Raw genomic sequence first — 72,089 nt, 5'->3', positions numbered from 1 at the left:
ATACACCAACATGTAAAATAACGCGCTATGTCATCGGCAATGCATCCCAACATCACCACGCGCCATCGCGATATTTCAGAGGCTGTGAGTTTGGAGGTGCACCCGCCAATAATTAACAGGCCAGTTAAGATCCTTGAGGCAGTAACTGACAGTGATTTTTCATAGCCCGTGCGATTTTCAGTGCGTCGCACGAGTGCAGCGGGCAGGCGGGTAGGCCACATTTTTAAAAACCTCATCCACAGACGGGATAAGAGGGGTGAGTGGGCTTGCTAATGCGAGTAGCAAGAACTTTAGTTTTAAACTTACTGCTACTTGCTTTTGTGAACAGGACAACTTCAATTCTCCTCAAAGCTGCTTTGACAGAAAGAACAGGCTTCAGTTCAGGACTCCAGAGGAGTCATAACACTTGGGGGCTTGCAGGCATCAGACAACCTTCCCTTATCTTGGGAATGGGGATTGTACTTTCCGCTGGAGGCACCTCCTCTGAGGAGGAAAAGGGGGCCAGAAGGGGAAGGAGTCCAGGAGTTCATATTCAGCCTTCAGGGAAGCCACCTTAGGGAGGAGAGGCGCAGGCACAAGGGGTGCAGAGCCAACAGGAAGTGCAAGGCTGAAAGGGCTGCAGAAGATGCCACTATCCTGCTGCCAGGGTATACAGGCGGCAAAGCAACTACCTCAATATGTCTGAAGTGCAGTGCCGAAGGAGGCTCCGTCTCTCAAGGGGGACAATGACCTCCCTTGGTCAGATGATCGGCCCTGAGATCAGCTCCAACTGTGTGGCTGTCCTCAACTTCTATGCCACCGGCTCTTTGCAGGGGTCAGTGTGTGACCTTTGCGGTGTCTCCCAATCAGTTGTCCACACTTGTGTCAAGCTGATGACAGACACTCTGTTGAGGCGTGCACTGACTTTTGTTCACTACCACTCACACGAGGCCAGCCAGACAGAACGAGCCAGATGTTTTGCAGCGATTGCAGGCGTCTCCCATGTCCTGGGTGCAATAGACTGCATACATGTGGCCGCCAAGGCACTTGCAGATGAGCCCGGTGCCTTCGTCAACAGGAAGGGCTTCCACTCCATGAACGTGCAGATAGTGTGTGACCGTAGGATGCTGATTCTATAAGTCTGTGCAAGGTACCCAGGCAGCTTCCATGATGCCTACATCCTCAGACACTCCCAGGTTCCGGGGCTCTTCAGTGTTCCAGCCCGGCTGGATGGATGGCTGCTGGGTGACAAGGTCTATCCCCTCAGAAGGTGGCTCATGATTCCTCTCCGCCATCCAAGAACAGAAGCTGAGCAGCGGTACAACAGGAGCCACACCTCCACAAGGGCTGTGGTGGAGAGAACTATTGAAGATGCGCTTCCAATGCCTGGACTGTTCAGGGAGTGCACTCCAGTATCCCCCAGATCCTGTGTCACTGATAGTGGTTACATGCTGTGCTCTGAAATTCTGCCACTGGAAAGGGGGATGCAGCGGAGGAAGAAGATGTGGACGCAGATGGTCTGGCTGCAGAATATGAGTCCAGTGGTGAGTCTGAGGACGAGCATGCTCAGGAGAATGTTGAGGGGACAGATGCTGGCCCGGGCAACTTCCAAGGAGGCAGGGACACCCAGGAGGCTTTGATCCAATGCCCCTTCAATAGCCTACCAAAAATGAACCTTCAACATATTGCCAGGGCTGCAGACTCCATACTCGATACCTGATAGTAACATTTGCCTGGTTAGGAACATTAACTATGAGCCTTGTCAATAAAGCTCAATGCCAACCAAGTCACTCAGAACATCATGGGTTCCCCTTAACCTGTGGAACTAATGAAGCATCAAGATGCTTTTTGAGAACCAAAACATTTAATGATTGACAACTTGGATACAGAAATCAAAGACCATTAAAAGGTGTTGAACAGCACAGCTACTGAAAAATAACTGAAATGGGGGGGGAGGTAAAAGGAAACCACCAGTGAGAAACCCATTTTGTGCCTGAGGTGCTTTACGTTTACATTTGCGGGTGCTACGTCTAGGTTCTCCCCCCTCGCTGGCAGCAGCATTGGAGACAGCCTGCTCACTCTGCTGTCCTGTTGACCTTGATGACCTTGGCGGGCGTCCTCTGGCCTATGGAGCCTGTGCTGGCCCCGACTAGGAGGGAGCAGCCAGTGGCACGCCTGTATCCCCCCAATTGCTGCAGCCTCATCAGATCCCACGATCACTGGGAGAGGGGTGGAGGAGCTGCCGCCCTCATCCGGAGCGCCCTGAGAGGAGCCCCTAGAGATGACAGGCAGCTGCTCCGCCGACATGAGGTCGTTTCGACCTCCCTGATCACCATTTATGGACGGGCACATAGCTGGGATACTGGGTGCCCAATCCATCTCCCACACTGACACTGACCACCTGAGGTCAATGCCGATGTGAGGGTCCACAGGTCTGAGCACATCCCCAGGAAGCCCAATTGTTCTCCTAGAGGAGCCTCTCCTTGAGAGTTGCCACTCTCTCCATAGAGGAAGCATGGCGCTCGACCATGAGGGTCATTGCATTGCTTATGCTCTGCATGGACTCCTCTATCATGGAGACATGGCACATATTCCATCATGTATCTCCGCCAGATCCTCTCGCACACCCTACTGGACTTCCAGCATCTGCTGCCTCAGGGTCTGCTGGTGCCACGGGCACTCTCTGCCTCCACTTGCACCTCAAGCGAGTGTGAAGTGCATTCACCATTGTGCACCGAGACTCTAGCCGAAGATCTTACTAGCACCGAGGTGCTAGTATCTGCGCTGGTGCCTGCCTGGCTGAGAGGGTGTGGCGCTGGTGCATTTATATCTCTGAGCCCTCAGGGGTCAGTGGCAGAACCTCTGCCTCCTCAATCCAGGGGTGCTGTGGTGAGGATGAAAGGAAGAACAGGACATTTGATTAGCTGAAGTCGTTACACTGTTAATGTGTATGCCTGGCACCTGGATCAGTGCACTTGCTCTTTGCTATTCCACTGCCGAATACACCTGAAAGATCTACTCATGCTAAGAAGATGGATGCTGTTCTGAATGCAAGCTGCTGATTTATCACAGGTTGTTTAAAACCAACAAACACCAACAGTCTATATATCCTGGTGAGTATCATTCTCCCTGATATAAGAAGAACGGTAGCCAGCAAGAAAGAGTGACTCCGTCAAACATCAGATGAGAGGCACCCTCTACATGGTCATACACCCACACCCAGCCGCCTAAAGTCAAGGAAGAGCTTCATGAACAGTGTTGTTCCATTACAATCAACCGCATCTGAAGCCCGCATTGCCTTGTGGAAAGACCGGCTCGCCAGTTTCGAACAACCCTCAGCGATGAAAATTCTACCGGATGAAAGCCTTCCCCCAGGAGCTAATTGCAACTGGGCAACCTGGAAGTGCCTTAACAGACTTAGGACTGGTGTAGGTCGTTCAAAGGTGTCACTAAGCAAATGGGGATATACAACCTGCCCGACAACTTGTGAATGTGGAACTGAGCCACAGACTATGCAATATCTCCTGCAATCCCTATCGCTAGAGGAACCCTGCATTGTTGCAGATCTTGCCGAATTCAACAACAAGGCACAAAAATGTGTCTAGTTCTGGCTGGGCCATGTATAGACTGTCCGTGGACACGATAAGGAGAAGACCCGGATCAGGATGCGCTCCTCCTTCCATAACTAATGGGAAACCCGTGTTGGATGCTGAAATCAATATACAGTCAGCAGTGGAATGTTTGCACTGACAGACATTGTGGCCTCAGTGGATGGCACTCTTACCTCCCACTGGCACCCCAACCTCCCCGCAACCGGTTGACCTGGGCACATGGCATCTCTTCAGCTCCATTGCCTCCTGCTCGAATCTGGTGATGATGAGAAGGCGAGGCAGCTCTCTGTCAGTCCGCAGCCGCTCTGCATTATTGTGTGCGCTGTCTTCTCCTGAAAGGAGAGAGGAGCATTGATTAGTTCACCCGTACCTGCATTGTTATTGCAGCCTGGCCAACCCCACCTAAGGAAAACCTCACAGGGCTCAGCCGGTTCGTGACGCTGGAGCTGCCATACACTCACTCCAAGCAGCCAGGGCTGACCCCCTTGCCCAGCTGCTGCCTCCATCATATTTGCCACTCACACTCTAAGACCTTCCAATCCCATGAGCACTTCCACCTAGAAGGACAAGGGCAGCAGATAGATGGCAACACCACCACCTGGAAGTTTCCCTCCAAGTCACTCAGCATCCTGACTTTGAAATGTTTTGGCGCTCCACCACTGTGGCTGGGTCAAAATCCTGGAACTTGCCCTCAAACAGCACTGTGGATGTTCCTGCACTACATGCAGTGGGTACAGAAGGCAGCTCAGCACCACCCTCTCAGGGGCAACTAGGAATGGGCAATAAATGCTGGCCCACCCAGCAAAGGCCACATTCCGTGAATGAATTAATGCAAAAACAAAATTCTGAGTTCGGGGAGTGCGGAGGTGGGGGGCAACCAACTGCTGTGCTAAGTGATCCATGCCAACACAGTACTCACCCTTCCTGTTCCCAAGAGGTTATTAAACCACTTGTGGCACAGCACCCAGGTGTGTCTCACCACATCGTGGGCACTGACCCTTTCTGCCACCTCCTCCCAGGCACATTTTGTCATGTGGGGGGGTCTCCTCCCGTTCCTTGGCACCAGGATGTCACGGCATGCTGCCACCTCCTCTAGGAGGGCAGCGAGGCACTCACCTGAAAATCCTAGGGCCCACTGCCCCGCTGACCTGCCCTCCTACCTGGCCTGCGCTCCGAGAGCACGGGACATCCTCCTGTGTGACATCGGTGGCCACCTTTGGAAGGCTGCCTGCGCCGTTTTTGAATAGGCCGCCGGGTTACCATTGGGCCCGGTGGTCATTGCCCGCCCACCCCCCCCCCCACCACCGGCTGCCCTTTCCCGCTGATCTCGGGAGCTGTGTTTCACGCTGAGCGGGCCTTAATTGGCCCGCCCGCGTAAAATGGCGGCATGGAGCTGATCGTGGGCGGCAATCGGCTCTGTGCCTGCCCGTGCCTGCTCCCGCTCCCACCGAGCTCGCCCGCTATAAGTTAAATCCTACCCTATGAGGCGGGGAAGGGGTCAATATGGCATGAAAATCCGCCATTGCGGTAGGCAGGTAAAACATCTTTTTTCACGTACTGCACTTGGTGTAAATCTTCCATGATTCTGCTCTGGGTTGCTCTCTCCAGGTAAAAGTCCTGCATCATGTTCAGGAGACGCTAGCATAATGGTAATGTTACTGCACTAGTAATCCAGAGGCCTATACTAATGTTCTGGTAGCTATGTTCAAATTCCACCAAGAAACCTGGGAAAATTTAAATTCAATTAATAAATCTGGAGCAAAAAATGTGAGTCTCATTCATAATAATCATAAAGCTACTGGATTGTTATAACAACCCATCTAGTTCACTAATGCTCTTCAAGGGAGGAAACCTGCATATGACTCAGAGGCCCACAGCAATGCGGTTGACTCTTAACTTCACTCTGAAATTGCCTGGCAAGCTAATCAGTTGTACTGAACTGCTACAGAATACTGCAGCGGTGCAAGAAAGTGGCTCACTACCACCTTCTCAAGGGAATTAGGCATGGGCAGTAAATGCTGGCCTTAAATCGACACTCACGTCACCAGGAATAATATAAAAAACTCAGTAAGAATGGCCACTTAATCAAGTGGGATATTTGTATTCATGGAGCTATATTCTATATAGTCAGTGCCTTCTGAAAAGGAGAGAGAAAACCTGGGATTTTTAAAAATAAATGGCAGTGTAAACTAATGTCTTGTGGTGTTTTTTTGGCAGCTTGAAGGTGCTGTAAGAGGAGTCTTACAAGTCTGCAGACTATGGGGCCACAAAGGGTTGCAAAAAGGAAACATTTTCCTCCCATTATTGCCTGACTTATAAACGGAAGGAACTTCTTTTTTCAAACTTCTACCAACGTGGACCTTTAGAGGGACCTCGGCGTAACCAATTTTCAGAACAAATGTGTTTTGCGGAGCTTTTATATTTATGAAAGTCTGGTCTCACCGAACATTAAGTGTAGGATGTGGTGTTGAACTACATCTTTCTGAACAGTACTAAGCGCAGACCAACTGTGCATGAAATCACTAGCCTCAAGGGAAGGTTGATAAACGATCCAGTGTTATGGGTACATTCCAGAGATCAGTCAGATCAACACACAATCAAAGCCACGTAGCAGTTGAGAGAGACAACGACGCAGCAAAACAGTGGGCTGTGGCCTCAATACTATTTCCCTTATTTAGGCATCAGTAAAAAAAGGATGGGTACTTTTTGGCACATTACCTTTTAGCTATATGTTATGGATTAGCAGAAACATTATCAGTTGAATATTTTTCAGCCTCTGTTGATAAGAATGTATTCATGTGGTATTTTACAGCCTTCAGCAAACTAACTTGATAATCCTTGGTCTTTTCCAGCCACTTTTTTGCCCTTTTTTGGAATTGTGGGTGTGGGGGGTGGGGCGGGGAAGGAACGCTCAAAATTTTGGTATTTTTTCTGCATCACAAATCAACATTTGAAAAGCACAGATGAAAACAGCAGTAAATGAGTCACCAACTGGAATTTTAATGCATTATGTATTTGAGCATACACAAAGTTAGAATAAAGCAATGCTGAACAGACATTTTGAAAATTTCTGCTAATATTTTGCTCATCAATAAGCACAACACATAATGCTTTAAGATGATTTTCAGCTAAAATGATGGAAAACTGGGTTGCCAATTAACAAAGCTAAATTTGAATCTCCATCTCATATTTTCACTTAAGTTTTCTTAGGAGTAAATATTTTCCAGTCTCAAATATATGAGGGAATGGAGGGAAAACCATCTGAAGAATTCCTTCCTGCATTGTTCAACTATGACCCCTGGCATGTCAATCAAAGGACAACAATAACAGTTTCCATGGAGATTCCAAGCCAGACCAATATCTGATTCCAACTATGCAGAATAGCATATGGAGTCAAAAAAGTAAAATGAATAAACCACACTGGGAATTCAAGCATGTTTCTTTAACTTTCTTTTTCATTGTAAAAGATTTTTTGATACCACATTCAGCATAGCAGTGGAATTAAAATACATTTCTGGAAGAAACAATTAAGAGGGGCCCTCACAGAGGGAAGAAATAATACATATAAAGTTACTTACGAATGCAGCATGAGATTGGCTGGATTCTCACATACTGCCCAGGAATTATTACATGATTTCCTCTTGAAGGTTTGTTGTTTTCGAGACCCTTAAACAATTCTCTTATTGGTTTTGTTTCATGTTTATGTAGAATAGTAACATATAAGTTATATCGCTTGAAATAATTAACTCTTTAGGTTACAGCTTTGCAATACCTCATTAATTGCTTTGATCAAGTTAACCGGAAATGCAGTCTCCTGATTAATGTTGACGAGACAAAAGTGATGGAGGTGGGTGGAAAGTCCTGTAAGAGTCTGATTAAGAGTTCAGCTTGAACAGGTTGATACTTTGCACTCCCTTGGGTCACTCATCCAGCAAGAAGCAGAGTCTATCAAAGAAATTTGGGCTAGAATTAACAATGGTCATAGTGTTGTGAACTCAAAAGTATGGAGTAGCCACAACATCTCAATTATAACAAAAATTCATCTTCTGAAAGCCTTTGTGTGGCCGGTGACAATGTACGGCTGCCAAGAAGAGTGATGAAGATCGAAGACGAGCGTTTGAAATGAAAGGAATATCAGAACAATATGATGTGTGTCACAGACGGCCAAGTGGACAAACGAGCGGGTGCTCAAGAAAGCTGGTTTTGAGAGGAACTTGTTTGAGGCAGTGATATCAAGTAAGCTCATATATTTTGGACATGTGATGCAAACAGGAGGGGAGTGTTTGGAAAAAGAGGTAATGTAAGGCAAATGTAAAACGTGCACAAGGAAGACCCAAGATGTCATGGATGGATAACATCAGAACATGGACTGGCCTCGCTATGGGACAGGCAGTAAGGGCAACAGAGAATAGAAGTCAGTGCAGAAAGATTGTTCATTGGCCAAATCTTGGAACATGGACAGATGAAAAACAGGGCAAGACAAGAAATATGACATGAGGTTTCCACACTAGAAGTATGAAGACCTGACTTTTATGTTTGTTTGGTGCCCATGATCAACAGGCCTGGGAGTGGACAGGAATTGGGCCATTGATTGAGATCGGCCTCCAATCGTGATTTCACGCTGGCGAACCAATTAACAGACAGCCAGCGTGAAACATATCCAGAGAAAGGCTCAGCACAACTGGTGCAGGCAGGAAGAGGGCGGGCATCGACTTCACTGCGGGTGCTGGTGAGCGTTGCCATTGAGCTCCCTGAAGGCGGTCAGCTGCCTTAGGGGGCTACAGACCTCCAAATAATAAAATAAAGCCCAAAATTGCTGCAAAAAATGTCCATGCAGCATAGTCTAGCACCTGGAAATATACCTCATAAAAACACTGTCCCCAGATATTTCTTTTTATTTTATATCCCAAAGGAGATTTCATCCCACCCTTGGATGAGGGAATGATTAAAACACGAATTCCACCCTCCAGTTTTTTCTGTGTGACACTAAAAATTGCATGGGCAACGTAAAATCGCGGACAATAGGCTTTTTAATGACTGTATATGGCCCTTTAATTGTCGTCAGGCACCGCTCCGATTCCCATGTGTGCCTGCCGACTCAATATTGCACGTGTGCATGGTGACATCAGGATGCATGCCCAGCATCTTTTTGCACTATTTTACATGTGTTCAGGTCGGGTGCATGCAAGAGTTAGGCCGAAAGGTTGCCTATATACCTTACCCATTTCTTGTGTCTTGTGGAACATTGTGATAATAAAATATGTATTAGGTCCTGATCTCTTGTGTTGATTTCAGTTATTTAGATGAAGAAAGCACAACATTCCTCCTACATTAGTGGGAGTTGTCTATAGGCCTCCAAACAGTAGTAGTAAAGTAGGGGATGGTATTAAACAGGAAATTAGAGATGCGTGTAACAAGGGTGCTACAGTAATCACGGGTGGCTTTAATTTACATATAGACTGGGCAACCAGACTAATAATAATACTGTGGCAGATGAATTCCTGGGGCAGAATTTTTCCCTTGAAGGCTGGGCGGGCCCGACTGACTTGGTGACGGGCGGGCAGCCGATTGCTGCTGCCGAAATGGGCCCCGCTGCCATTTTACGTGGGCAGCCCAGTATGCCGCCCGCGGGAAGCTCTATGCGCTCCATGTGAGGGTGGGGGGGCGGATTCCCCAACTGCGAGAGTGCGTCCTTTCGCGCATTGCGCGAAACAGTGCACATCTCCCTGAGGCTAAGTGCTGCCTCAGGGAGATCGCTGAAAGGTGGTGTAAGTTCAAAAGTAGAAAAATAAAAACATCATTAACATGTCCCCCCTCATGTGGAAATGTCTCACAAGATGGGACATGGTAATGAAGTACACAAAAACTTTAGTAAGCTTTTTTAAAACCGAAAGCAAACCTCATCCTGCCACTGGATGAGGTTTGTTAAAAATCACTTACCCGCCTGCCCGCTGGGCCCGTGCGCCGAACCGAAGTTCGCACGGGCCCCTCAAAATCCTTGTAGATTGGTAACTTAATGGCCTTAACAAGGCTGCATAGTGCGCCCGCCGACCGAAACATCGCGATGCCGCTCGCTGATGTCGGGATGCTTGCACGTCGTCAGCGCGGGACATTTTAAGTGCTGACGTGCTGATTCCGCCACCTGCGGGTCAGCCAGAAAATTCAGCCCCTGGAGTGTGTACGAGATGTTTTTTTAGACCAGTACGTCGAGGAATCAACTAGGGAACAGGCTATCCTAGATTCAGTTTTGTGCAATGAGAAGGGGTTAATTAATAATCTTGTTGTGTGGAGTCCTTTAAGGAACACCGGCCATAACATGATTTAATTCTTCCTTAGGCTGGAAAGTGAAGTAGTCCAATCTGAAACTAGGCTCCTAAATTTAAACAAAGGAAACTATGAAGGTATAAGACATGAGTTGGCTAAGATAGATTGGGGAACTTCATTAAAAGGTGGTGGATAGGCCATGACTAATATTTAAGGAACGGATATATGCATTGCAACAGTTATACATTCCTTTCTGGCACAAAAACACAAGAAAAGTGGCCCAACTATGGCTAACAAAAGAAATTAAGGATAGTATGAGATCCAAAGTGAAGTCATATAAAGTTGCTAGAAAAATTTGTAAGCCTGAGGATTGGGAACAGTTTAGAATTCAGGAAAGGAGGACCAAGAGATTGATTAAAAAGGGAAAAATAGACTATCAGAGTAAACTTGCAAGGAACATAAAAGCAGACTGTAAAAGCTTCTATAAGTATATAAGAAGAAAAAGATTGGTGAAGCCAAAAAAGGAAAAGGCAGAGCAATCAAACAACTGCGGAGGAAGACACAAATAGCTTCCCAGAAATACTAGAGAATCGAGGGTCTGGTGAGAAGGAGGATTTGAAGGAACTTAGTATTACTAAAACACAGTGCTGGAGAAATTAATGGGACTGAAAGCCAATAAAACCCCACGGCCTTATAATCTGCATCCCAGCGTACTAAAGGAGGTGGCCATGGAAATAGTGGATGTGTTGGCTGTCATATTCCAAAATTCTGTAGATTCTGGAACAGTCCCAGCAGATTAGAGGGTGGCAAATGTAACCCCACTGTTTAAAAAAGGTGGGAGGGAGAAAGCAGGGTATTACAGACCGGTTAACCTAACATCAGTAGTAGGGTAATGCTGGAGTCTATTATAAAGGGTGTGATAACAGGACAGTTAGAAAATATCAATGGATTAGACAAAATCACCATGGATTTATGAAAGGGAAATCATGTTTGACAAACCTACAGGAGTTTTTTGAGAACATAACTAGTAGAATAGATAAGGGAGAACAAATGGATCTGGTGTATTTGGATTGTCAGAAAACTTTTGATAAAGTCCCACATAAGAGGTTAGTATGCAAAATTAAAGCACGTGGGATTGGGGGTAATATATTGGCATGGATTGAGAATTGGTTAGCAGACAGGAAACAAAGAGTAGGAATAAATAGGTCTTTTTCGGAATGGCAGGTGGATCAGTGCTTGGGTGCCAGCTATTCACCGTATAAAGCAAACTGCAGCCTCAGGGAGATTGCTGACACTTCTAAAAACATTAAAAATGGAAAAAAAAATCCTTAACATGTCCCCCTCATGTGACAATCTCATGTGACATGAGATGGGACATGTTCATAATTTACATAATAAGTTTATTAAACTTGTTGAAACCCTACAAGAAACCTCATCCCGCTGGTGGATGAGGTTTCATGTTTTTTCTATTTGCCGCTGGGGCTCCTGGCCTGGCCACCAACTTTAAGGTTGGACGGGCAGGTCCTTTAATTGCTTAATTGATCCTGTCAATGGCCTTTTACACTTCGGTGAGCGGACCTCTGCTCGTCGACAGCAAAATTCTACCCTATGTTTCCACATCTGGCCATTTATTCAGTGGGTCTTGCTAAATTGGAGGAGGCAAGTCAGATGGCAATTATGCTCCAAATTTCTGCACATTATAGCCTTGCTCCAAACATGTATATTAGACCTGAATTCCAGAAGTGAGCTGAGAGTTACTGCCCTTGACCAAGTGTGGAATCAAGGAGCCCTAGCAAAATTGAAGTCAGTGGGAATCGGGCATAAAACTCTCCGCTGGTTGGAGTCTTACCTAGTGAAAAGGAAGGTGGTTGTGGTTGTTGGAGTCCAATCATCACAGTCCCAGGACATCACTGCAGGAGTTCGTCAGGTTGCATTCTAACTTCAGCTGCTTCAACAATGACCTTGCCTCCAACATAAGGTCAGAAATGGGAATGTTCGCTGATGATTGCACAATGTTCAGTACCATTTGCAACTCCTCAGATACTGAAGCAGCCTGTGTCCGCATGCAGCAAGACCTGGACAACATTCCGGCTTGGGTTGATAAGTGGCAAGTAACATTTGTACAACGCAAGCGCCAGGCATCTCTAACCATGTCCCCTTGACATTTAGTGGCATTGCCATCACTGAATACTCCACCATCAGCATCCTAGGGGTTATCATTGACCATAAATGTAATTGGACCAGCCATAGAAATACTGTGGCTACAAAAGCACGTCATAAGCTGGGAATTCTGAGGCAATTAACTCACCTCCTGACTACCCAAAGCCTGATCATCATCTCGAAATCACAGTTCCAGAGTGAGATGAAATACTCTCCACTTACCTGGATGAGTGCAGCTCCAACAACACTCAAGAAGCTCAACACCTTCCAGAAGAAAGCAGCCATCTTTATCCACTATCCACTACCTTAAACATTCAATCCCTCCACCAGCAATGCAAAGTGCAGCAGTGTGTACCATCTACAAGATGCACTGCAGCAACTCACCAAGGCTCCTTCGGCAACACCTTCAAAGCCCACAACCTCTAGCACCTAGAAGGACAAGGGCAGCAGATACATGGGAACACCACCACCTGCAAGTTCCCCTCTAAGCCACTCACCATCCTGACTTGGAAATATATCGCCATTCCTTCACTGTCACTGGGTTAAAACCCTGGAACTCCCACCCTAACTGTGGGGTACCTATGCCACATGGACTGCAGCAGTTCAAGAAGAGCAATTAAGGATGGGTAGTAAATGCTGGTCTAGGCAGTGAAGACCACATCCTGTGAATGAATACATAAAAGAAAAATGAATTTTTCAACGCAAGTCACAGTGCAATTCAGCCTTTCAGCTGTGAACTTGTTTCTTGAATAAAAATGATTATTAATTTAGCACAATAATTTTATTAATTTATGATTATAGCTGAGAGATGGTGGTGCAGCGGTAACTTTACTGGACTAGAAATTCAGAAGCTCCGGCCAATGGTCTGGAGACATATGTTCAAATCAATCATGGCAGCTGGTGGAAATTAAATTCAACTAACTAATAAAATTAAATCGAAAAAATCTGGAGTTTCAGCAACGGTGATCATGAAACTGTCATCAATTGTTCACTAATTTCCTTTAGGAGTAGAAATCTGCCACCCTTTCCTGGTCTGGTCTGCATGTACTTCTAGACACACAGCAATGTAATTGACTTTCAACTGTTGTCATGGGCAATTCGGGATGGGTAACAAATTTCCCAAATCCCATGAAAGAATACTTAAAAAATTATAAAAATCCACTGACAAATGCATTTTCTTTTGAGTTTTCTGAGTGCTACCGAATGCCTTTTTCCCTCGGCCCTGGAGTGTTTGGAACTTAAAATCCAGCCCAAAGTGCTTAGTAAGTTAGCTGTAGTTAGTCCAAGCTATGACTAGCTTTAGGCGTTCATTAAATTTTGGCAAATAGCCTGGATTCCCATCAATCAAATTCTTGTCCTATAAGTGAAAGTTTATAAAATTCCTTCCATGAGACGGTTTATACACGTTCAAAATAATGTAGCTCTAAACTGAAGCAGTTATACTCCAAAAAGTTGATCAAGGTTGCAATTAAACAATGGCTAAACAAATTGAAGTTTAAAATTTTGGACCATGTATGCAATGCACATTTCTGAAGAAACTGATGTTTAATGCTCTTAAATGAAGGCAGGCATAAAAACCACAGGCATGCCTAGAATCTATTCCCAATATGGAACAAGCTGCTTCCAAACCCATTGCAATGGTTTCTTTGGACAGGATGAAATATAACTTTCTTTCCCTTACCAATTTTGTTTTGCAAATTTTCTTTGCTTGCCTATCCTCAAATGAAGGTGTTGGCTATTTGTCAGGTTTTGGATGCAAAAGCACCCTCTCACCCCATCCCCCGCCCCAGTCAAGTAGTAGTTATTCACATCGGAGTATTGACCTTGAGTACACGCAGGTTGTTCAACTATAGAAGGTACAACACTCTGGCTGGGCCAATAATATTCATTCAAACTTCCACATGTAAACATATTCAATATAGTCACTAAAAAATCATCTGGAATAGGAACCTAAATTACTTTTTCTCTAACCCAGATTGGTTCAAACATTTGTTGTCAGCTTGTCTGAAATCAGCTAACAGATTGCCGATTGGGCCTAGCTGTTCCTGGTCTGTACAGCTAAGGCTCAGTTCTTTTGCAATATTTATTCTCAGGATCTAGGGGTCACTGGAAAGGCCAGTGTTTATTCCCATCCCCAGAAACAGGCGCAATGCTTTAGGACTGGAACATTGGACGTTTTCTACAATCCTGCAGCAGCTTCTTATCACTTTTCCTGATTCAAATTCTTAAACTGCGATAGTTCCCCCATTCTCTGAATTATTAGTTCACGTCTGTGGATTACTAATTCAGTAACATAACTATGGTGCTACCATACCCTGGATTAACCTGCTGAGCCATTAGGAAGCTGAAATATGTCTACTGAAGAAAATCATTTTTTTAGTATTGATCTAAGATTAAGGAGGTTATTTTGGGGAAAGAGTGAAAACAGGCACTAAGGAGTGCAGTGCTGATTAGACATGCCTGTTTGAAAGTCTAGTTTTAGCCCACAATTCTGGGGCTAAATGATGATTGCCATGAATTAGAATTGTCTGGCGGCGCTAAAACAGGCAAAAACAGGTTTAGCACTCAAGTGTTGATTAGAAACAGTTTTCATGGGGCGGTTATGTAACCTCCATGCACCTGCTTCCACTAAAGGTGTGGAGTGGCTCTCACACAGCAGAATATTCAGGATAGTTAGGGGTCAAGGGAGAGGACACAAAAGTTATAAGACATTGCACAGAAATCCTGGTGTAGCAGATACAGATGAAGAGGATACATCCAGTGGGGGAAGTAACCCACCTCAGCTGCCCTCTATCTCTTATGGCAGCTGGTGCTCCTGTGTCCTGCCTCATGTCCTCTTCCCATTTCTCATACAGAACAATGGGGGCCCTTAACTAGATCCCCATGATCAAACACTCCCTTTCTCCTGCTGACTCCAATGTGTCCAGCAAGATAGAAGTATCACAACGCTAACTCCCTTTAGGTGAAGTCCACAGAGAATTTCCCAAATAAATGCTAACAACGTATTGGTGAACTCTTGACAAAGCATCCAAGGAAGTTTTTTGATTTGTCTCAATGTTCCTTCTAATTTCCCTTCATTATTTGTGGCTTGTTTGTTACACTGCATTGTCCCTTTTGGATCACCCTGTGGCCACGCATGTGCACATATTAAAGGAACTGCTTCTTGTGAACAGCTTGTTTGTCCCCTGTGTGGTTAATTCTGGACTGCTGTGCAAATGTGTACCCATGCAGCTTCAAGGGAATGAATGCTGTCCGAAAGTCCCCTTCAAAGCTTTAACAGCAAATGAACAATGAAAACTGAGCAGAGCGTTAAGTAACACTCAAAATTCTCAGCAGCAACTTGTTTATTCCTATTCAGTTGGTTGCTGTTAGGAGAGATCATTAATTGAAGTCGTCATCCTCGGCTGTCCCTCAATTCAAGGATGGCGTCTACTCAGGGTCATGAGTTTCTGCCATGAGTCTTCAGGTGAGTGAACAGGCCGATTCTTGACTTGCAAATTTTTGGACACATGGGATAGGACATCCTATGAGGTAGAGGGACCTGGAGTGCAGGATTTGCTTCTTTCCCTTTCCTTCTCTGTCATCGTCCTGTCTCATCATGAAGACATTGAGACTCTGATGAGAGTGTGATGCAGCTTGATGGACAAGTGTCACCATTCTGAGCAAGTGGTAGCAAGTTCCTACCAGTCATTAATGCTGTCACACTCCAGAGCTTCAGAGTAAATTGGAAGTATTTTCTTTTTCCTCCCTTGCAACATTGGTTTTTTTCAGAGTTGAGAAAGCCGGATCTCGTGGGTGAGGCACTTTTCAGCCATTTGGATACAGTTTCCAATCCATCACAGTTGATTTGTAGGGCTTCTGCCTGAATGCTTGTGGGTTGGATTCAAGAAAGATACCTGTGTTTGTTTGACAGTCCTCCCAATAAATCCTGATAATGTGGCAGAGGCATTGCTGATGGAATTCCTCTAGCGCTCTTGTGTGTCAGTGATACACAAGCCATATCTCATTGCAGTATAGGAGTGTGGTGACAACAGCCATTCTATACACTAGGGCTTGTGTTTACTTGCGGAGATCTTTGTTGTCAAATACTCGCTGCTGTAGTTTGTAGAAGACTGAACCGGTGCAGCTGACCTGGTATTGGATCTCCTCATCAATGGTGGCCTTTGGAAGGAGGTGGCTGCCAAGGAATGGGAAGTGTTCAACATATTCCAGAGTCTCTCCTTCAATATATATGGGAGGTGGAGAGAGTGCGGAGAGAGAGAGAGGAGAGACCATTAAAGAGCGTGGAGAGAGAGAGAGGCAAGAGGCCATTAAGAAGTGCAAGAGAGCAGCTGATTGGTGAGTAGGATTGATGAGTATTTCTAGGCTTTAAAGTAAAAGTAAGGTCTTTAGTTTGTGTTTATATCAGTCTTTTTTTCTCTTTTTCTTAAAAATAGCTTGCTAATAATAAGATCGATAAAATTATTATAATAAAGTGTAAAGAGCAGGGGTACCAGAGTAATTAATTAATAAATTAAATAAATACAAGAGTAATTAATTCATAAATTAAATAAAATACAATTGTGGTGGCAGGACAGGTGATGTGTTGCAGCTGCAGGTGTGGGTTGTGGTGGACACCAAGATGATCCAGAGCGAACACATCTGTAGTAAGTATTTGCAGCTCGAGGAACTTTGGATCCGAATTAAGGAGCTGAAGTCTGAGCTGCAGACATCGTGCCACACTGGGGAGGGGGAAAGTTACCTGGACATTTTGCTCCAGGAGGCAGTATTAAATAATTCAGATTTGTTCTGTGATCAGGGACATGAAAGTGTGACTGCAGGTGAAACAGGTATGAGGACACATGGGTAGTGTTCGAGGAGCCTCTGCCCCTGCAACTCTCCACCAATTATGAGGTTCTTGCAAGCTGTGTGGACGAGAGTGGGGACTGCAGGGAGGATGAGCAAACTAACCATGGCACCGTGGGACAGGGAGCCATTGAAATGGGTTGGGGGGGGAAATATCAACATAGTAGCGGTAGGGGACAGTATAATTAGGGGGATAGATACTGTTGTCTGCAGCCGTGAGCATGAGTCCTGAAGGCCGTGTTGTCTTTCCAGTGCCAGGATTAAGGACATCTCCTCAGGGCTGCAGGGGAACTGGAGTGGGAGGGGAGGGACCCAACAGTTGTCATCCATGTTGGTACCAACGGCATTGATAGGAAAAGAAAGGAGGTTCTGCTGAAAGAATTTGAACTAAATTAAAAAGCAGAACATCCAAGTTAATGATCTCTGGATTACTACCTGAGCCAGGGGAAAACTGGCATAAGATAAATAAAGCCAAGGAGTTAAATGTATGGCTGAAAGATTGGTGTGGGAGGAATGGGTTTCAGTTCATGGGGCACTGGTACCAGTACTGGGGTAGAAGGGAACTTGAACCGTGTTGGGAACAGTGTCCTGGTGAATCAAATAACTAGGGCTGTAGAGAGGGCTTTAAACTAAATAGTTGTGTGGGGGGCTCTGGAGAGCGGATACATACGTTTACAAAGCGAAAGGATATGGCAGCATTGCAGGGCAGCTATTTAGGTAATGACCCCCAGAGTGTGACAGGAAGGGACAGAGTGTACAAACATAAAAAACAGCAGCTAATAGGGTCAAAGGGGGGAAAAAATAGCAAAAATTCAAAATTAATGGCTCTTCACTTAAATGCATATAGTATTTGGAACAAAGTAAATTAATTAATGGCACAAATAGAGGTTAATGGGAATGATCTTATAGCCATTTTGGAGATATGGTTACAAGGAGATCAAAGCTGGGAATTAAATATTGAGGGGTATGTGACTTTTCAAAAGGACAAACAGGAAGGAAAAGGTGGTGGGGTAGCTTTGTTAGTATGAGATGGAATATTATGTTGCCAATAAATTATCTCGGATCAGAAGAAGTAGAATCCATATGGGTGGAAGTAAGAAATAACAAGGGGAAGAAGGCACTGGTGGGAGTGTTCTATAGGTCCCCTGACAGTAGCTATACTGTAGAACAGAGAATACATCAGGAATTAATGATGGTGTGCAAAAAAAAAGCAGTACATTAATCATGGGGGACTTTACTCTTCATGTAGATTGGGAAAGTCAAATTGGCAGAGGTAGCCACGAGCAAGAATTCATTGGCCAGAATTTTTCGCTTGTCAGGCAGGCTTGGCAGGAGTGGATAGGGGTAGTCGGGAAACTGACTGCCGCCTGTGATCGGCTCCGCATCATGATTTTACGCGGGCAGGCCAATTAAGTCCCAATCTGCATAGATTGCAAGTGACAGCACTGAGCGCTACCTGTGCAGAGGTGGGGGGGAGGAGGGAGAGAAGTTTGTGCATGTGCACGAAAGAGCGCTTCAATCTGCCTGAAACATGTGGTTTCATTGTGACTGAGATGGGACATATTTTTTATTTCAAAATAAAAATTTTATTTAATTTGTATTAGCTTTAGGAAACCTCATCCCGCTCGAGGATGAGGTTTCCTAAAAAATGTAAAGGCCACTTGGCCTTTTTGCCTGCCCGCCAACCGTTAGGTTGGATGGGCAGTGTAAATTTCAACTTAATTAGCCTTAATGGGTCTTTCCATTATCAGTGGATGTGCAGCTGACTCCGGCACACGCCTGCCAAATGAAATATCGCGCATCATATTACGCTTGTGGTGTGACAGGCGGATGCCTACACACTAACAGAATATTCTGGCCGTAGACTATATTTGGGACAGTTTCCTAGAACAATATGTTGCGGGTCCAACCTGGGATCAGGCTATTTTGGATCTGGTAATGTATAATGAGGCAGGTTTAATGAATGATCTCAGAGCAAAAGATCCACTAGGAAACAGTGACCATAACATGGTTGAATTTAACATTCAGTTTGAGAGTGAAAACTTGAGTTGGAAACGACTGTGCTAAATTTAAATAAGGGTAATTACAAGGGAATGAGGGCAGAATTGGCTGGAGAGGACTGGGAAAGGAGTTTAGCAGAAAAGACAGTGATGAACAATGGCAGACGTTTAAGAAAGTAGTTCATGACTCACAACAAAGATATACCCCAGTAAAGGAGAAGGATTCTAGGAAGGGGGTAAACCAACCATGGTGAACTAAGGAAGTTAAGAATAGTATCAAGTTGAAGGAAAAAAACATACAATGTGGCAAGGGTTAGTAGTAAGCCAGAGGATTGGGAATGTTTTAAAAACCAACAAGAGATGACAAAAAAGATAATAGAGAGGGAGAAAATATACTTTGACAGTAAACTAGGAAGTAATATAAAAATGGACAGTAAGAGCTTTATTAAATATATAAAAAGGAAGTGAGGGCCAAAGTGAACATAGGGCCCTTTGAGAACAAGGCTGGGAAAATAATAATGGAGAAGCAGGAAATGGCAGTGAAGTTGAATAACTACTTTGCTTCAGTCTTCACGGTAGAAGACAGTAATAACATTCCAGAAATACTAAATTATCAAGGGGCGAAAGGTGGGTAGGAAATAAATACAACAACTATCACAGGAGAAAAAGTATTAGGGAAACTAATGGGGCTAAAGGCAGTTAAGTCCCCTGGACCTGATGGGTTGCATCCTAGGATATTAAAAGAAGTAGCTACACAGATAGTGGATGCATTGGTAGTAATTTTCCAAGAATCCTTAGATTCTGGAAAAGTCCCAGAAGATTTGAAAATTGCCAAAAAGAGAGGGAGGCAAAAAACAGGTAACTATAGGCCAGTTAGCTTAACATCCATCATTGGGAAAATGTTAGAGCCTATTATAAAGGGTGTAGGAGCAGAGCATTTAGAAATATATAATATAATCAAGCAGAGTCAGCATGGCTTCATGAAGGGGAAATCATGCCAGACAAATTTATTGGAATTCTTTGAAGAGGTAACAAGCAGGATAGATAAAGGGGAACTGGTAGATGTGATATATTTGGATTTCCAAAAGGCGTTCAATAAGACACTGCACATAAGGCTGCTTAATAAGATAAAAGCACATGGTGTTGTGGGTAATATATTAGCATGGATAGAGGATTGGCTAACTAAGAGAAGACAAAGAGTTGGGATAAGGAGCACATTTTCAGCATGGCAACCTGTAACTAGTGGATTGCCACAGGGTTCAATGCTGGGGACACAATTATTTACAATATATATTAATGACTTAGATGAGGGAAGTGAATGTACTATCGGCAAGTTTGCAGATGACACAAAAATAGGTGGGAAGGCAAGTGGTGAGGATGACATAAAGAGTCTACAGAGGGATATAGAGAGGTTAAGTGAGTGGGCAATAACCTGGCAGATGTAATATAATGTGAGAAGATGTGATGTTAGGTATTTTGGTATGAAGATTAGAGGAGTTAAATATTATTTATTGGAGAAGGACTGCAGAGGGCTGCAGCACAGAGGGATTTGAGAGTCTTTGTGCATGAATCTCAAAAAGGTAACATATAAGTTCAGCAGGTAATGGGGAAGGCAAATGGATTGTTGGCCTTTATTTCAAAGGGAATGGAGTATGAAAATAGGGAAGTCTTGCTAAAACTATACAAGGCACTAGTTAGGCCACACCTAGAATACTGTGAACAGTTTTGGTCCCCTTATCTAAGGAAAGATATACTGGCATTGGAGGCAGCTTGGAGAATGTTCACTAGGTTAATCTCGGGTATGAAGGAGTTTTCTTATGAGGAGAGGTTAAGTAGGTTGGGGCTGTACTCATTGGAGTTGAGAAGAATGAGAGGCGACCTTACTGAAACATATAAGGTTCTTAGGGGGTTTGACAGGGTAAATGCTTGAGAGGTTGTTTCCCCTTGTGGGAAAGTTTAGGACCAGTGTGCATAATCTCAGGGTAAGGGGGTCACCCATTTGAGACAGAGATGAGGAGGAATTTCTGCCCTCAGTGGGTGGTGAACCTGTCGAAATCTTTACCGCAGAGGACTGTAGAGGTGGGGTTAAGTATATTCAAGGCTGAGATGGACAGATTTTTAATCAGTAAGGGAATCAAGGGTTATGGGGAAAAGGCAAGAAAGTGGAGTTGAGGATTATCAGATCAGCCATGATCTTATTGAATGGTGGAGCAGACTTGATGGGCCGAATGGCCTGCTTCTGCTCCTACTTCTTAAGGACTTATGAATATTTGACTGACCAGGTGTGGGTTGATATCTGAGTATTGTTATGGCAGCCTTCAAGGACAGTCTGATTTTCTGTATGCAGAATTGAAGAGATCAAGAGTGACTTGCAAATCTGGTGCAGAGTGGGCAACAACACTGCAGTTATCAGCAAACTGTAGAGCATGTATGTCTATGGTGGTCAGTTTACTTTTGGCATGGAAGCAACTGAAGTTAAAGAGATATCCATCCAGATAATATTTAATACTGACACTAGAAGGCAGTTGATCTTTGATGAAGTTAATAGCCACTGTCAGGTAAATTGTAATTGCTTGATGCCAGTCTGGATTTTGAAAGCATCTGTTTCAGATCTCCTACTCAAGACAGCTGCAGTAATGTCATCATGAAGCAGTTAGTTGCAAGATTGTGGACATCCGAATCTTTGGACCAGAACCCAGAGAGATTTACTGAGTCAAATGCTTTGGTCAGCTTGAACAATGCAAGAGCTCCTGGTGTTGTTCTTGACCTTTTCCTTGGATTTGGAGAGCAACAAAGACCATGCTAGAGGTTCCTATGGAAGGTCTAGAACCATTCTGCATCTCTGGGACAATTTCCTCAGCCACACTGGCAATTCAAAAGAATGCGTGTCAGGAGTCTGTTCAGCAAGAAAGCATCTGGGTAAATTTGCTCCCACAATATTATGAAAGAAATCTTGGATTAATGCAAATTTGCATAGATTACTAGAATGTGCAATGTAGGCATGGGCCATTTTGTTCAAGTCAAGGTCAGTGTTTATTCTTCACATGAGATTCATCCCATCTCTTTTCATGCAACAAACTATTCCTTTCTCATATGTTTATCCAACTTCCTCTTAAATGGGTCTATGCCACAACAACACATTGTGATAGCTAGTTCCATATTCTAACCACTCACTGGGTAAAGAAATTGCTCCTGAATTTCCTTTTGGATTTACTAGTGATGATCTTATATTCATGCTCCATGGTTTTGGTCTTCCCAACAAGTTGAAAATGTTGCCTTAACAATGGTTGTTGCCAGTTTTCATGTGCAAGAGTCCTGGTTCACAATCTGCCCTCACCAGTTGCCGTTCAGGCTTGGCCCTGGCACAGGGTACCAATTTGCTGATTGTCTGAGTGCTCAGCAGGGGACCAAGCAGTGTGCACTGATAACACATGGTACAACCAGCTTGAAAAGAAAAAAAGAAAAGACTTGTATTTATATAGCACTTCTCATGACCAGAGTAGTGATTGTAGTTATAACCTTTCCTACTGCCTTTAGGGGTCATGTGATTACACTGACGAATGAGCCCTAAATGCAGGTAATCTGAGGGGCAGACCTTTCTGGTCATGGACCTGATTCAAGCATGCAGCTTCGAAACAAGCTCTGTCATAAAGTTAAAATAATAATAAAAATACCTGGAAAAAATAGGCAGGTCTGACAGCATCTGCGGAGATGAACACAGTTAACGTTTCGAGTCCATATGACTCTTCAACAGAACTAAGGAAAAATAGAAGGGAGGTGAAACATAAGCTGGTTTGGGGGGGGGGTGGTGGTGGTGGGGATGGGGGGGTGATAAGTAGAGCTGGATAGAGGGCCAGTGACAGGTGGAGATAGCCAAAAGATGTCATAGACAAAAGGACAAAGATGTGTTGATGGTGGTGATATTATCTAAGGAATGTGCTAATAGGTGACATTAAGGGTAGAAAGCAGGATGAGCAAGGTACAGATAGCCCTAGTGGGGGTGGGGTGGGGGGAAGGGGATCTGTTTCAAGTAAGAAACCTGTCTGGTACATCAAGTTCATTACATTTGGCGATGAGGATAAATAGCTCTGACGCTGCACCTCACCTGTCAATTCTTAAGGAAAGAAAGAAAAGCATATTCACCAGTCCTGCCACTCTTCGGCAGAATCAACTCTTATGAATTGTCCTTGGAAGACTGGAGCTAGTCCATAGAGTGCCTAGGTTTTTATTTCATGGTGAATGCAAAAACAGTGGAGGAGAAGCAGAAAGCAATTCCTTTAAGTGTCTGTGGGTAGCAAGACATATAACCTCATCCGCAGTCTGATGACCCCGAACGCACCCAATTCTAAACATTTTAACAATTCATTTTCAGCTGAAGCCATTGGTAATAATGCAGAAATTTAAGTTTAACTCCAGAGAAAGGGCCCCGGGAGAGTTCATTGCAACTTATATAGCGAAGTTAAAGCAGTTGACTGAGCACTGCGACTTCGGAGATACACTAAATGACACGTTGGTTTATGGTGTTCATAACAACGTCATTTAGTACCATTTACTTGCAGAAGTTAATATTGATTTAAAGTGCACCATGGAAATAGCGCTAGCAATGGAGAGTGCTGACAGGGACTCGCAGGCTTTACAGAGTGTGCAACATGGCACCGTTCTTCAGTTGGATCGGGAACCTACCACTGGGCATGGCATAAAAACCAGAGAGACAGCAGCAAAGCGGGGCACAGACTCTGCTACTTGAATTATGAAAAGGCCTAATGGAAGCATCTCACCAGTGATTCAAAAATCAATCTATTACTGATGTGTGGGTAACCACGTACTGGAAACCTGCAGATTTAAGGAGGCAGAATGCTACAAAAACCACATGAAAAGGCACGTAAAAAGCAATGCAAGGCGAAATTGAGGCAGCCAGTCATACAGCAGGCCAAGATGATTGAAGTGCACAATATAACTGAATCAGAAGCTGCTGATACTGATGTCTATTCCCTTACACAATGTCAAAGCAGCAAAAACTGAACCAATCACGATCATCCTTCAAGTGAATGGACAGCTTCTAGTCATGGAGATAGACACGGGAGCTCCGACCACATGGTGGGGGAACATACGTTTAAAAACGTAAATGAAGGTGCCCAGCCGCTAAATCTGCAGTAAACCATGCATCAACTGAAGATGTACACTGGAGAGCCAATACAGGCAAAGGGCCACTGTTCCTGTGTCCTATGGGCAACAGCCAGCCCAACTTCCAGTGGTCATTGTAACAGGTGAAGGATCTAGTCTTCTAAGCCACGATCGGTTACGAAAAATTAAGCTCAACTGCTCAGAGATATTTTAGATGAGATCAGGAGGAATTCCTTAGCTGTGAGGAATTGGGAAAGATAAAAGGCCTACAAGCAAAAATATATGTGGGTGGAATTTTCCGAGCCCACTGGCGGTGAGCGTGATAGGTGGCGTGCATGTAAAGCATGGCATGACCTGCTTCACGACGGTGTGAAGGTAGGTTGTGATTGTCCGCTCAGCCTGTCGACAATGGGCCGCATTTCCTGTCATCGGTCGGTGGGGAGCTAATTGTAATATATCAGCATAAATTAGAAGGCCATCCTGCCAGGCTCTTGGAACCCTGCCGTACCATCTGTCCACATCAGTGGGAAAGCACACCGATGTGTTTCACAGCAGCACGCAGGTGACGTGCACTTGGTGCCTTCACTTTGGGGGAACTGAGGTGAGTGAGCAGCAGTGTTCTCCACAGCTTGCCTGTCTACTGGCCTTAGGGGCACTGGGGTGGTGGGGGCAACTGATCACTGGCCCTACAGGTTACTACTAGGGGCGGGGGCTGTGGGGGCGTTGTCCAGGGACAAGTGCTGGCCAGCCTTGGAGGCAACTGTTGTCGGTGGTGGCGGGGTCAAGTGCTGCCCTGGCACTTGCATCCCATGCACAGGCAATTGAAGTGGGGGTCAGGGTAATTGAGGGAAGTGGCCATGCATTAGGTTCACCTCTATAAACTGACCGTGCCTCTGCAACTAAGTCAGGTCAGGTGCAGCTGCAGTGATATGATTAGGGTCAGACTCCTAGCCTGCCCGCCCATACAAGCAACATGGAGGCACCAAAGGGTCACCAACTGCTTCACGCCTTACCCCACCCCCCGCTCCCCCAACCCTCAGACACAGGCTTCGAGTCCGCCACAATTTTATTAGACCGCAGAGCAGTTGGGCTGCACACGTTGTGCAACCTCTTCGCCAACACTGGCCATGTAGCAGTCACTGCTGGAGGTGCTCACACCCCCTTGCAATCTCAGCATCCCTGTTTGGACCAGGGTCCCCCATGTCACAGGTTGGCAGGGCAGCCATGCAGCGCACTCATCTCTGGCCGCCCAGGGGGTGACCAGCACTCTCCGGGAAGCATTAAGGGGCAGTCACACAGGGCCAGGAAAGGCGCTAAGTACAGCTATGATAAACACGTCTCTCTCTCTCTCTTTCATGCTGCAGGAGGACTACGTCAGGATCATGGACCATGGTGATCTAGCCGAATGCCTGATGACCTATAGAGACTGTAGTAGATGGAGGAGGGAGCAAGTGAGGCACCTGGCTGCACAAAGGCAGGAGCAGCAACCTCATGAAGAAGGGGCAGCAGGGGCTCCCGCATATGCAGCCCAGGAGCAACAGCGGGCCATGGCCTAGCAACACCCAGGGTCTATAGACGCCGCCTGTCATTGCTCAGGTGACTGAGAACCAGTGTCACTGACAACTGCGCATGCCTAGGGACCGGGCAGCTCACATCTGCCACTTACTACTGGACTTAGTGCCAAGGGGACATGGATGGCATCCACTGCCAGTGGCTGTTAAAGTGACAGTGGTGCTCAATTTCTATACCAGTGGCTCCTTTCAGGGCTCCACAGGTGACCTCTGTGGGATTTCACAATCTGCCACCCACAAATGCATCCATGAGGTCACGGATGCCTTCTTCTCCATGGCACACAACTTTGTGCATTTCGCCCGGGAGAGCCAGGATGCAAGGGCCATTGGATTTTCCCTGATCTCGGGATTCCCATAGGTGTAGGGTGTGATTGACTGCACTCATGTGGCGCTCAGGTCTCCGTCGCTACACTCGGTGGACTTCATCAACCACAAGGGCTTCCACTCAGTGAACGTGCAGCTGGTATGCGACCACCAGAAACGCATCCTGCAGGTATGTGCACGGTTTCCAGGGAGTGTGCACGACGCCTACATCCTGAATCGCTTGCAGATCCCTGCAGCCTTCCAGGGTCCACAGAGGATGCAGGGTTGGGTCCTTGGGGTAAAGGCTGTGGCTGATGACACCCATGTGGCGGTCTCAGACTGCAGCAGAGTGACGGTATAATGAGGCTCATGCAGCAGCTCGCAACTTGGTGGAGCAGACTGTCGGGATGTTGAAAATGCATTTCTGGTGCCCGGACTGGTCTGGTGGAGTCCTGCAATACAGTCTGCAAAGGGTGTCACACATCGTCATCGTCTGCAGCATCCTTTACAACCTGGTGCTGCAATGGGGTGAGGTGCTGGCTGAGGAGGAGATGGAAGAGCTGGAGACCTCTTCAGATGAGGAGGATGCTGACGGGGAAGAGGGTGAGGGGGTCCTCGGAGGTGACGATAACGCGGATGAGGCTCTTGCACTGGCTAGACGAGGCAGGCATGCTCATAGGTGCCAGATTTGTAGAGGATGATAAAGTACCGTGAGGTGTCCCCATAGATCCTCACATCACAGTTGTGAACGTTTGACTCTGGTCTGGCTTTTGGCAGTGCCAATACCCTCTGTGAGAATGGTCCTGTCATGGAGATGCAGTGGAGGCCCTAATACTTGCTCGACCTCAGGAAGATGATGACAACATGCAGTGAGGACACTCCATAGATCTTCACAAAGCCTCTGAGAATGTCTGACTCCTGTCTGGCCGAGGGCAGATCGCTTGTGCTCTTTGATCAGGGCCATCTCAGTGATGCAGCCATGAAACTTTAGACACATCTGATGTTGTGTCCGCCTTCAGCACCTCAGCCCTTCAGGAGCTGGTGCATAGTATCACTGGTCACAGATGCTGATGTGATGGGGGCCAGCCCCACCTTAAATGTGATGGGAGCACACAGAGAGAATGGAGAACTCTGTGGTGCCTATCCACTACATTCTGGCAGTAATTACCAGCACTGCTAAGGTGCAGGCACCAGTAATGTCTCCAGGGAGTGTGAGGCTGGACCATCACTGTGGTCTGAAGGCTGCACAGAGCTTCAGGGAGGGTCCCTTCAGATTCCTCTTCAGAGGTTTCTTCGGGGCTTGATTGGAGGCCCTGGGTGATGGACTCCATTGGCTGGTTGGCAGACATGCCTACAAAAGCAACGGGAGATAATTAGTGCATGGCACTGGCCTGTGAAAGAGGACACATCACTCATGGTATGGTTGTCTGATGTCACACGAGATGGGACATGTTAATAAGAAGCACATAAACTTTATTGAAGTTTTTAAAAACGGACATGAAACCTCATCCCGCCAGTGGATGAGGTTTCATGTATTATCAGAAGCCCTCTGGGGCTCCTGGCCTGCCCGCCAGCCTTAAGGTTGGACAGGCAGGGTCTTTAATTATCTTAATTATCCTGTCAATGGCCTTAATTGGCCATTGACAGGTCGGCGGGCGGACAGCTGATTTCACTGTCCGCCTGCCTTCCTCAATATTTAAAGGGACCAGGATGATGTCGGGAGTTGCTCCCGATGTCATCCCGTGTCACTTTCCCGTTGGCGAGCGGGCCCCGCCCCCAAATGGTCAATGGGAAAATTCTGCCCTTAATCTTTAATCACATGACCTGTGTACATATGTATATTTTGTGGATTAAAATATTCTGTGTAAATAAGAAATGTAAAAAAAAAACTAAAGGGGGAGGAAATGTAGTGACTATAGGTAAAACCTTTCCTGCTGCCTTTAGGGATCACGTGATTATACTAACGAATGAGCCCTAAGCACGGGTAACCTTAGGGGTGGAGCTTTCTAGTCATGGACCTGGTTCAAGCATGTAGCTTCTAAAAGAGCTCCGTAATAAAGTTGCCTGTTTCAAGTAAGTAACCAGTCCATTACATCAAGCTCACTACAATCAGCGGATGATTCAAAGTACTTTACAGCCAATGAAGTACTCTTGAAGTGTTGTCGCTATTGTAATGTAAGAAATGTGGCAGGCAATCTATGCTAATCTGATAGTCTGATAATCTGTTTTTGTGAAGTTGATTGAGAGATAAATATTGGCGAGGATTCCAGAGGTAGTTCCCCTGCTCTTTTCGAGATAGTGCCACATAATCTTTTACATTCACATGACAGAGCAGACAAGGCCTTGGTTGAATGTCTTTTCTGAAAGATGGCACCTCCAACAGTTCAGCACTCCTTTAGTACTCTGCTGGACTGTCAGCCTTAATTTTTATGCCCTGGAGTAGAACATGAATCTGGAACATTAGGACTAAGAAGTGAGAGTCCAACCAATAGATCCATGGCTAAGGTGGCTCTTAAAGGAGAGCTGCACTCTTTGAAAAGAAGCTGCTGGCTACCTGTACTGACACTGGATATGTGTAGGAGTTGCACAAAAGAAACATCAGTGATGCGAGAGCTCTCCTAAATTCATGGATTCAATGCTTGAGGCCTTAGTCATGGAAGTGGAAAGGAGGACAAGGTTATGTTTCTGCAAGGCCTGTGAGGCCCACAAGGACCACTGTCCAAAGGGAATGAGTGTAGGTGACCAGAGAATGTCAATGTACAGAGGCTGGCCCTGATGGCCTGGCAACTGTGTCATAAGTAGTTCAATTACCCAATATGATAAGTAACTGCATCTTCACGTGGCATCTCCTACCCACCACAACACCAACTTCTCACACTGCACAACGCACCACACTCCCATCAGCACTCCCTGGCACTCAGAACTCACGCTTACCATCAAGGTAATCTACCTCACCCTTACATCCCTTTCAATGATGCCTGCCTCTTACCCTGCTCACGCTGCTTTCACATAACTCTAGCTATTCAGCTTTGGCAAGCATATCACCCAAACACAGTGCAACACAATCAATGACAGTCTGTTCTCTCTCCTGCAGGACAAGCTGTCACACAATAGAAGGGAGCAAAGCAAAACTGGAGCGGGGCAATCTAGGATCCTGCATCTCCTTAGCTTCACTGAGGAAATCATTCTCCACATCATGGGGTTGGCGGCATCAGAGCCCAAGTTATCTGGTGTTGCTAAGAACATTAGGGATGACAGTGTGTTCCTTCCTTATGGCCTTTCTTAACTCCCACCTCACCCTCAACCTACTCTCTGGCATGAAGTATAAGTTGCAGATGGTGTGACCATGAACCTCTTGCTTTCTTCCCCACTCATCTTACCGTATAGCAAACTTCTCATTTTTGACTTACAGCTTTTAAAAATGCACGAACTTCTGCCTGCCCACCCACAGCAGCTTAAGGGTAGAGAGAGGGCAAAAGCATAGCATTGATGACAAAAACCCATCATTCCATCTGACCATGGCAGCCACCAGCTCAAATACTGGCACTGTATCTATCGTGGAGGCTAACATAGATCAGCATGTGGTGAGTAACTGGGCACGAATGGGTTGCAGTAGGACCCACTCCACCTCTTACTACCTGCTTACTATTTATATGCTTGTAGAAGATTTTTGATTCCTTTTTATGTCGACTGCCACTCTATTCTTATATTCTCTTTGCCAGTCTTATTTTCCTCTTCACTTCCCCTTTCAACCAGGCACTTGCTTCAAGAATATACCTTTTGTAGTTTCATCATGTTCTCCCTTGACATCTAAGAAGCCATGTTTTGGTTCCCATTCCTTTCTCTCCTGTTGGAATGTACCTAGCCTGTACTTGAAGCATCTCTACCTTAAAGATCACTCACTGTTCCATTACAGTTTATCCTGTCAGTCTTTAGTTCCCTTTAACCATGGCCTTTCTCAACCCATTGAAATTAGTGCCCTTCAAGTTTAGAAGTTCTATATCGGATTGTTCCTTTCTTTTCTCCATTACTAATCTCAACCTTAGGATACGATAATCATTCTTACCCAATGCTCCTCAACAGATACTTGATCCATTTGGCCCACCTCATTCCCACCATCGGATCCGACAATGGCTCCTTTTGTTTAGGCCAAGAGCATACTCGTCAAGGAAGTTCTTCGGAACACATTTCAGAGTATCCTCCCTCTTCCCACCTTTTACTGTAAAACTATCCCAATTGATCTTTGAATAATTAAAATCCCCAATATAACCACTCTCTTGTCCTTGCACATCCCTGAAGATTCCCCTGAAGATTTGCTTCTCTTTCTCTCTCTCACTGTTCAGAAGCCTCTAGAATAGCCCCCTCCCAGCCACCCTATCCCCAAATAGTGTAATCATACCATTTTTGCTTCTGAATTCTAACCAAATATATTCTGCCCATGTACCCTCATCCTTTCTTTCCACCACCACAATGCAGGAAAACCTCTGGGGTTGGGGGGGGAATTAAAAACTTGGGAGGTCCTTCAGTGGGCCCAGGAGGCCTGCTAAGGAGTGACCCCTGATCCCTGCCCACCACCAGCCTGTGCATGGAAACCTACCGGGATGAGCACTGTATGTGGGCCTCTCCCACCACTAGCAAAATCCTGGCAGTGGCAGGATGAGGCCTCTAAGTGGGCATTAATTGCCCATGTAAGGACCTCAATTGGCCCACTGGTATACGGACCACACGATGCCACCTCTGTCACTGTTATAATCGTAGTTAGGGCAGGGGCAGGCATGTAGGCAGCGGGCAAGCCACTCGTTGGATTTAACAAGCCCTTCCACCTTCAAAATTATTGGCAGGGGAGCTTTAAATCCAGTCCAGTGTCTTTTCAGAAAAAAATAGGCTTGTCCTTAAGCAGTGACTTGCTCATTTTGACAGTGCTATTAGAACATTAAGGGTGGAAACTTCCTGGTTAAACAATAAAAAGTGAATATAAAACAATTATGAAGAAATAGGATTGCTAATTATTCCCAGTAAAACAATGTGGACAATCTAATTCAGTTTTGCTTTAGTTTTCTCAAGATTTAATAATGCTTATATATTCACAATGATGGGTGTAATTTGTTTCAGTGTTAACAAGCCTATAAGTAAAAGGTCATAGCAGATGGTGCAGAATTACTTAATGATGAAAACAGTCATACAGAAGATGAGACAAATCCAAAACTTGTACTTTGAAAGCTTGTAAAGATGAACGAAGGAATTCTAGTATTTTGAGGGTCTGGGAAAGATTGTGCAGTCAGTATTAATCTCTGCATGATAAGGGAGGAAAACGTGGGACGAACATGAATAAAAAGCTCAGGGGAAAATTATTCTATTGGTACTGATAAAACAGAGAATTACAAAAACTCAAATATCTGAATGTAATTTTAACATGGTTTGCAAGACTCTGACATATCATGGTTTTAACCAATAGTAGGAGTTCAAGAAAAATACGCATGGTAATTCCTGAGAGGTCGGTTTAGTTGACAGATTGAAGAGTTTTGCATAAAACAGGAGAGGGTAATGGGACTCTAGAACATAGCCATAACAGAGGAATAAATACAATGTCAGGCAGTAGCATGGACTATCTTATGTGTTTTTCATGTGGATTGACATTTAAAAACTGAAGACATGTTAGCAAACTAACATTTAGCAGCAGATTTAATCTGTGATTGTTAATCTCAACATTTCCTTCAACAGTTTAAAAAGACTGCTGAGACTGCTGGATAAGCTTAACTATTGGTGTTTAAGTCAAAATTGTGATGGACTACTTTAAGAAAGGAAATTTGGGGCTGTTTTATTTGCAATTTTCTTTTTTTCTAGATTATCTTGTTTGCTTTTTAACATATGGTTTTGGACTCCAATCATGCCTCTTGTTATTGCAGTGCCTACTCAACATTTAGAGAATTCTACTCCAGCTTCTGGTTTACTTCAGCTGTCAGCCAGCTCAGCAACTTCTCAGTCATAAATATATGTTCCTTTAATAAAGTTTCTTCAAACAAAGTAGCGTATTCTATTTGTTTCTTTACTTTTTTGAGTAAAAAGGTTTTTTTATATTCCTTTTTTGCTGGTTTGTGTTTATAATTTAACTAGAAATTAATCAATTTACTGCTATTCCTAATTTGAGTGTTATACCTCAAATTATTTCAACTGTTGTATGATGTTCCCGGAACCCTGTCTCTGATTATGTTAATATTATTATTTCTAAACAAGTTTTTTTTACAGCTACTTTACATACAGTTGTCTTTCTGTTTAGATATGTTTTCATAATTATTTCTATGCTTTTCACTTGAAATTTTTCTTGCCGATTTCAATTTACTGTGAGTCTAAACCTCTATTATGAAGTTATTTGGTATCTGGATGATTTCTGTCATTTAATCCACCTAGGTTCCTATTCCCACTTCGGACAGTTAAATTTAATTCTGGAAGATTGCTACTTAAAGAGACAGCATTTGCATAAGTAATGAGCAAAATATGCCCTATTTGTTTATAAACATGCAATATGATTATATTCATAATGCAAAAATGCATTGCGCTGATGTCATTATTTTGTTGGTTCTGGTTTTCCTCCCTCCTCAGACAGAATTAAAAAAAAACATTTTTACATGAATACAGTGCCCTTTTTAAATTATTTCATGGGATGTGGGCAAGGCCAACATTTGCTGACCACCTTCAATTGTCATTGAGAATGCAGTAACGAGCTGCCTTCTTGAACCCACTGCAGTCTAGCAGATCCAGGTACACACACAGTGCTGTTAGAAAGGGAGTTCCAGGGTTTTGACCCAGCAACAGTGAATTAATGGTGCTATGGTCCCAAGTCAGGATGTTGTGTGGTTTGGAGGGGAACTTGCAATTGGCGTTCGCGTGCGTCTGCTGCCTTTGTTTTTCTAGGTGGTAGGGATCACACATTTGGAGGCTGCTGTCGAAGGAGCCGTGGGCAAGTTGCTGTGGGTTTAAAACCATTATTTCATTATGAAGTTCATGTTCAATTTAATTTTCTTTAGCATGTTGTTTCTGTCATCTAAGAGCAGCTCCTGTGACTTAATGCTTTCTTGCTTATCTGGGATAGGGCAGTTTCCAAGGGAAAAATTGGTTGAATGGATACTTTTCCTGAGATACTTTTTGCCCTGCTTTTCTGGCAAGTGCTTAAATAATAGCATTCTTTCACCTTTTTGGTTTGTAGTGGTTTCCTCTTTCCATTTTGAAGCAGCTCTTTTTTTAAGACTTTTACATTTTCACTCAAGTGTGCTGGCAAGAATTATTCACACTGATTCTCAAGTTACGTCCCATTTGCCTAGTCCCCACTCCCCACCAGCAGAAAAAGTTTTTCTCTATTTACCCTATTAATTTCTTTTGCAACATTGAAAAACTTTAACCTGAATATTCCAGGGAATTTAAGCCTCGTTTATGTAATCTTTCCTTATAATTTAACGCTTGGAGCCCTGGTAACAAACATTCTGCACTGCTGTTCCTCAGAGCCAAAATATTGTTTCAAAGATGCAGTGCCCAGCACTATACACAGTGCTCCAGATGTAGTTTAATCAGGGCTGTAATCTCCCCATTATATGCGTCAAGGATTGTGTGGTATACATGAAGACTAACATTAAAAATCCCATATTCCACAGGGCTTTCAGAATTATAGGGCAGTATATTGTGGATGCAGCCAGAATCTTGGCCAGTGGCTGAAGAGCCAATGAAACCCCTGTGCTGCCTCTTTTCAAGTAGGCCTGCTGCATCTTGTGCCACTCAAGCACTTAACCTGCCAGAGCTTGCCCTGCCCCCAGCATCAATAGATCTCAGGGCAAAAGTTCCACCTGCTGAGAGCTGCTGACCAATTAGAGGCTGGCAGCTCTTCTGTATTCAACAGCGTCACTGGAGAGGTGCTGGTTGCTGCTGGTATTACACCCACTGAGGCCCAGGATTGAAGGGGGACCCAGGTGCAGATGAGTGATGGTAGGAGGAGGTTTGTGGCATGGTGGTCATGGGGAAGTAGTGGAGACGAGGGCAAGCAGCAAGGGCCCCCCTTCCTGATGCCAGGTGTTTTGATCAGACACTGAGTGCCTTTGAATGCAGGAGCCCCTCCCCCACCAATACCCATCCCAGCCCGGGAGCCTGCAAGAAAACATGCCAGGGTTTGCTTGTCAGGCTCCCTCATGGTGAGCTTCCCTGCCTGAAGCTGGGTTAATACCAGTGGTGGCAGGATGGGACCGGGCCCTTAAATGTACATTAATTTCCCACTTAAGGACCTCAGTTGGCATCTGAGCAAGAAGGCAGTCCACGGGCCTTCCCCTGAAGGACTTAACGGGCGGGAGATGGGAAGGTGGTTGGGTCCACACTTACCACCATCCCACCCGATTAAATGACCCCTGCCACCAAATGTACCATGAGGGAGGGCACAAAATTCTGCCCATAATCTACTCTTAATTCAAAATAGATTAACTCTGATTATCTGATAATCATAGTACTGTAATGATGTGACAAATGATGTGTGCCAGGTGGATCAAATCCGCGAGGGAAACCTGATCACGCATGTTTTGCAATTTGTATTTTATTTTGAGATGCGTGCCCTGAATTCAGAATTCATAAGACTACCATAACTTCACAGGCTTTTAGTTAGCTAAATTAAACATTTATTAACAAAACAAAAGATTTCAAGCACATACATAGGTCTACAAATTGCTACTATAATAACTCCTAAAAGCCCTAATTAATCTGGCTCCCAGTTACACCTCCTTTAATGCAACAGTAAAAGCAAATAGATTTAAACAGACCCAGGCAAAGCAACACAATACACTGGATAGGAGAATTCAAGGTGAGTTTTCTCCACTTTGGTTCCTGTAGATAGCAACTTGATGCACAGAGGCTGGAGGCTTTTCATACTTGTTAGATTTTACAATGATTTCTTCCCTGACACATAACCTCATCTCCTTTATACATGTTTCTCCCTTTTTAATGTAAATTCCATTGTTCCAATATGTCTTTGCAACTTTACATTTCTCATAATGTAAATCTTTTCATAGCGCTAATTTTATCAGTAACCTTTGGGAAAAATAAACATACTGTTTGGCTTAGCTTCTGGCTAGGTATAACATCTTACCATCACTTTGAAATTCAAACTAACTTAATTTATTTAAAATAAAATGGCTGAATTTTTTGCTGAGCAGGTGAGCATGGGCCCGATCCACTCGAGCGTAAAATGACACACGATGATGTCCCAACATCATCGCGCACCTATGCGATATTTCGGTCGGCGGGCGTGCGCAGGAGTCAGCAGCATGCCTGTTGACAACTAATAGGCCTATTGAGGCCATTAAAGTCTTAATTTAATGCAATTTTTTGCAGCCTGTCCAACTTTACAGTTGGCGGGTAGGCAGAAAGGCCAAGCAGCCTTTGGATTTTTAATGAAACCTCATCCATGGGCAGGATGAGGTTTCCAACAGGAGTTAAAAATAAAAAGTTTGAAATATCATTTATAACATGTCCCTGCTCTTGTGACAGAGACACATGAGGGGACATGTTTTTAACATTTGTAAATCCTTTATTTTTGATTTTAAAAATGTTTAGCTCCCTGAGGCAGCTCTGTGCCTGAAGGAGCTTTCATTCTGCACATTTGCGTGTATGCGCAAACTTCCACGTTTGTGGTCCTCCTGCCCCCACCCGGCTGCGCTCAGCACTGCAGCGCACATTTCACACTGGCTGGCCATTAACTAACCAACTGGTGTGAAATCGATGTTGGGGCCCAATCGCGGGCTGTAGTTGGCTTCGCAACTGCCCCTGAGCCCACCTGCCTGCCCACACAACAAGGTCAAAATCCTGCCCCAAATGTTCCTCAGAATTCACATTTTAAAACTTCAGACATGTTTATGTATTTAGCATTTCAAACCCAACTTCTTGTTGATAACTCAAAGCCTCCAGACCAGCTGCCTCCAATTCAATTAAATCCCACACACACATACACTCACTCACATACACACACACACACACACACACACACACACACACACGGAGAAACTAACCCAAACCCCACTATTAGCCCACTTTTACAATAAATCTCAATAATGTTATAAAAATTGTTATATTTTCATGACACGTGCAACACAGAAGGCTCCTTGTGCTTTGTTGGCTTTTAGAAAGAACAATTGTGCTTATTCCCACATCTCTGCTTTTTGCTCAGGTTAAGTTTCTCATTCCCAAGAACCTGTCCAACTCCCTTTCAAATTTACTTCTGGAATTGTCTCTCACCATCTTTTCAACTGGAACGTTCCAGATCCTTTGAATGAAAAAAATTCACCACATTTCACCTCTAGATTTTTTGCCAATGATTTTAAATATATGACCTCTGATCAGTGAACAACTTGCCAGAGGGAATAATGTTTATCTATTCAATCAAAAGCTCTCATAATCTTGAAAAGCTCTATGAGGTCACCTCTTAACCTCCAGTCCCAAGGAGAACAGTCATAACTTTCCCAGCCTCTCCTCATAACTGAAGCCCCTCAATCCTGATTATGTCTGGTAAACCTTTCTGTATCCTTTTTGATGCATTTACATCTTCCCTGAAGTGTGATGCCCAAAATTGTCCACAATATTCCATCTACTCTGCTACACTTTGTCTTCATTTCTGCAACTTCTGGTTCTGTCTGAAGATTTCTACCATGCTTCAACTCTGATCCTCCTATGGTCCTTTTGGATAGCTGAGCTGAATTAGACTGATGAATGTTGCCATTATTCACACTTGCTTCGATGGGTTGGGAAATCTGGAGGTCGGATGCAAATACAATGGATATGTTAAAAAGTCATTGAGAAACACATCGCTGAAAGTTCGACATTCCTGCGCACCATCGCGCTCCACTGGGTGGGTTGTGACAGTTAAAACTCAGCACATGGGGAACATTTAAACTCTCAAAGAGCATGTGGGTTTGAATTGGGTGGGACTGCTTTGGCCGAGATCTTCCGGTCTCCAGATCATCGCAGACCAACCCAAGACATGAATGGAGACCATGTGCAAGACCTGATGTCCAGACTTCAGTGGGAATTGCCTGGGAAGTTTGAACTTCTGATGAGCAATTCCCGTGCTCCCTGGGACCCTCTGCAAAAGCCTTCAACTCTGAATTAGAGTTAGAGATTTTGGACAGTTCTGTGATACTTACCTGATTAATTAAGTAGGAAATGTTAGACAGAAAAATCCTACTCCAACTCCTGGATTACTACAGAACTGACCTCCCCCCACTCTCCACCGCACCACCCACCCCATCACCCCCACAACAATCACTCGCTCCCGAAACCTCGACTACCCCCCGACTTCCTGATTACCCCCCAGCCTGATCTGACCTGACTACACCCCCAACCCACCTATTCACTCACCCACCTACCCATTCACCCGCCTGCCACCCTACCCCCAACCCACCTGCCACCCTATCAACCTATCCTCAGCCCACCTGCCACCCTACCCACTGACCACCTCATCCACCTACCACCTCACCCACCTGTCACCCTACCTACCTGCCACCCTACCCACCTACCACTTTACCCATCTTCCACCCTACTCAGTTACCTCACTCACCTACCCAGCCGCATCTGTTCCGATGATGCTACATTCAAAAACAGTTCCTCTGACATGTCCTCCTTCTTCCTTAACCGAGGTTTTCCACCCACGGTCGTTGACAGGGCCCTCAACTGTGTCCGGCCCATCTCCCACGCATCCGCCCTCACGCCTTCTCCTCCCTCCCAGAAACATGATAGAGTCCCCCTTGTCCTCACTTATCACCCCACCAGCCTCCGGATTCAAAGGATCATCCTCCGCCATTTCCGCCAACTCCAGCGTGATGCCACCACCAAACACATCTTCCCTTCACCCCCCTTATCGGCATTCCGTAGGGATCGCTCCCTCCGGGACACCCTGGTCCACTCCTCCATCACCCCCTACTCCTCAACCCCCCCCATGGCACCACCCCATGTCCACGCAAAAGATGCAACACCTGCCCCTTCACTTCCTCTCTCCTCACCGTCCAAGGACCCAAACATTCCTTTCAAGTGAAGCAGCATTTCACTTGCATTTCCCCCAACTTAGTCTACTGCATTCGTTGCTCCCAATGTGGTCCCCTCTACATAGGAGAGACCAAACATAAACTGGGCGACCGCTTTGCAGAACACCTGCGGTCTGTCCACAAGAATGACCCAAACCTCCCTGTCGTTTGCCATTTTAACACTCCACCTTGCTCTCTTGCCCACATGTCTGTTCTTGGCTTGCTGCATTGTTCCAGTGAAGCCCAACGCAAACTGGAGGAACAACACCTCATCTTTCGACTAGGCACTTTACAGCCTTCCGGACTGAATATTGAATTCAACAACTTTAGGTCATGATCTCCCTCCCCCATCCCCACCCCCTTTCTGTTTCCCCCTTCCTTTTTTTTTCCCAATAAATTATAAAGATTTTCCTTTTCCCACCTATTTCCATTATAAAAAAAATAAAAAAAAAACCCCACTAGAGCTATACCTTGAGTGCCCTACCATCCATTCTTAATTAGCACATTCGATTAGATAATATCACCAACTTTAACTTTAACACCTATGTGTTCTATTGTACTATTGTCATTGACATCTTTTGATGATCTGCTTCTATCACTGCTTGTTTGTCCCTACAACCACACCACCCCCCTCCACCTCTCTATCTCTCCGCCCCCCCACACACACACCTTAAACCAGCTTATATTTCAACTCTTTCTTGGACTCGAACTCAAGTTCTGTCGAAGGGTCATGAGGACTCGAAACGTCAACTCTTTTCTTCTCCGCCGATGCTGCCAGACCTGCTGAGTTTTTCCAGGTAATTCTGTTTTTGTTTTGGATTTCCAGCATCCGCAGTTTTTTTGTTTTTACCCAGCCTATCACCCTGCCCATTCACTCATTCATCTACTCACTCATTCACTAATGTTCACACAGACATTTAAATTCACCTTACAGCAGCTAGTGCCGTGAAAAGAGGATGTGACTTGTCTTTCCCCATGGTTACAGCGCTGTGATGGAGTTCTTTACGGGACTGTACACTCCACGTTTCTGAAGAAGTTGGGCTCAGAGGATTTGGCCAGAAATGTGGAGTGTCATCTGGCCATCAAAAGTTCGAGTGGAGTGACAATCTGACAATGATTGCTGCTTCGCAGAAGATCTGGGCCATCATATGAACAACATTGGACCTGAACCTAACCCACCTCAAACCCACCCATTTCCCGTTTCAACAGAGGTGGGCATTCATTTAATATTTTAATGAGACTGTGTGTCTGAAATGTTACTGCCATTAAATTTAACACTGGTTAGCCAGGTTTCCAAGGCCTTGAAAAAGTCAGTGGCTGAAGGGAGATGAAGACTTTTGCAATCAGCAGGTACCTTTCCAGCACTTCTTGTGGGCCAAGAAGAGCAGGAGCGCTTCCCCATGACTCACAAAACTAACTTGCTTCTAAATTCCACCCTTTCCCCTCAGCCCCAGCTGTGAATGGCAACTCTCTCCCCCTTCATCCATGTGATTGGAACCCCTCCCCTCAAGTCATAATCTCCTTTCCAATGTCCCCCCACCTCATTGGCTTTGCGTTACCGCCCTCTCTTTGTGCTCCCCAGCTGAGGCCTCCGGTCTGTCCCTCATCCCTCCTGAACTCTCTCACTGATTCTTCCGATAACACCTTCAATGCCGCCTCTTGCATTTTGATATCCCTCCGCCAACCCTTTGACCTCCCATCTCTACACTCATCCTCTGATCTCCCTCTCCAGCCTTTCCCATCCTTCCCTGTATGTCAACTCGCTAGCTGCAGCCTGATGTCAAAGACCTATCTGCCTGACAGCCAGCCAATTTGCCTCTCAACCTGGTTAGCTACAGCTGGATACAGTGACAAAAAAATCTTAATCAAATCCTACAGGACCTAAGGGAAACCCATTGACTAGGTAGATATTCAGTGACAGTTTCTCCTGGCTGGAGAGTCTCGCACTGGGGATCACAGCCTCAGCATAAGAGATTGTCCATTTGGGACTGGGGTAAGGAGAAATTTCTTCACTCAGATGGTTGTGAATTTTTGGAATTTTTTACCCCAGAAGGCTGTGGGTGATCAGTCATTGAGTATATTCAACGCTGGGAGAGGGAGATTTTGCACACGAAGGGAATCAAGGGATATGCAAATTGGGCAGGAAATGGAGTTAAGGTTGAAGATCAGCTATGATCCTATAGAATGACAGAGCAGACTCAAGGTGCTATAAGGCCGACTCCTGGCTCTTATGTTCCCATTCTTCCGAGTTTTTTGAATATAAAACTACTCTCCTCTTCCCTGTAAATGCCAGGGCCATGGCATTAATTACCATATGGAAGCAGGCTGCTTGGTCCAACGAGTACATTTGTGTTTATTCTCCACATGATCCACACTTCTAATCCCATGCACCAATTCGGTTCATAAATCCCTTTATTCTATTTGCTTTACTCACCAGACGGAATCATCTGGTCCTGTTGGCGGTGGGCATCATGGCGGGCAAGGGGGGGAGAATTCGATGGGAGGGGCAGAAATTGGTTTCATGCTGGTGTGAAATCACAGTGGGATGGTCTGATGGAGATCACAAATCCCATTGGAGGCCCTCATGAACCCAATTTTCATCCTGCTAATGGGATGCAAAATGATGCCTGACCAGAATGGTCCCCCCACTCCAGATTTACCATCAGGCCGGTGGGAAAACACGTGGCCCAGAACACATCTGGACAAGTGTGGTGGTCAGGAATCGGGACTTACCATTAGGGCCTTGTTCAAGTCGCGGACATCCGAGGAGAAGAAGATGCCTTGAGGTGTGAGATACCTATGGATGTGTGATGGGTTTGGGAGTGTGTTTTCAGACTGGTAGGCGGTTGATTTATCCTGGCGGAATGGATGAGAGCATTTATTTCCTACCTGCACTGGATGGCTGATCTCCTCTGTGCTCCGGTGGTGCTGACCGCCGCTACCACAGCCTTCCAGGCCAGACTTGTGACTCTGCTGGACCTCCTGTGGCCAGAGACAGGGTACAGGACATTACGGTGGCCTTCCACTACATCCAGCAGGTATCCCAGAGAGGCGTCACTAAATTTGAAGGCTGCCATCTTCTTTGTTTTCGGGGCTATCTGTTGCCTGGAGCAGCCCTGGTCTGTAGACATGAAGCAGGCTGCGCTCTGATGCACTTTAAATATGGTGCCTGGAGTGAGAATGTGCTGAGGTCACAGCATGGTGGGAAATCTGAGCCCATCCGCCAGTGATTCAGAGTGTTTCCCATGATTGCATTATTAATGAGGCAGGATGCACTGGGACGGGGAGGATATGGCGCAAAATCCCACCATTGCAGCCAGTGGGTAAAATATCTTTCTTCATGCCCACTACTGACTCAGTGCAAACCTGGGATGATTCCTTCCACTAACTCTGATAGTGTATCTCACAGCCTGACAGCCCTCGGTGTAAAATGGTTTATCCTGCTCTCTCTCCTAAATTGCTCCTTCTATGTCCCTCATTCTTCACTCCCTCAGCACTGAAAGCCGGTTGCTATCTGCATTCTCCCATTCCTTTATCATTTATCAAACTCCTATTTAATCACTCTTTGCTCTGCTCTATTCTAACCTCACAGTACTTGAGGGAAGGTGAATGGTCCTGCTTCTGTTTGACTTGAGAAATGAGATGAAGCATGAATTGCACAAAATAATTGAACTCATCAAGCAAGGTATTTACTGACAAATACTGTTCATTCATTTTGACCAATATCTCATTACCCTTGTTGGAAACCATTCTTATATAAAGCAGAGGTGCACCATGGGTTTTTCAGTTACAGAAACTGTTTTAAATAGGCCTGAATACTGATGCATCGAGATGGAGACTTTTCTCCACTTGGCTTACTTTAGTTGCTGGTGTGACTCACTTCAGAATAAAGGAATTTGTTGCTGTTAAGTAATTGGTTGCTACTTGGTGATCTGTCAGTTAGAAATTCAGGAATACGAGAACAGTTTCCCTTCTTTCCTGTTGCCTTTCAGATTCCCTTTTTTTTTACCTATCTTGAAATCAATCCTATTTATCTTTTCAACTTTTTTTTGTGCCCGGAGGTAGAGATTTCTAGTACTGGAAGAATGCATCACTTCTTGCAAATGTCTATGTCTTATCATTAAATCTTTGATCTTTTGTTTGACGTCATATGCCAACTATTGTTGTCCTCAAGTTCACCTGTAAATTAAAAAGATAGTGCAGAGGAGGCAAAATAAAATGTTTTATCTCAGTTGGAAGGAGTTGTGGCACATTCTGAGTAAAGAAAGGGAAAAAGTCCGTTTTCAGGTCGTGAGTCCCCTCCCCCATCCCCACCCCCTTTCTGTTTCCCCCTTCTTTTTTTTCCCAATAAATTATAAAGATTTTCCTTTTCCCACCTATTTCCATTATATAAAATAAAAAAAAAAAACCCACTAGAGCTATACCTTGAGTGCCCTACCATCCATTCTTAATTAGCACATTCGTTTAGATAATATCACCAACTTTAACTTTAACACCTATGTGTTCTATTGTACTATTGTTGTTGACATCTTTTGATGATCTGCTTCTATCACTGCTTGTTTGTCGCTACAACCACACCAACCCCCTCCACCTCTCTGTCTCTCTATCTCTCCGCCCCCCACACACACACCTTAAACCAGCTTATATTTCAGCTCTTTCCTGGACTCGAACTCAAGTTCTGTCGAAGGGTCATGAGGACTCGAAACGTCAACTCTTTTCTTCTCCGCCGATGCTGCCAGACCTGCTGAGTTTTTCCAGGTAATTCTGTTTTTGTTTTGGATTTCCAGCATCCGCAGTTTTTTTGTTTTTATCTCCGTTTTCAGATATTTTCCTCCTTTATCGCACTTTATTAAGGTTTAATTCTTTGGAGAATTACGTGACTGCCAAACATGTTTTTTTTTCTCAAATCCTTCACTTGTTAAATTAATAATTGTGTCACTATGGGGAAATGTTGAGTTTATGACACCCAATTCTCAATAGAAGGAGAAGGAGAATCAAAAGGAGAGTCAACCCTATTATAGCTCCAAGTGACATGCTGGGTAACATGCAGAGAACCGAGTAAAGGAGGGAAAGAAACTAACTTATTCACAGGTCAGGCAGCATCTCTGGAGAGAGATACAGAGTTAACACTTCAGGTCAATGACCTTTCATCAGAACTGGGAAAAATTCAAAATGTAATGGGTTTTAAGTGAGTGCAAGTTGGAAGGTTGGAAGAGAACAACAGAGAAGGTGTGATAGGGTGGACAATAGGGAAGATTAAATGACAAAGGTTCATGGTGCAAGGTCAAAGGGAATAATAATGGGACAAGTAGAGAAATAAATGGTGTGCCCAGGGGAGGTGTGAATGGCAGAATGATGAATAGCTGCTGTCTGAAAGCAAAGGAAGAGAAAACCAAGAGAAATCAAAAATCAAATCCAAGACCTGCAAAGAGAAAAGGAAACAAAATGGAGGCAGAGTTATGGTCTGAGATTGTTGAACTCAATGCTGAGTCCAGAAGGCTGCAAAATGCCTAAGCGAAAGAGAGGTGCAGTTCCTCGAGCTTAGGTTTAGCTTCATTGGAACACTACAGGAGATCGAGGACAGAGAGGTCAGCATGAGAGCAAGGTGGAGAATTAAAATGACAGGCAACCGGAAGCTCGGGGTTCTGCTTGTGGACTGAATGGAGGTGTTCCATAAAGCGGTCACCCAATCTGCGGTTGATCCACCATGCTGGAGGTGGCAAAAGTGGCAGAAAATTATCTGTTAAATATGGAGGCTGATGGGGTGAAAGGTGAGAACAAGCAGAATTCTACTGTGATTCTGAGAGGGATGGGAAGGGGAAATTGGATGGACTTGGTTGAGGACCTTGTCAAATATGGTGTGAGGGGGGAGGGGGGCTGGTTTGGTTGGTGTTCCTCAGCTGGGGAAAAAGGAAGATATATCAGGAGTGCTAGTATGGAAGGTTGCATTATCAGAGCACTCTGCTGGTGCCCTTGCCTGTCAGCCAGCCAGCTCACACAGCTGCCTCCCACACCGAGATGGTGTTGTCCGAAGCTAGAGCTGCTTGCGATCATTCAGCAGTCTCCCCCACTGAAAGTCAGCAGCCTTCCACTAGCAATTCTATACAACTGGGGTAGCACTGTGCAGGAGCAGGACAGGAAAATACACATAGACATTACAGGAATGCACACAAGAGTGATTAGTTGACATCTGTATTGATGTATCATTGTTTGATTTGATCTTGAATGTTGTGTTGGCTTTCATTTCAGAATTGTGGCCAAACAAATGTTGTGAGGACAGTGGGAAGACAGTGTGTGAAACTTTTGGTGAATGATTTATTGTGGTTAAGTTTCCTGGAATTGCAGTTGGATGAGGTGGTCACAGACAGCCCAGCCTGAAAGTGGATGTGTTGATTGCGTCCTCCCTTCTTCTTCCTTCTCCTCTTCTTCCTTACCCTCCACTTCCTCCTTAGCTCTATGTCGTGAAGCTGATGATAAGCGCAGTATCAAGGTCTGGCACGTACAAGGTTAATGTGGGAGTGGCAGTACCATCCACACAGCAATGTAAGAGAACTCATGACCCACACCCAGGGTCATTCTAGTGTTGGACTGAGCTATGTGCACCAGCAAGTATGGAGACAGCTCTTAGCTTGTACCCTTTATTATATATTTGTAAATAGTTCTAAGAGTCAATAAAGACTTACAGTATGACTAAGATGACTTTTTCATATCTACCAAACTGTAACCAATACTGTACAATTGTAAGAACTGTGCCTCATGCTGGCGTGGTTGTGCCCTATGCAGAAGACCACCACAAATCGTGGCACCTACTCTGCCACTGCAGGACTGCTCCAGAATGGTTCAAGCAGTGGACATATTGAAGGGCTCCAATGATCTGCTCTACTGCATTCCAGATATAATTTAGTTGAATATATGTAAGCAATGATTAACTAAAAAAATCCATTCTCTCTAAACATTCTGATTTATTTTCTAACCATTATCAGAGAAACATTTTTATTTGTGTTATTTCCACTGCTGAGTTGGGCATAACAACAGTTGTTTCTGTGTCCAATCATTGTCTTATGTTTCTGTAATGTGTTCATAATTGAAAAGCACTACTGTAAGATATTTATATGAATGTATCACTTGCCTGAAGTAAAAACTTTGGGAATGCACCAGTTTCTTTTAAAGTCTTGTAGTATAAAGGGTTAACAGATGGGATATGCTAATATATGTTGTAGATGATGATGTACTACTGACATCAGTCAGCCATGTGTTAGACTGTCTTGAGGGAGGTTGCAAACATGTCTAGGTGCAAGGTGCTTACTCTGTAACCTGTTTACATGTAGTACTAATAGACAACTGTTAAACAGATACCAGAGTATGACTGCAGTCTGTCTAAGAACTAAATTGGAGTCCAAGGTGGAAGAACCTATCTCAGAACATGGTGGCAGCGGTGGAGACATAGATGGCAAAAGAGACATTAGTGTTATCGAAGGAACCATTGAGTGAAAAAACCTTTGAAAGCAGCTCAAAGAAATTTTGGTGGAAGAAGGAGGCACACTGGAGAGCCATAACAATGACCATACCAGGTGAGCAGACTCTGCACTTGCCCTGCTCCTTTGACTGCATCATGGGCCCACAGAGAGGCCAGCAGTGGGAGTTATGGAAACGCTATTTTCTCCGGCACGGAGCAGCATCAAGTCTTCACATAAAAGATCCAAAGCTTCAAGTTAGTCCTTTCTTTATGCAGTAGGTCCAGTAGACAGGGTGTGCAGGAGCCCACTGTGGACTGGAAGTCCATTCTTAAAGCCTTTGATACCTATTTTAGCCCAAAGCAAAATTTAGTAATTGAGTGAGTATGTTTTAACCAGCACTCGCAAAGGCCTGTGGAATTGATTGAATTATTCCTAAATAAGCGATATTGCCTAGCTAGTTCTTATAGATATGGGGCACTGAAGGACGAGCTAATCCGTGATCACATAGTCGTGGGTGTCCAGGATGAAAAATTCTCTCAGTTTCTGCAGATCAAAGATCATCTTACTTTGGCTCTTTTGATCCAATGTCTAAGGCAGGCTGAGATTAGAGCATTTAATCAGGCTATAATTCGTGTTGACTCCGAGGCTTCACGTGACTCTGCACATTGGGTAGGCCCAGGGGCAGCAGCCCCTCCCATATGAAAGCCCACCAATCTAAGTGACAGGGCGGAAAACTATGCCGGCAGCCATTTTGAGATGCTTGTGTTGTGGTGCGAAAACTCAACATAGATGCCAAGATCACCCAGTTGGAAGCGCAGAACAAATCCAGTATGGCAAAACTGGGCATATCAAGCGTTTCTGCAAATCCAGCAATTTTAATCTAAGTCACAGACCAGCAAATAGTTATAACACATATTCCTTCCCAGAAACGGACAGTCCATAAAAAGACAAAATTACAGCTTTCCCACGGGAAATAGATGGTCTTAATCCAAACTACTTGTCAATTATATTTCAAGTTCAAGACTTCGATACTACTTTCAAAGTTGATACTGCTGTAGCTATTAACATATTGGCAGGTAATCTCTATGACTTTAGTCAATGTCCCTTCATCCATCAGACACCAAGTTACAAGGTATAGACAGCATAGACTTTCCAATCAGAGGCACATTTATTGCTTCTCTCAGCTACAAGGGACTAGAGATCATTGAATCTCTCAATGTTCTTCATAATCAACATACATCCCTATTGAGTGGTGATATTAGCATACTTCTAGGAATCCTAGAAAAAACCAAATGATGCTCATCATTTGAATGACTCATTGTCTTTCCTGCAACAATCTTCAACATTTGATTTAGAAGCAGTGGAAATTCAGCCTTCAGAAGCTGAGGAAGTCTATCCACTCAGCAATAAGTTCCTTTCTTTCACAGAAATACCATCCACCAGACCCAGGGCAGACATGGAAGTTATGAATCTCTCAGTTCTTCACAAAGTAAGGCCAGAGGTAGTGGATACAGAAGGCACTGCAGCAGACAGTGACCATCCCCATGAAGGCCTGCTGGACAAGAATTGACTTTTCCTAGAAAGTGATGAGGAATAATCCTTTACAGTACTGAGTGATCTCTTGGAGATTGAGATCCTAGAGAATGATTCATCTTTCCTGTCAATGGATGTACCTTTTAATCTCTCTGTCTTTTTAGAGGAGTCAGCTGTGTTTTTGTTGGCTGTGCAACATTCAGACCTTAGTTCCACTGAATCTACCAATGTATTATTTACTTTATCTCCTGTTGTCCTTGAAGAGTCTTCCACAGAGGATGCCTTACCCAAGTCCAGGTTAGAGTCCATGGAGGATTACACTGCTAAAGAGCTGGTACCTTCCAAGGGTGAAAGCCAATTGCCACCTGTACTTCAGCCCCAAATAAAAGTCTCCTTCCTGCCAGAGCTGAAGGTCAATGCCAGAAGCTGCTGTACAACATTTAGCACTTCTGAAGTTGCAGAATCCTGTACAGCAATCTTGTCCCCAAGTTCATTGTCTACAGGAAATTCCTCTCATTACAGAAGATGATGCTTTCTTGTCTCCATATCATCAGCAATTCTTCCATTGCCCATACTGGAGCAGCCGCACACAGAGAGAAGTGTGGGTCTCTTACCACAGCCTACCGAAAGTAAACAGTCCTTCCGGAATATCATTGGAAAATCGCCTCTTCTTCTTTTCCTGACAGTCTTACAGGAAGTTGGTGTTTTTTACCTTCGTCATTTAAGTCCATGGAAATCTCAGATCTTCAATGTCTTTTCAGTCTTTGATACAGCAGTGGAGGATACAGCGGTGACAGTCTTTCCTGAAGTTGAAGATCATTCTCCTTCTGAAGCTTCTTCCCAGTATCCATTGTGAGAGCTGTGAGTTTCTCAGGATGTCCTGAGTCCTTCTTTTCTTGTCCCAGAGGGTCCAAATATTGACTCTCTTCAGTTTTCTCTTCTAGATCAGTCTTTCCAAAGTCTTTGTTGTCCTTGCAGTTCAATCATCCTACGACTTGCACTCAGCTTTCCAGTTATGCTTACTGTAGTGTTGCTAAAGTGTTGTCCTATTCTGCAGATGATGATGACTTAGCTGATGTAGAAGAAAGCTCTCATGCTTCCAAGGCATCTTCCCTAAGGGCTGAAAATACTGAGGGAGATTGAGTTCCCCAGGACTGTGACTTGGAGAGGGGAAGAGTAGGAGTTGGAGTTGAGTGTAGTCTATAGTTGTAAAAAGGGAGTTACAGAAATACAATGCAAATAGTTAAAGATATAGTTTCATGTTGTTAAAATGTAGGATGGTATACCTTGGGGGGGGGGAGGGGGGGGGCGGTGTAGTATGAGGATTAACAGATGGGATTATGCTAATGTATGACGTGATCGATGAGGTACGACTGACATCTGTCAGTCATGTGATAGGCTCTTGCGAGAGAAAGATTGCAATCATACCTAGGTGAAATGTGCTTTGTAACCTGTTTAGAAGTAATACTAATAAACAAATATTAAGCAGATGCTGGGGTATGTCTACACTCTGTCTAAGATCCAAGTCCCACACCTGGAGTCCAAAATGGAAGGACGAATCTCTGAAAAAGTCTTATCATAAAATTTCTTCTATGGATTTAGAAGATCAACTCCTCTCTGTGCATTGATTACATGTGGGGACATTCTACGCACAGCATTGCTCAGACTGCTTGAAATCATTGAAAGATTAAGTGGGTGGGGTTTAAATATTTAGTGAATTCTGTGATATATGAGTCAGTCTGAACCTTTCAAATAAAAAGCTTTAATGAAAGTATTAAAAGGCAAAAAAGACAATTCAATTAATAACATTAATCATGTGAAATATTCCTTGTTTGTATTTTTCTCAACTCTTTACAATTTAACTCTTTAGAAATTTAAAAATTACAATTAATACAAAAATTGGCACTTGATATAAATTTCAGATGATAATCATCATATCTTCTGTGAATTGCCATCTAGTGACCAGAGCATGGAACTACAGAGTTACTGCTGCCACATTAATGGGTAAATCTTATTAAAAGGTGATAAGGCAGATAAACATAAAATGAGAAAAAATATTGCAAGTGTTTAAATGGGAAGAAGATAGGTCATACCATCTTAATAAAAATGTGAAATCACCTTTTTTTTATAGACAGTGGCTTTTAATCAAACTCCATATACTTAGAAATGCTGTAGTCACAGCTGTTTACAACATATTTTATAAATTAAGTATGATTCACCCCCAGTCGTTGATTCAATGATAGGTTTGATGACTGTGAGAGGGAGATCAAGCCCTTCCAATTTAGCACAATCGAACTCACATTTCTGCCCATAGTTAAATGTTCTGCCTGACAGAAACTAGATGTAAAGCTCATAAACATCTCAGTAATTTTACATGTTAAGTCAAAATTACATGAGCAAAATGAAAAATAAAGAGACAAGGAAAATATAAATGTCAATTCTACAGGAGCAGTCAATCTGCTGAACCTTATTGCCAACTGGGAGGGGAAGATGAAAATTTCCCTTATAAATGGTATGTTGTCAATTAATGTACATTATATTTGCTCTGGGCATGCAGATTTCATTTTTGCTAACATGCAAATAACTCATATGTTGTTGGTTTTTGGACATCATTGTTCACATATAATTGTTTCAATATGCTTGTATTGAGCATTAAAAAGAAATCCCAAATGCTACAGCTTTTGAAATGTGTCCAGTTCTAATGCACATCTTCAATTGCTGTATATTCAGCTTTTGATTTGGATTTAGCTTTGTGCTGAACTGTGCAGTATGACTATAGCTTCAGTACTAGTTACTCTAGCTTATACGAGACCAGCTCCAGGAGGCAATCTCTCACACACACTCCTTGCACATTTAGTGTTCATAATGTTGACAAAGTAGCCAACATGGCTGTATATTCCTTACTAACATCTAAACATTTTACTGCTCTTTGGAAGCTGGTTAGCAGAGTACTTTATGCATGTTTAAATACAGTGGTCTACTTTTCCCAATATGGAACCAGCAGTAACCTTCATGATGACCAATTTACATCTCTCTACCTGACTCACATGTGGGCACCCAGCACTTGCAATATATAGTTGTAGATGGTGTGGATAATTTTGAATCCATATTCTAAAATAGAAATGTGAATAAATACACAGTGAATAATGTAATTAGATGAGTTCTAATATTAATTCATTGCGATATATTTGCGTTATATTGATTAATATTTCATTTAGATTTCATTTTTTGTAACATGTAATCTACATATGTAGATCTTTTAAACCCTCTGATCAGACTCAAAAACTAGATCATTCTTTTTGCTAAAGCCCACAAAAGCAGGCAGAGGCTGCTGTTAATCTAAAACATCTGGAACTTCGACATTTCTTTCGTTTCAAATTCTAGTTATTTGTACTGCCAACTCACTCATCCAAATGCCACGTATGTCTCTCAACATCATAAGAAATTTTTCACTTCTACAAACCAAGGAGTTTATGCCTAAAGTAGTTTTATGTTTTGTACCTCTTAATTAAAAATTTTATAGACCAGAAATGGGGCACATTTTGCAACAATGTAATGTTCACTTTTTAATAATCTGAACAATTTATTGTGACCTGGGAATGATGTAGCCTGATTTCCGCAGGTGGGGGAGACAATCTTACAGCTACACATTTTCTGCTGTTTAACTACAGCCAATTCAAAGAGATGTTTAAATAGGAGAGTTTTCTACTTAGTGGTCTCAGTAAAAAAAATCATGGGAAGTATTTTCCCCCTGTTGGGGGGAAAGTGCAGGAATGGGCATGGGCAGACGCGCCTCCAATCGATGCCCCTGATCACTGGCCCGCTGCCATTTTACATGGGCGGGCCAATTAAGGCCCACCCAGCATGACAGCTGCCAGGAAGCGTGCACTTCCTGTGTGGGTGAGGGATTTCCTCAGCCAAGAGTGCACTCTTTCACGCATGCACTCGAAAGAGCGCACCCATCTCCCTGCGGCTAAGTGCTGTCTCAGGGAGATTGGCACCAACTTTAAAAATGGTAAAGATGTACAAACAAAATTTCCCTGACATGTCCCCTCATGTGACACTGTCACCTGAGTTGGGACATGTCCATCACTTTTAATCAGACATTATTAAATTTTTAAAAACCCTCATGAAACCTCATCCTGCCCATGGATGAGGTTTCATGCTTTTTCTGAAGCCCGCGTGGGCTCCCGGCCTGCCCGCCAACCCTAAAGGTTGGACAGGCAGGTCCATTAATTATTTCAATTACTTTTTAAATGGCCTCAATAGGCCATTAACAGGTTGGCTGGCGCACAGCTGATTCGGCTGCGCCCCTGCCAACCTGAAAATTGAAATGATGCGGGGTGACATCAGGAGTTCCGCCAGACATCATCCCGCATCATTTTATGCGCCAGTGAGTGGGCCTGCCCCCCACTTGCCGATTTAAAGATTCTGGCCCATGTTTCAGAAGTGGATATTAAGGAAATCATATGTGAAGTTCAGCATGCCTCGATTTGATGCCTTTTTTGCCAGCCACTCTCATATCTGCAACCTCTACCACCTGGAAGGACATGGGCAGCAGTTGCATAGGAATATCATTACCTTCAAATTCCCTTCTAAGTCACACACCATTCTTGCTTGGTAATGGCCATTCCTTCAATGTCACCGGGTCAAATCCTGAAACTCCCTCTCTAACAGCACCCTGGTGTATCTACAGCACATGAACTGCAGTGGTTCAAGAAGGCGGCTCATCAGCACCTTCTCAAGGGCATTTAGGGATGGGCAATAAGTGCTGGCTTGACCAGTAATGCCTACATCCCATGAAATAGTTTAAAATAAATATTCTAAAACATGATATAAATTTTTTTCTCAATTATATGTTTGGCATTTGACCTGTGTTTCTCAAAATTTTTTGAGAAGAACTCCTCAACATGAACAGCAACAACATAGCACCTTTGACACATTCAAACATTGCTAATATAGAACAAAAACAGAATTACCTGGAAAAACTCAGCAGGTCTGGCAGCATTGACGGAGAAGAAAAATGTTGACGCTTCGAGTCGTCATGACCCTTCAACAGAACTGAGTGAAATTAGGAGAGGAGTGAAATATAAGCTGGTTTAAGTTGGGGGGGTGGAGTGGGGGGAGAGAAGTAGGGGTGGTTGTAGGGACAAGCAAGCAGTGATAGGAGCAGATAATCAAAAGATGTCACAGACAAAAGAACAAAGAGGTGTTGAAGTTGGTGATATTATCTAAACGAATGTGCTAATTAAGAATGGATGGCAGGACACACAAGGTACAGATCTAGTGGGGGTGGGGTGGAATAAGACTAACCGGGCATAAAAGGTATAGATTTAAAAATAATAGAAATAGGTGGGAAAAGAGAAATCTATATAAATTATTGGAAAAAATAAAAAGGGGGAAGAAACAGAAAGGGCGTGGGGATGGAGGAGGGAGTTCAAGATCTAAATTTGTTGAATTCAATATTCAGTCCGGAAGGCTGTAAAGTGCCTAGTCGGAAGATGAGGTGTTGTTCCTCCAGTTTGCGTTGCTAATATAGATATCAGGAGAGCAGTATAAACAAAATCTGACAATGAGCCACAGAAGGAGACATTCGGCTAGATTTTTTGGGCAGAATTTTACAGCCCCGTTTTGGTGGGGCCGGGGCTGTAAAATGCGGCGAGACATTCTAAACCTCATTGGCTTCGGCGGGAATGCCGTAAAATTTTACCCTATGGCTGCAAATTGGCTGCAATCCCTGCACTTAATAAAATATGGTGTTACGACATTGGTTGGCAATCTGACGTCATCCTACTAATCTCCGATACTACAGAAAGCAAGTGGGCACCAAACTTGGAAGGCCACCCGACATTTCGAAAAAAACAGCGAACAAGCTATTGAGCTTGTTAAAGAGGAAATTGACTGCAATTTTACATTAACCACCTCATTGCTAATAGCATATGGGAGAGATATTGGGAGTGATTTTTGCCAGATATGAGGAGGGACCAAAAAGGTGGACAAAAAAGGTTGCAAACAGGACCATGACTGCATGTAGCAGCAGAGTCTGCTGGCGAAGGTGATGGCATTTGACTGGTAGTAGACTTTACTGTTTTTTTAAGACTGACATAACAAATAAAGAGAGAGTGAGAAGGCAGGGGGCGTTTAAAATTGTGACCCTGGCCAACTTCCTGTTCATGGCATAACCCCCCTCCCACCTGATGTCCTGCCCTACATGCCTGATTAGGTGCAGAGTCCCTCTTCCCAAAGCTAATTGGCCACCTTCCCACCAGTCCGCCATCTGATGCTTGATTTGCCAGTTTGAGATAGTGGGGCTGGTAGCGAGCTGACCAAATACTTCCTGTTCTGCTTCCGTCACCCCAACAGAAACCATGAAATCCAGCCTATTAGATCAGATGGTCAAAAGCCTCATCAAAGAGGTAGGTTTTATGGAGTGTCTTAAAGGAGGAAAGTGAGATAGAGAGGTGAGTTCAGTAGGAAAGGAATTCCAGAGCTTAGGGCCTAGCCAACTGAAACTGTTATTATCAATGATGGAGTGATTAAAATCAGAGATTCTGAAGAGGCCAGATTTAATAGCACACAAATGATTTGTAGGGTTGTGGGGCTGCAGGAAGTTACAGAGGCAGAGAGGCTAAGGCCATGGAGGGATTTGAAAACAAGGGTGCAAATCTTAAAATCAATAAGTTGCTTCACAAGGAGCCAAGGTGGGTCAGTGAGCACAAGGGCAATAGGTGAAAGGGATTTGATGTGAGTGAAGACACGGGCAATAGAGTTTTGGGTGATTTCCAGTTTACTGAGGGTGGAATGTTGGAGACCAGCTAGTAATACACTGGAATAGTCAAGTCTAAAGTTAACAAAGACATGAATATGGGTTTTGGTAATAGATGAGCTGAGCTGGGGATTAAATTGGGCGATTTTACAGAGGGGGAGTAGGCAGTCCTCATGATGACACAGCTATGAGGTTGGAAGCTCGTCTCAGGGTCAAATGTGACACTGAAATTGCAAACAGACTGGCTTAAACTCAATCTGTTGCAAGGGAGGGGATGGAGTCAGTGGCTAGGGAATGGAGTTTGGAGCAGGAAACAAAAATGATGGCTCAAGTCTTCCCAATATTTAATTGGACAAATTTTCTGTTCATCCAGTGCCAGACTTCAGATAAGCAGCCTGATAACTTAACAACAGTGGAGCAGATAAGAGAGGCAGTGGTGAGGTAGAGTCAGGTGTCATCTGCATACATGTGAAAACTAATGCTGTGTTTTCGGATGATGTACTGTGACAGCGGTGGAACCCTGATTAGAGAGATTCAGACATGGGCTTGAATTTTCCCCGCGTCCGGTGGGCTTGGCAGGAACGGGTGGGGGCGTGATCGGCTCTGCGATGCCATTTTATGTGAGTGGGCCAATTAAGTTGGGACGCACGCTCGATGTCATTTTACGCGCTGGCATGTCAGGCCTGCCCCTGCATGCCAACTGACAAATTCAGGCCATGGAGTTCTAGAAAAGATGGGAATGGATTTGGGAAGTGACAATGCATTGAAGGACCTTGGAGAGGAAAAGGAAATTGGAGATGGGACAATAGTTTGCAAGGACAGAGGGGTCCAGGATTGTTTTTATGAACATACAAACATACAATAGAGGAGCAGGAATAGGCCACTCAGCCCCTCAAGCCTGATCTGTCATTCAATAAGTTCATGGCTGATCTGAATGTAACCTCAACCCCACATTTCTGCCTACCCCGATAACCTTTCACCCCCTTTCTTATGAAGAATATTCAAATACTCTGCTGCCACCACCTTCTGAAGAAGAGAGTTCCAAAGCCTCACGACCCTCTGAGAGAAAAAAATTCTCCTCACCTCTGTCTTAAATGGGCAATATTGGCTGACATAAGGACCTGGAGGAAGAGTTGGCTCATCAGCAGTTTAGTGGAAATAGGTTGAGAGAGCAGGAGGTGGGTCTCATGGGCACGATGAGCTCAGAGATGTCATGAGAGAGCTAGGGTGCAGGGGAACAGTAGAAGAGGTTTGGCCAGCTGGGCAAGTGGAAAGGAAGGCCTCAACAGTGGGAGGTGGTAGCATGATGGTATTGTCACCGGGCTAGTAATCCAGAGACCCAGCATAATGTTCTGGGGGCCCAGGTTTGAATCCCACCATGGCAGATGGTGAAATTTAAACTTTAAAAATCTGGAATTAGAAGTCTGATGATGATCACAAAACCACTTATGATGCTTGTAAAGACCCACCTGGCTCACTAATGTCCTTTAGGGAAGGAAATTTGCCATCCTTACCTGGTCTGGTCTGACCTAAATTTGACTCCTGACTCACGGCAAAGTGGTTGACCCTTAAAAAAGGGCAATTAGGGACGGGCAATAAATGCTGGCCTAGCCAGTGGCTCCCACATCCCATGAACAAATAAAAAAAAAATCAGATTAGATGGTCCAGATCCTAATGAGAAAGAGGTTCATGAACTCTTTGCACTTGTTGCTTGAGTAAGCTCAGTAGTAAAGGATAGAAAAACATTACCTAATTCATGATACTGCCCTATATTGCTCCTTTGTAAACCAATGTTTGTTTACGTTCTGAAGCATTTCTTATGTATCTGCTCACAGCCACACAAAATGTTAAATAATTAAGTATTAACTTCATGTGGCCTTAATGCTACAGCAGAAAGGTGACAATAATTAGAATCAAAGGTCTCAGTTCCCATATTTTCAAAGAGAATGATAGCTCATGGATAGGCTCTGAGATTTAAAATAGCCAGTGCCATTCAAGATCCAATATTACTGGTTTGAAACCATCCTGTATGGTGAACAATGTGCCCTAATGCAGAACTGGGTCAAGCCTGAGCTACAGTAGCTAGAAGAAACAGTATGGCAACCTATATCAATGCTCAACACTTATACATATTTATCATTTTACACAGCTGTAGGTCATGTGGAGTACACTACGATGCTTTAAAGGTGGATTTTGTGGTACAAGGATTGGGATAGGGCTACTGCTTGAACTCTAAGTAAAACCAATGATCACAGTCTTATCTGAAAAGCAGATGAAAGGAATGGGATGTATTGCAGTTGAATTATGTTCAGTCCCTGTAATGCCTGCATGTGGAATGGACTGGCATTGTATCGAGTGGATGGGGCACTATTGTGAAGGTCATATCTTTTTTTCAATTGATTAATGTATGAAAATGAAGTTGTTGTCCGTTTTGGGTGAGAGGATTGTGGACTGGCCTTGAAGGCTGTCTGAGAGATTTTGTGTGACATACAAAGAGCACAATCTGGTTAGATGCATCTCCACCCAATTTTCTGACTGCTGTGTACCCATTCCACTCAGGTGCTACTGGAAAGATTGCCCTGTATTGCCTTCAGTGCTTTTATAGACTTGCCCATGTTTGGCAGAATGTGTAAAGGTTTAGTAGTACCAGAACACGTCTTGTTGCCGGCAGAAAATTACACTTGGTGTGCGGGCTTGGTGTGCCTGAGCGTGAAATAAAGCGCATTGACGTCGGTTGAGATAGCTGGGGGGTTGGTGGGTGCACGCCGTAGCCAAAATCACATCCGCCGACAATTAAAAGGCCCATTAAGGCCACTAAGTAAACAATTGTCCTGAATTTTTCGTTGTCCGTTCAACCTAATGGTTGGCAGGCAGGCGAAAAGGCCAAGCGGCCTTTGCAATTTTTAGGAAACCTCATCCACAGGCGGGATGAGGTTTCCTAAAGCAAATAAAAATAAAATAAAAATTTTACACTTCAGTTAAAAATGTGTCTCTGCACATGTGACAGATGTTTTATGCCATTTTTATTTTATTTTATTTTTTAAACAGTCCTTCATCTCCGTGCCTCAGGGAGATTGAATCGCTCTTTCACGCGCATGCGTGAAGTTCGCACTTGGCCCACTTGCCCTCCTCCCCCCTCCCGCACAGGTAGCGCTAAGCGCTGAGTGCTGCCACTCACGTTGCCCGCTGGGTGGGCCTTAATTGGCCTGCCAGTGTAAAACTGCACTGCGGTGCCGATTGCGGGCGGCGGTTGGCTTCCCAACCGCCCCCACCAAGCACTGCTGCCAAGGGCAAAATTCGTGATTGGATCTACCTCCTAATAATTGGCTAAGTGATGATTTTTCCACTAGCAATAATTATTTAATCAGCCTTTAAATTATATTGCAAGATGTGGCTTGATGTAAAGACCTGTAATGTTTATTATTAATTTCCAATTAAAACTAAATTAACACTGAGAAAACAGCTGACCCCTTACTTGCTGTAAGGCCTGTAGGCAGGCTGGCAACTTTGGCTTCCTTAGTTATAAGTTTTGTGATTAAAACATATTTTTAACTTCATTGGCACGTTGAAAGATAGCAGATTCAGCAAAAAGCTTTAGGTCTCTATTTCCTTCTGTCAATAATCACTTTTAGGCCATTGTCTGGTATTGATTTCTTTTTAAAAGGATTTTTTTTATTTCATCCTAGTAATATTTTTATTGTAGGGTTCCACGTGAAAGTTTTCAATGTCCTTTCTCAAAACGAAGAAAATACTGGCTCAATATTTGGTACACGAAGAAGACCATTACTCAGAAGGACGTGGTAAGAATAAAAATTTGACAGGCAGGTATCATTAAATGTCAGACATCAACTCCATACAGTGCAATTAAATGGTGGAAAAGTATACAAAAGCACTGGGAGTTAAATGTAGGTTGTGCTGGGATGAGAATTAAAGTTAACATGATTGCATGTTTAAAAGGTAGTGAATGATGATATCACTCAATAGCATGTTATTGGAAAGTCTAATTCCACTGTGAAGAATGTTAGGAGTGTTTAGCACATAGCAAGAAACATTAAATCTGATTGATTTATTAATAAAATTACAGAAAAGGGACAATCAATGCCTCGGAGTGTGTTAATCCTAACAGTAATGCCAAGTAGTATTCCCAGTAATGACTCACAGCAACAGAAACACTTGATTCAATTACTGATACCCATAAGTAATCCAATTAAGGGGAAAAAAACACAAATAAAGGTTGTCAGACTGTTTTACCCAAAGATGGATAGCCACAAAACTGTCATTTAGCTACCTAAGCACCACACATGGTGATTCTCTCCCCAGGTGCCTCCATTTCTCCAACTCTTCCTCCACCTTTAAGCATCAACTCACCTCACCACCCCCCTTATTCTATCTCCTTCTCTGGCTGAGCATCTATTTTATGATTATTTCCCTGTGAAGCATTTTGGGATTTAAAAAATTTTTAATGTGCTATATTAATGGAAGTTGTCATTGTTTTTGTTGGTAATTGGGTGGGTCTCTTTTGGGCCTTATAAAAACAAAATTAGAGTTAGCAATTTTAAGAATAAACTGAATGCAGATCAGGAGAATCATATAATTGAATATGTGTCCTGGTGATGGATTCTTATTGGTAGCATTTATAGTTGCAATGAAGGTGTCTTGGGGTTCTTTCAGGATAGATATTTAACTGGTGACAAATGGACTCAAGGTCAGAAATCCAGAGACAAACATGAAATTGTGTGTCACTTTAGGATCAGAGACATATCAGTGTCCTGCAGGCTGCTTGAATCTGGAAGTTGTTTCAGGGAGGTTAGGGTAGTGCATAGAATCCCTCCTGAGCTTCCTAACAACAGGTTTCACATGCTGAACAGTAGGACAATTAGCAGGAAAGTATAAAGACCCCAACTCTCAACCCTTAACATGATAGCCTTCCCATTCATGGTTGTGTGTAAGGAAGGAGATAGTATCAGGATTACTCATGGAACTACCAAAGGAAGAGAAAAAGGCTCAGTAAATCAACAACGCTGTACTGTACAATACACAAGGCACCAATCACTCATAAGGGATTTGGTAAACACATTGAGGGTTCATTCACTAAGACTAGGCCCATGAGTACACTTATACATAGGTATACATCTTGAAGACATCAGAGCTGTGTGTCTGTGCTCTGCTCAAAACAAAAGTGAAACTAAGACTGGATCACAGGATACTTTCCCTTTGACTGATGCCATGCTGCTATTCCTAAAGGCATATTACAACAAACAAGAGGGCAGGTCATTCAACTACTGATGAACAATCGATTTTTATCTAACTGAGCAGTGATAAACGCAAAAGAAAAGTTTTAGGATTAAATTAAGGAAACTAAGATGTGATCAAGATACAACTTAAAGAGTAACTTACATTCTTTATCACTTTTTTTATGGGCTTGGAGCCATTGAAGAGGGTGATGGAGGTTGTGGGAATATTGAAAATCTTGTGAGTCATTCAATAAAGTAAATCAGTGCCAAAGCACAAAAAGTCATGGAATCTACTAAATTAACAGAACCAGTGAAATCTTCAAAATGTGATGAAAGGCTATATTAAAATCTTGAAAATAAAATTGTTTAGAATCTAGACACTCAACTTTTTCATGATTATCAGTAAGAGCCTCCCCTGTGAATAGCTATAGCTTCTAGCACTTGGGTACACCACAATAGTCTACAGTCAGGACACAGCTAGATTTTTTACTCTGGTGATGATTGTTATTCACAACCAGACAGTTACGTCCATGGTTTAGGTTAGTTACCTTGATTGTCAGTGTTCTCTTGCATTGCTACAATATTTTATGAAATTACAATAATCACTAAACCATGTCATTATGAGACAGTTATAATAGCAATCTGCATCCATTGGGTGACACCATCTCGAGACCACTCTTTCTATTTGGGTTTTACACTATGCCCAATATTCAACTTCACTTCAATCCAATGGCAAGCTTCTAAAATACTGTCTTCCCAAATACTCCATTCGACCATCTGCAGTTTTGAATCTTATAAATTTATGGCAGTAGTTAGCCATTACTGTTGACTCATTCCTACAATTTACAATTTGACCGCAGTTGAAAGTTCAGTGAGTGGTCAGAGATTAAACATGTAACAGGCAGCAATCCTGCTGGTTGAACATTAGACAATACAGGGACTAGTCTGAGATCTGTCTCTGCAGTATAATTTAAATAGGGGAGTGAAAACAGATATCCAAGGAGGAAGCTGCTCTTGTTTATGATGCTGTCAGACTTATATATTTTTTAAGATAACATAGGTGTGATTAGATTCAGTATTTTATGGACTTTCTGCATTTTAAAACATAAGGTTAGCATTCTAAAGTATTTTCCACTGAAGTAAGTCAAGCTGTTTTGAGTTTCATCATACCACATAAAGTGAACAGAATCATCCAAGATGCTGCACCCAGCACGAATTACACAGTATGACAGAGTTTGAAATTATATATATTGTGAGTTCTAATGGTACATTCTGACAGTCTGATATAATTACTTTCTCTATACATAGTAAACATTGTTACAGATGTTTCTAACTATCATTAACTGGATTCAAAAATAAATTATGCATCTGGAAATCAGATATATGCTGAGAAAAATCGAAATGATTTTATTCTTATTGAAATGATTTTAAAAAGCACATTGAGCCACAAAATAGGTAATTTTGATATAATTATGTAGTGCAGCTTGTCTTTGCAACTTCTCCATGGAATTTGAATCTAATAAAAATCTGGAATTAAACGTCGACTGATGATCATGAAACCATTGTCGATTGTCGTAAAAACCCATCTGGTTCACTAATGTCCTTTAGGGAAGGAAATTTGCTGTCCTTACCTGGTCTGGCCTACATGAGACTCCAGACCCACAGCAATGTGGTTGACTCTTAACTGCCCTCTGAAATGGTCTAGCAAGCCACTATCAAACTGCTACAAAGTCTGAATAAAGGAATGAAATCGGACGTACCGCCCGGCATCAGCCTAGGCACCAAAAAGACAACAGTGAAGTCAGCCCTGCTGACCCTGCAAAGTCATCCTTACTAACACCTGTGGGCTAGAGCCAAAATTGGGAGACCAGTCTCACAGTCTAGTCAAGCAACAGCTTGACATAGTGACCCTCACAGAATCATACCTCACAGATAATGTCCCAGGTACCACCATCACCAGCAGAAGTTGCAGCACAGTGGTGTACAGTTGGGAGGGAGTTAACCTGGGAGTCCCCAACATCGATTCCAGACCCCATGAAGCTGCATGGTATCAGGTCAAACATGGGCAAAGGCACCTGCTGTTGAATACCATGTACCGTCCTCCCTTAGCTGAAGAATCAGTGCTCCTCCATATTGAACACCATTTGGAGGAAGCACTAAGGGTGGCAAGGATGCAGAATGTACTCTGGTTGGGGAACTTCAATGTCTATCACCAAGAGTTTTTTTAATTTATTCAGGGGATGTGGGCTTTGCTGGCTGGGCTAGCATTTATTGCCCATCCCTAGCTGTCCTTGAGAAGATGGTAGTGAGCTGCCTTCTTGAACCACTGCAGTCCATCTGGTGTAGGAATACCAACAGTGCTGTTAAGAAGGGAGTTCCAGGATTTTGACCCAGCAACAGTGAAAGAACAGTGATATATTTCCAAGTCAGGATGGTGAGTGACTTGGAGGGAAGCTTCCAGGTGGTGGTGTTCCCATCTTTCTGCTCCTCTTGTCCTTCTAGATGGTAGTGGTCATGGGTTTGGAAGGTGCTGTCGAAGGAGCCTTTGTGAATTCCTGCAGTCCACCTTGTAGATGGTACACACTGCTGTTACTGTACATTGGTGCTAGAGGGAGTGAATGCTTGTGGATGGGGTGCCAATCAAGTGGGCTGGTTTGTCCTGGACGGTATCAAGCTTTTTGAGTGTTGTGGGAGCTGCACTCATCCAGGCAAGTGGGGAATATTCCACCACACTCCTGACTTGAGCCTTGTAGAGAGTGGACAGGCCGTGAGGAGTCAGGAGGTGAGTTACTCGTTGCACGATTCCTAGCCTCTGACCTGCTCTTGTAGCCACAGTATTTTTATGGCTAGTCCAGTTCAGTTTCTGGTCAATGGTAACCCCTAGGATGTGGATAGTGGGGGATTCCATGATGGGTAATGCCATTGAACATCAAGGGGCAATGGTTGAATTCTCTCTTGTTGGAGTTGATCATTGCCTGGCACTTGTGTGGCATGAACGTTACTTGCCACTTGTCAGCCCAAGCCTGGACATTGTCAAGACCTTGCTGCATTTGGACATGGACTGCTTCAGTATCTGAGGAGACACAAATGGTCTGAACATTGTGAATCATCAGCGAACATCCCCACTTCTAACCTTATGATGGAAAGAAGGTCATTGATGAAGAGCTGAAGATGGTTGGGCTGAGGACAATACCCAAAATCCTGCTGTGATGTCCTGGAGTTGAGGTGCCAGACTTCCAAGAACCATCTTCCTTTGTGCTAGGTGTGATTCCAACCAACGAAGAATTTTCCCCCCGATTCCCATTGACTCCAATTTTGCTAGGTCTCCTTGATGCCACACTCAGTCAAATGCTGCCTTGATGTCAAGGGCAGTCACTCTCACCTCACCTCCTGAGTTCAGCTCTTTTGTCCATGTTTGAACCAACGCTGGAATGAGATCAGGAGCTGAGTGGCCCTGGCGGAACCCAAACTGGGCGTCAGTGAGCAGGTTATTGCTAAGCAAGTGCCGCTTGATAGCACTGTTGATGACCCCTTCCATTACTTTACTGATGATGGAGAGTAGACTTATGGGCCGGTAATTTGCCGGGCTGGATTTGTCCAGTTTTTTCGTGTACTGGACATACCTGGGCAGTTTTCCACATAGCCGGGTAGATGACAGTGTTGTAGCCGTTCTGGAACAGCTTGGCTAGGGAGGCTGCAAGTTCTGGAGCACAAATCTTTAGTATTATTAACGGAATATTGTCAGGGCCCACAGCCTTTTCACTATCTAGTGCCTTCAGTTGTTTCTTTAATCAAATTGGCTGAAGACTGGCATTGGTGATGCTGGGGGCCTCCGGAGGAGGCCAAGATGGATCCACTCGGCACCTGACTGAAGATTGTAGCAAATGCATCAGCCTTATCTTTTGCACTGATGTGCTGGGCTCCTCCATCATTGAGGATGGGGATATTTGTGGAGCCTCCTCCTCCAGTGAATCGTTTAATTATCCACCACTATTCACGACTGGAATGTGGCAGGACTGGAGAGGTTAGATCTGATCTGTTGGCTGTGGGATCGCTTAGCTCTGTCTATCACCTGCTGCTTATGCTGTTTGGCATGCAAGAAATCCTGTGTTATAGCTTCACCAGGTTAATACCTCATTTTTAGGTATGCCAGGTGCTGCTCCTAGCGTGCTCTCCTGCACTCTTCATTGAAACAGGGTTGACCCTCTGGATTGATGGTAATGGTAGAGTTGGGGATATGCCAGGCCATGAGTTTACAAATTGTGTTTGAGTACAATTCTACTGCTGCTGATGGCCCACAGCGCCTCATAGATGTCCAGTCTTGAGTTGCTAGATCAGATCAAAATCTATCCCATTTAGCATGGTGGTAGTGCTACACAACACGATGGAGGAGATCCTCAATGGGAAGGCGGAACTTGGTCTCCACAACGACTGTTCACTGGTCACTTCTACTGACACTGTCACGGACAGATGCACCTGCGGCAGGCAGTTTGGTGAGGATGAGGCCAAACATGTTTTCCCCTCTTGTTGGTTCCCTTACCACCTGCCGCAGACCCAGTCTAGCAGCTATGTCCTTTAGGACTCGGCCAGTATTCTCAGATACTGAAGTAGCCCATGTCCAAATGCAGCAAGACCTGGACAATATCTAGGCTTGGGCTGACATGTGGCAAGTAACATTCATGCCATTTAAGTGTCAGGCAATGACCATCTCAAACAAGAGAGAATCTAACCAGTGCCCTTAATGTTCAATGGCATTGCCATCACTGAATCCTCCACTATAAAACATCCTGGCAGTTAGCATTGAACAGAAATGAACTGGACTAGCTATATAATGGCTACAACAGCATGTCGGAGGCTAGGAATCGTGCGACAAGTAACTCATCTCCTGACTCCCCAAAGCCTGTCAACCATCTGCAAGGCACAAGTCAGGATTGTGATGGAATACTCCCCACATGCAGCTCCCAAAATACTCAAGAAGCTTGACATCACCCAGGACAAAACAGCCCACTTGATTGGCACCACATCCACAAACATTCACTCCCTCCATTACTGACACACAGTAGCAGCAGTGTGTACCATCTACAAGATGCACTGCTGCAATTCGCCAAGGCTCCTTAGACAGCACTTTCCAAACCCATGACCACTACCACCTAGAAGGACAAGGGCAGCAGATAGATGGGAAGACCACTACCTGGAAGCTCCCCCCCAAGTCAGTCAACATCCTGACTTGGAAATATATTGCTGTTCCTTCGGTGTCGCTGGGTTAAAATCCTGGAACTCCCTTCCTAATAGCACTGTGGGTGTACCTACACCACATGGACTGCAGCAGTTCAGGAAGACAGCTCACCACCACCTTCTCAAAGGCAACTAGAGATGGGCAATAATTGCTGGCTCAGCCACATCCCGTGAAGGAACAAAAGAAAGTCAGTAAATTATAGCTGACGATGAGGGGAGGTCCTGGCAGGATAGGGAAGAAAATGTCAGGATAGACAATCTGGTGACAAATGGATTGAATTTGCATTGCATCGTGCAATATTCCTAATGAAGGCTAACCTTGAAAATCCATGATGAGTGCCTCCCAGTGTGAAAATCACAAGACACCTACCTCCTCCACCGCTGTTGGAGGACATTCCTTAATGATCATCCTAGTGACAGACTCCTGCACTACTGGGGGTACATCTGGGTATCACAGGCATGAAGACAGAAAGCCTAGCAGAGTTAACTAGAACAGGTTCTCTCTCCAGAAACAAGATGAGAATTGATAAAGAGCCACATTGAAAACTGTGTGGAATGTTTGTGTGGTGAGCAGAGCCATGGACAGGATGAGGACACGAGCTCCAGGGGATATGAGCCTGATGGAGATGTGAGGGTGTGTGTGAGAGTTAGTGGTGTTGTCCCTTGAGGTGTGAGATCCCTGTGGATGTGTGATGGGTTTGTGAGTGTGTCAGATGAGAGTGATGAGAAGAGCGACTTACCCTCGCGGAACGGATGAGACCATTCATCCTATTCCTGCACTCGATGGCTGACTTCCTCTGTGCTCCGGTGGCGCTGACTGCCACTGCCACTGCCTCACAGGCCTGATTGGTGACTCTGGTGGACCTCTTGCTGCCAGAGTCGGGGTAGAGGACATTGTGACAGCCTTCCACTGCATCCAGCAGGTGCCCCCGAGAGCCGTCACTAAACCTGGGGCTTCTGTGTTCTTTGTTTTTGGGCCCATCTGCCACCTGGAGCAGTCCTGGTTTGTAGACATGAAGTGGGCCGTGCTTTAAATATGGCACCTAGAGCGAGGAAGCGCTGAGGTCACAGCATGGTGGGCAAATCCGTGTCTGCCCGCTAGCAAGCCGGCCTGTTCCTTGTGAATGCATATTTATTCATTGAAATGGAGCTAACAATGACGATGTAGTGAATGTTACAAAAACAGTCTGTTCAATTATCTAGGGTCTTTCGAGGGGCACAGGGCCTGCCTGCCTCATACATGACCACTGCACTGAGAAAATAAGATCAATAATAGAAACCAATAACAGAAACATCTGGGGCTAAAAATGTGACAGGGCTGATTTGTGGGTGCCTGATTGAGGTGACGCAGACAGCACACAAACTTAGTCATCTCTATGATTGTGACGAGTAGCCTGAAGCTAAAGGCATTGCTGACTGGCTGCAGGCTCAGAAGCTTCCAAAGTCTAGCCTGAGTTAAAGCTAGCAGCACTCCTTAAAGCCAAGCTGCACATCTTAAGGGGAAATCTTCTTAAGGGGAGATGCATCTGGCTGCAGCAGGGGTTGAAGCTGTACCGTAAAGTGTTCCTCACAAGGATGAAGCCAAGCAACAGGCCAGAGAGTGGGTTTGCACTTTCTCTGATGCAGCACTGGAGGCTTCAGTCCAGGAGGTGGAAAGAGAGAGGGATGTCACGTTTCCACAGGGGGTCAGGAGACCCTTTAGGTTTAAATAGGGAAGGGAATGGGAGCAAGTAGCCATCGAGTCCAATGCAAGAGTCTGGCCCCAAGGACCTGGCTGCAGTGATGCAAAAAATTCAAAGTCCTCACACAAGTGGCCGAGATCAGTGAATGCATCTTCAAAAGACACCTTATCTCACTGCACACTAATTCGCAAAATAAAAGTTGAGAATTTAATCACATGCAACTTCCTTCAGGCTCTGGTGATGCCAGGACTAACCTCACGGACTGCTCAGCACTCACCATTGACAATCTCCAGAAATCAGGAGTCATGTTTAATTTTATATGCTCCATCTCACCCACACACACTCAACACTGCTGCAAGCTTCACACAGCCACATTTCACAGCTGCCACATACTCCCAGCACTGCAGCTATGACAGGCACAAACACAGTGAAACATATTCACTGATACTCTTCCTTCACTCTTGCAGGACAAGGTACCACTTAACAGGAGGGAGCAGCATAGAACCTGTGATGATCAGGCAAAGCTATGTGTCCTCAGCTCCTTGGAGGAGATAGTGCTGCTGGTCTTTGGCATGGCTGCAGTGCCTGAGGCAGTTTAATCGACTTCACTGAGAACATCCAGGATGACAATATGTTCCTGCTTTATGCTCCTTTTCAAATCCAACTTCAATTTCATCCTGCTTTCTGGCATGAAGTAGAAGCTGCAGATGCTGTGACCATGGACCTCATGCTTTCCACCTAATCACTCTTCCCTCACCTCAGTCCTCCCATTCCACATTTATGCTTTCTAAATATCCAAAACTGCACAGGCAGAAACCACCAACATCTGAATGATACAGTGGAAACACGGACTCAGCTCAAGAGATGACACTTGTTGCCATAAAAACACAGCTTTCTGCCATGCAGGTTCGGACTGCTGCCATCGTGGCCGCAGATACAAGTGCTCAAAAAGGGCTAACAGGCTTTCACAGCAAACTGCACTCCAGCAAATGACTGGGATTATTGAGCCAGTGGTTCCGAGGAGCAGGAGCCTGGTGGCCTCCCTCAGGACAGCATTTAGGCTTCCACCACCTCCAGTCCACCATCGCCCTTGTTGATGCCAGCCGGCCAGCCCAGTCTGCTGCCGCCCATGCTGAGGTGGTGCAGTCCTAAGTCGGGCCCATAAGGCCCAGAGCTGCTTGAGGTTGGCCTGCAGGGAATGTGTAGTCTCACTCAGTGAAAGTCAACAGCCTTCTACCAGCCATGTTGCTTCCACTGAGGTAGCACTGTGTAGGAGCACCAGGCCAAACCAAAGGCCTTGTGGCAAGTGCTGCTTTCGCTCATTCTGCAGCAGTAAAAGAAAGTCAAAAGCACCTCACCTGAAATTACCATGTTGATGCCTTTAAATAATGCCAGTGGGAGGGGGAGCCCTCGTACAGCTGAATACATGTGATTACCATCACTTCCAAGGTCCCTGCTAAGCCACATATTATCCTGACTTTCAACTATATTGCTGTTCATTCATCGTCCCGAGGTCAAAATCTTGGAACTCCCTTCCTAATTTCACTGTGGTTGTACCTACACCAGATGGACTGCAGTTGTTCAAGAAGATGGACGCCCCACCACTTTCTGTAGGGCAATTAGGGATGGCAAATAATTTCTGGCCTTGTCAGCGAGGCTGACATCCCATGAATAAATAAATTAAAAATATTATAATTCACAACTATTACAGCAGTCAAAACCGTACATTATGAAATTAGTAATGAACATTAACATGTTAGCAAAAAATTCCCTAACTGGACACAAACTTATTTCAAATAAACAAGTTAAATAGGGATCAGAGAAATGTCATAAAGATATGTTAATACATTTTCATTAATACTACACAGCCTAATTTTAACCCGGAAGAGTGTAATTATTTCTGCTCAGCTACATTGCCATAACATGTTATTTAAAAGCAATAGGTTGGAAAATGATATGATTATTACAACAAATTGTTTCCAAGACAGTAATTAGCTATTTGCGCGATAGCTTGGCTATCGTTCGGCAAATGTTTTAACTTTGTCAACTTTTTCTGAGTTAGTTAGGTCATTTAATCTCCTCTATTGGTTTAATTGGTGATTCTGTGATCTTGCATTCCCTCTGAGGAATCAATCTCAATGAGTGTAATACTTGGAGAATCAGGCCCAGCTCTGGCACATTTGCAGTTTGCCTGCTGGGAATATGGGATTGCAGAATCATCATTTTATTGACTATATATACTACAATGGGTATCAATTCTTCTAGATTAGGAGATGGAAAATATGCCAAGCTTCCCACTCTTAATCACTAACCAGCGATTAGTACTGGAAGGCTCTCATATGTCAACATAAGGTGAGGTGAGGCCCAAGTCAGTTGTGATGATCTGCAGGAGTCATTGACTTTCCATAACCTGCTGCCGAGGACTCTACATGAATAAATGAATAATAGCTAATAGAGTGTGATGCTAGAGTGGCATTGTACCTACGGGGTGTAAGACAGGGAAAAAGATGCAAATAATCTCCAACCACATTAACTGAAATCCAGACAGTGGGAAATCAGCCATAATAAGTCAGCCACAGCCTGGCTTTTCACATTAGCAATGTACTGCAAATCCAAGATTTCTGCTGGGTCCAGTGGAAAAATTCCAGAACAAACTAAAAACCCAGTGTGAGCTGCCAAAAGCAATTGTACTCCACGTCTTATAAAAACACCAAACTCCTTTTTACTCCAGTTGTTCCATTTTCTTGTTAATAGCAATGTACCAAAAACTTGATGTAAAAACAAGGTGTAACAATAAGGCAGGTAGGGTTTAGGGAAGTTTTGAGCAATAATTGTATTTAAAAGTAACCATTTCATTTTAATAATGTGTTCTTGAGGATCATGATTGTGCTTTCTGCTGTTAGTGGATTTGAAGTGTTGACTGGCATATCTGACTTCAAGCACTCTCAAACCTATGAAATTGAGTATGAAATAGTGATCGGAGCAGAAAGTGAATGCGAGCAAAGATTCAAAATAGGACCAGAGGGTGAGTCAGAAAGACAAAGTGTGAGTTAATGAGCAAAACAGGGGAAAAATATGAATGAGTAACACAGGGGGAACATGTGAACCACAAGGGGGAAGCTGAGTGAGACAGAGAGAAAATATGTGAGTGAGCAGAGCAGAGTTCAAGTGAGTGAATAGGATAGCTAAACTGTTTGTTGCATTATGCTGAGTGAGAGCCTTCATTTCTACTTAGTGGAGGTGTGGTCAGGCATATAGGGCTTCTGAGTCATAAGGCTGTGGGTTCAAGTCCCGCTCCAAAGCCTGAACAGAAAAATCAAGGCTGACAAACCAGTGTAGTACTTAGGGAGTACTGCACTGTTGAAGTTGCTGTCTTTTGGATGAGACTGAGGCCCTCCCTGCCCTCTGGAGTGGATGTAAAAGAACCCACAGTACTATTTTGGACAAGAGGTGGGAAGTAATTACCAGTGTACTGGCTAACATTTATCTGTCAATCAACATCACAAAAACAGATTATCTGTTCATTACCACATTGCTGTTTGTGAGGGTTTGTTGTGCCTGACAACACTGTGGGTGTACCTACACTACATGGACTGCAGTGGTTCAAGAAGGCAGATCACCTTCTCAAAAGCAAGTGGGGATGAGCAACAAATGCTGGCCTTGCAAATGATGCTCACATCCCTTGAAAAGATAAAAAAAAAAATAAGTTGGCTGCTGCGTTTCCTACATTACAACAGTAATTGGCTGTAAAGCACTTTGGGATACCAATGGCTATGAAAGGTTCTATATAAATGCTACCGCATTCTTCAATTATTAAGTTAATCCCTGAGCAGTGGATGGGAAATCTAAACATTTGCCTATAAATAAGTTACAGTAAGGTAAACGTAATGACCTCAGAGCCAATATACTCATTTTAATGAGTTTCATCAGTTAATGAGTAAATACAAACAACTATGCAATTTGTAGTGATTTGCTAATGCAGGCAATGGGCTTTTACCACCTTATGGCTGGGAGACAAGAGGCTGGTAAAATGGCAGAAGCAACTGGGTGGTCATTTAAGCCAGTTAAGTGCCTGGTTAAGGACCACTTACAACCCACACTGGCAGTTTATTGGCATCAGAACGTCGACACCATGTTGGGAGACAGCCTTGTAAACCCCAGTGACTTCGCAGTGGGACCCTGGCTGAGAGGGTCTTCTCCTTTATGGTTGCTCCATGGCCCACGGCGGGGCCCATGGTGGCAATGGCTGGCTCCATGGCTACGCTGCCACCAATGGAGGGTGCACCCCCTTCCCCACTCACTGGAGCCTGCCTGCCTTGTCCCAGCACTGTAAATAGTAACAGTTAACTTGCCTTTGAGGGCACCTCAGCATGGTGGTGCCCTCTTCTTCCTGAAGTCTCAGCAGTCCCGAACTCTAAAGGTGATGACGCTGGGGCTATTGAGCTACGAGCCCTCTGATTAGGCCGGTAGAATGTTGTCCGAGGTCCTGCTGTTTGTCGGCGCAGTGTTAGGTTCTCATTTTGGTTTCTGCGGTGGAATCACTTACCTTCTCAGAAAATTCAGCCCAATATTACAAAAAACATTTTGATGTGCATCATGGTGTCAAGGCCACAAGGGGCTGAATTCTCCTCCTGTTAGCAGTTTAGTGGTGAGGCAGGACTTTTATCAATATAGAGAGGGCTAAGAACAATTTCACAGGGTAGCTGTTATTGGGAGAGAAATAAACTGGGTACTCCTGGAAACTCTTAGATAGCTTGAGCTAGCTTAAAGAGGGACATCAAGTTGTGAACATTCAAGAGTGCAAGTGTTAGAATGCCTGAAGGTTTAGTGTTAGCAGCAGGAAAGTCTCTGATGCAAACGTGGACGTGTATTTGGCTGAAGTGATTGAGGGAGAAATTAGTTAGTACCTGTAAACAGGCAAGGGATCACAGTGTACCTTAAATCCACACCCTGTCATTGCATTGTAGGCGGCACGTTAAATTAGTGTTGCCCGCTCTTTTAAATGGGAAGGTGCATTGAGCTGCAAGAAGTAGGGGGAGTGGAAGCCAATCTGGGCTGAACCTGTGAGAGACTAAGCACAAGGTGATTTGACAATGCACTGGATGCTTTCATTTTTTTGCTTACGATGTAGTGTCACTGACTAGGCCAGCATTTATTGGCCATCCCTAATTGTCCTTAACAGTCTGTATGGTGTAACTCTTTTGAGCACAAACACATTTCCATCTGTTTCAGATGAAGTTACATTGTTTCATAGTTTGCCATTGTAAGATTTGAACTCTTGATCTTGGGGTTACAAGCCCAGCACCATAACCACTTGGCTATTTAGGAGGTACACTCACAGTGCTCTTAGGAAAAGAGTCCCAAGATTTTGACTCAGTGACAGTGAAAGAACAATGACATAGTTCCCAGTCAGGATGATATGCGTCTTGGAGGGGAACTTGCAGGTTGTGGTGTTCCCATGCCCTTTTGTCCTTTCAGGTGATAAAGGTGGCAGGTTTGGGAGATGCTGGTGAAGTAAGGCATCAAAATAGAGGCATGCTGAACTCCACACATGGATTCCTTTATGTGTATTTCCATCACATGAGTGTCTTTGCTGGGAGTACAAAACAGAAAACTATGCCCCTTAAATGTCTAAGAGGTAGAAATTGCAAATTTGGGAATTGCTGTTGGAGGAGCCTTGTCAAGTTGCTGCAGTGCATCTTATAGATGGTAACACTGCTGCCAAGGTATACCTGTGTTAGAGGGAGGAATGTTGAAAGTGGTGGATGAGGTGTCAGTCAAGATGGCTGCTTTATCCTGGATGATGCTGAGCTTCTTTAGTGCTGTTGGAGCTGCACACAGCTGGCAAGTAGAGAGTATTCCCATCAGACTACCGTAAAGAATGACATGAGAAGCTTTTACGTTTTAAAATTTTTACTGTAACAAATGACTAAAAGCCATTTTGATGACACACTATTTTCTATTTGTAGATAACTTACAATTTAAACTTCAGAAAGGAACATTCCCCTTTTATACTTCTCATTCATCACACTCTCCACAGAATTACAGTCTAACAAACAGTCCTCAGTTGCTTCCAACTTCCAAAGGGTTCGCAATTCCCTGTTTCATTGAATAGCAACTTTGAGGCACTGCCTCCAGGTGCTTCCCCTAGTTTTTGGAGAGTTTTCCTAAAACTATTCATGGCAGCCAAGCCTGTCCCAATGATTCTTCCCTTCATGCCAGCATGAATCTCCCAGAAACTTTAGATAATTGAGGGATGCATCTCTTTGACTAGAGACTAC

Source organism: Carcharodon carcharias, chromosome 3 (assembly GCF_017639515.1).
Source record: "Carcharodon carcharias isolate sCarCar2 chromosome 3, sCarCar2.pri, whole genome shotgun sequence".
Classification (NCBI taxonomy): Eukaryota; Metazoa; Chordata; class Chondrichthyes; order Lamniformes; family Lamnidae; genus Carcharodon; species Carcharodon carcharias.
Note: the sequence above shows the minus strand (reverse complement) of the source record.